The sequence below is a fragment of the Prionailurus bengalensis genome, chromosome B4 (assembly GCF_016509475.1).
Source record: "Prionailurus bengalensis isolate Pbe53 chromosome B4, Fcat_Pben_1.1_paternal_pri, whole genome shotgun sequence".
In the NCBI taxonomy this organism is placed as follows: domain Eukaryota; kingdom Metazoa; phylum Chordata; class Mammalia; order Carnivora; family Felidae; genus Prionailurus; species Prionailurus bengalensis.
Genome location: NC_057358.1, coordinates 135,447,859 through 135,517,268, shown reverse-complemented (window position 1 = coordinate 135,517,268; position 69,410 = coordinate 135,447,859). Strand labels below are relative to the sequence as shown.

Genomic DNA, 69,410 nt, shown 5'->3' with positions numbered 1-69,410 from the left:
CGAGCCCCCCAGGCGCCCCCAGAGCCGGTTGTTTTAATTGCAAACACACAGAGAGGCCGTTGGGGGGGGGGTGTTTTGTATGGGGTTCTGGACCCCGTCTTCTGTGATCTTCAAAAATAGAGCATAAAGAGGCGAGAACAGGCTCAGTGCCTAGAAACATTAGCTCCTTCCCCAGGCGTCTCCATGCCCAGTGTGGCGACACGGGAAACAGAAACAATCTAGTGAGACACTTCAGGGATTCTCATTTCTCCAAATGTTTGTCTTTCGCAGACATTAGTGGGGCGGCTGGGGAAGGAGCGGTCCAGGCTGGTGATGTCAGAGATGATAGCTCCGGAGCTGTGCCTTTTCGAATCACTCCCAAATGGTTTTGAACTGGGAGTTCTGATGAGGCCTCGTGTCCAAAATGTTCTTTTTTTTTTTTTTTTTTTTTTTTATGTTCTCAGTATAGTAGCTATAACAAGGCAATAAACTTAAGGCCTTTCATACCCAAGAATTGATTCTGGATAAAATCAGTAAGTTCAAGTACGTTCACAGATGCATGTCCTTAATGTGTTATTAGCAGGCATCTTTCAAGTTACGCTGCTGAATTTTGAGGTTAACGGCAAAGAAATACTAGCTGTCGTTAGCACATACATTCCAAACTACTGGTGGCTTAATTCAAAAGACATGTATCTCACTGACTCAAGAGACCCATATGAGTGTTCACGGTTAGCGGAAGGCTTTTCTCCACAGTAATTCAGGGACCTTCCGTCTTTGGGCTCCACTAACTCTGAAGGCTTTGTCATCATTGCTTGCCTCTGTTAGAGGAAAGGGAGAGGGTGGACAAAGAATATTTACTTCTTGGGGCGCCTGGGTGGCTCATTTGGTTAATTGTCAGACTTGATTTTGTCTCAGGTCGTGATCTCATGTTCAGGAGACTGGGCCCTGTGCAGGGCCTGCTTGGGATTCTCTCTTTCCCTCTCTCTTTCTGCCCTTCCCGGGCTTGTACACGTATGCTCTCTCTCCTTCAAAATAAATCAATAAACATAAAAAAAAAAAAAAAAAGAATATTGGGCACCTGGGTGGCTCAGTCGGTTAAGCGTCCCAACTTCGGCTCAGGTCATGATCTCGTAGTTCGTGAGTTCGAGCCCCGCGCTGGGCTCTGTGATGAAGGCTCAGAGTCTGAAGCCTGCTTTGGATTCTGTGTGTGTCCCTCTCTGCCCCTCCCCTGCTCGTGCTCTGTCTCTCAAAAAATGAATAAACATTAAAAAAATAATAATTTACTTCTTGTCTACATTGGCTTGGAAGTAACATACAGTACTTCTCAAACTCCATTGGCAAGAGCTGTTCATCTTTTCTCACCAAAGGCAAGGACAACTTGGAAGCATAATTGGACAGCCACTTCCTGGCAACACGTCTATGCCATCGAAGGTTGGAGCATGACTTTTGGTAGATAGCTGTCTTTGTCTCCTCCAAGCATCTCTTGATCACTTTCAAAAATAACCCTCTGCACAGTGCTAAAAATGAAAATATACAGCACCTGGGGGGATGTGGGTAAGGCAGAGCTGATAGGGAAATATCTCACACAAAGTGTTTACGTTTGAAAAGAGGAAAGTCTCAAATCAATAACCTTAAATTCCTACTGCAAGAAACTAGCAAAAAAAAAAAAAAAGACTAAAATAAATCCAAAGCAAGCACTAGGAAAGAATGATAAAGAGTAGAAATCAATGCAATTGAAAACAGGAAAACAAGGGAGAAACATCAGTGAAACAAAAACTGGTTCTTTAGGAAAAAAAAGAATAACATGTTATAAACCTCCAGAATGACTGACAAGGTAAAAGGACGGAAAGCACAAATCACCAATATCAGGAACAAAACAAAGAGCATCACTACAGATCCTACAGCCGTTAAAAGGATAATAAAAGAATACCGTGAACAACTTTACACTTGTAACTTGATCATTTATTATATGTTTTTTCTTTAATTTTTTTTCTTAATGTTTTTTATTTATTTTTGAGACAGAGAGAGACAGAGCATGAGCGGGGAAGGGGCAGAAAGAGAGGGAGACACAGAGTCCGAAACAGGCTCCAGGCTCCGAGCCGTCAGCACAGAGCCTGATGCGGGGCTCGAACCCACGGACTGCGAGATCGTGATCTGAGCCGAAGTCGGACGCTCAACCGACTGAGCCACCCAGGCACCCCTGTTTTTTTATTTTAGAGACAGAGAGAGTGCAAGCGGGGGAGGAGGGCAGAGAGAGAGAGAGAGAGAGAGAGAGAGAGAGAATCTTAAGCAGGCTCCATGCTCAGCACAGAGCCCAACTTGGGGCTTGATCCCAAGACCCTGGGAGCATCACCTGAGCTGAAATCAAGAGTTAGACGCTCAACCGACTGAGCCACCCAGGCGCCCCTGTAACTTGATCATTTAGATGAAATGGACCAATTCCTTATAACCACAGACTACCAAAACTCAACCAAGGAGAAATACATCATCTGAAAAGTCCTATAACCATAAAGGAAATTGAATTCATAATTGTAGATCTTCCTTAAAAAAATCTCTATGTCCAGGTGAGTTCAACAGAGAATTAGACCAAACATTTAATGAAAAATTAGCATGAATATTACACAATCTCTTCCTGAAAATAGGAGAAATAATACCTCTTGACTCATTTTGTGAGGCCAGTATTACCTTGATATCAAAATCAGACAAAGAGAGCATAAAGAAAACTACAGACTAATATTTCTCATGAACTTATGGAAATCCTCAACAAAACGTTAACAAATCAAATTCAGCAATATATAAAAAAAGAATTACATAACACGACCAAGTGGGTCACATTCTATGTGTGCAAGGCTGTCTCAATGATCAAAAATTAATTAAACTACCAGATCAACGGGCTGAAGAAGAAAAATCATATGATCATATTAATTAATACAGAGAAAGCATTCGATAAAATCTAACACCCATTCATAATTTAAGATACTTCCAAACTCTCAGCAAACTGGGAATAGGAGGGAAAATTTGATAAAGAGCATCTGCAAAAAATTGAGAGCTAATACTCCCACGAATTTTGGTATATCATGTTTTCCTTTTCAGTCAGTTCAAGACACTTTGAAATTTCCTTTTGACTCCTTTTTTGACCCATGAGTTATTTAGAAGTGTGCTATTTAGGGGTGCCTGGGTTAAGTGGCTGACTTCGGCTCAGGTCTTGATTTCACATTTTGTGGGTTCGACCCCCACATCGGGCTCTGTGCTGACAGCTCAGAGCCTGGAGCCTGCTTTGGATTCTGTGACCCCCTCTCTCTCTGCGCCTCCCCTGCTCACGCTCTGTCTCTCAAAAATAAATAAATGTTAAAAAAAGAAAAAGAAGTATGCTATTTAATTTTCAGACATCTTTCCATTTTCAATTTCTAATTTAATTCCATTATGGTTAGAGAGCATACTCTGACTTGAATCCTTTAAAAAATTTTTTTAACATTTATTCATTTTTGAGAGATAGAGATAGAGCACAAGTCTGACCGTCCCTCGTTCATGCTCTCTTTCTCTCTCTCTCTCTCTCTCAAAAAAAGAAATGTATATATATATATACACACACACACTGAAAAGTAAATAAATGAAATAAAAACTTGTTAAAAAAAAAAAGTTGGACACTTAACTGACTGAGCTACCAAGGTGCCCAGGGTGGGGCACTGAGAGAGACACACACAGAATTTGAAGCAGGCTCCAGGCTCTGAGTTGTCAGCACAGAGCCTGACGTGGGGCTCAAACTCACAAACCGTGAGATCATGACCTGAGCCGAAGTCGGACGCTCAACCGACTGAGCCACCCAGGCACCCCTGACTTGAGTGCTTTGAACTGTACTGAGACTTTTTAATGGCCCAGAATAGTGTCTGTCTTGGTAAATGTTCTATGGGTACTTGAGAGGATGTACATGCTGCTGTTGTTGGGTAAAGTTTTTATAAATGTCAATTCGGTCAAGTTCGTTGATAATATCAAAGCTTCTAAATCTTCTAAGTGGTTTTCTGTCCACTTGTTTTATCAGTTATTTAAAAAAGGGTATTGAAATCTTCAACTGTAATTGTCAACTTGTGTATTTCCCTTTGCAGATCTCCCAGGTTTTGCTTTAAGCATTTTGAAGCTGTTATTAGGTGCGTAACCATTTGAAATTGTTATGTCCTCTTGATGGATTGACCCCTTTATCATAATTACATACCCTTTTTATCATTGGTAATATCGTTTGCTAAAAAATCTCCTTTGTCTGATATTAATATAGTCACTCCAGCTTTTTATTTTGATTAATGATAGCATGGTATATCTTTTTCCATTCTCTTACTTTTAACCTATATGTGTCTTTATATTTGAAATGTGTTTCTTATATATTTTTTAAAGTTTATTTATTTGAGAGAGAGAGCACATGCAAGTGAGGAAGGGGCAGAGAGAGAGGGGGCGGGGAGAGAGAGAATCCTAAGCAGACTCCATGCCATTAGCACGAAGCCCAACGCAGGGCCTAAACTCACAAACTGTGAGATCATGACCTGAGCTGAAATCAAGAGCTGGACACTTGAGGGTCACCTGGGTGGCTCAATCGGTTAAGCATCCAACTTCGGCTCAGGTTGTGATCTCGCCATCTGTGAGTTTGAGCCCCGCATTGGGTTCTGTGCTGGCAGCTCAGAGCCTGCTTTGGGTTCTGTGTCTCCCTCTCTCTCTGACCATCCCCCATTCATGCCCTTTCTCTCTCTGTCTCTCAAAAAAAAAAAAAAAATCTATCTATCTATATATAGATATAGATAGATAGATATAGACATAGATATATAGATATACATTGAAAAGTAAATAAATGAAATAAAAACTTGTTTTAAAAAAAAAGAGTTGGACACTTAACTGACTGAGCTACCCAGGCGCCCAGAAGTATGTTTCTTATAGACAGTATACAGCTGAATCTTGCTTTTTTAATCCAGTCTGACAATCTCTGGCTTTAAATTTGAATATTTAAACCATTTATATTTAATATGGCCATCATTATGGTTTGTTTGGGTTTTTTTAGTGTTTATTTATTTTGAAAGAGAGAGAGAGAGAGAGAGAGAGAGAGAGAGTTAGTGAGCAGAGGAGGGGCAGAGAAATGGGGGCACAGAGGATCTGAAGCAGGCTCCATGCTGACAGCAGAGAGCCTGATGGGGCTCAAACTCACAAACCATGAGATCATAACCTGAGCCAAAGTCAGACACTTCACCAACTGAGCCACCCAGGCACCCCTCGTTAGGTTTAAATCTAACATTTTGCTATTAATTTTTTATTTGTCCTATTGTTTTTTGTTTCCTTTTTTCGCTTTTTCTGTCTTCTTTTGGCATAATTGAACGTTTTAATGATTCTATAATATCTCATTTGTTGACTTATTATAACTTTTGTTATCGTCATGGTTGCTTCAAGGTTTATAATACAATTTCAATTAATCAGTCTACCCTGGGGCACCTGGCTGGCTCAGTCAGAGGAGTATGTGACTCTTGGTCTCGGGGTCATGAGTTCTAGCCCCACGATTGGTGTAGAGGTTACTAAAAAATAAATAAACAAAATCACAGTCTACCTTTAAGTGATAGCCTACCACTTGGTGGAAAGTATAAGAACCTTGCAATAGTTCCTCCATTTCTCTCCTCCCCTCTGTTAAAAACACTTTTGGTCTCAGCATTACTACTGACAATCCCAGTTCAGGACTACTGAAGTTATCTTAGCTTTTCGTCTTCTCATGTTTGTATCTCCCTTCTCTGACAGATGGAAACTTGGCCCCAATTATTTCAACCCCTCCGTTTGACATTTATCTCCAGACCTTGTGGGCTGCCATTCACCTTGAGTGTGGGACTTCATACACACCCCCAACCTGATTTGGGTTGCCCCCCACAGCCTACCTTGTTCACATCTGCCTACTGGCTCTTTGGTGAAGAAAAAAAAGGAAAAAGCCAATGAGTATTTTCTAAAGCAGGGAAGGAAAGAGGGACAGCTGCAGTAGTCTGGAAGAGCTTTCTTGCTTTCTAGAATGACCAGATATTCCAGGCTCAAGCTCTCTGTTTTGCCCAGACTTGGAATCAACCAAGAAGCTCTAACTTCTTTTAGTGGAAAATCGTGTTTAGAGACCACAGTCTGGGAGCTGAGTGCTTTGCTACTGGTAAGTTATTAGTTTCTAGGTGTTTTTAGTGGATAGAGCTGAGAAATACTTTTCATTTTAAAGGGAAGATGCACAATGAATTTATGCTTATGTTTCCAGCTTAAATTTAGGGTTATAGGTTTCTACTTATCTTCTTTGATTTTATATTTTTTTCTCATGAAAAATCTTGGTTCTTAAAAACATTAATCATGTTACTTATTTGTTGTATCCGCATGCATGACTACGTGTAATATACATTATATGATATGTGTTATAAATATAACGTATTTAATTTATACTATATATTTCAGAAAAATACCAAGATTATTGCTGACAATATAATTACTGAAAACACTTTATGATTTATTTGCTCTTTTAAAAATGTTTTATTTATTTTATTTTTAAGTTTATTATTTAGTTTTAGTAATCTCCACAACCAACATGGGCCTCGAACTCGTGACCCCAAGGTTAAGGGTCTCATACTCTACCAACTAGCCAGTCAGATGCCCGTACTGAGCATTTTATATGCTGTATCAGTTACCTACAGCCATATAACACACAACAGCCAACATCTTAGTTTAAAGCAACAGACATTTATTATCTCATGGTTTCTGTGGATGGCAGTCTGGGCATAGTTTAGTTGGTTGGGTCCCCTAGCTCTGGGTGTCCCGTGAGACTGCAATTGAGGAGTCGCCAGCCAAGGCTGTGGTCATCTTCAGGCTTGGCTGGAGAAGGACCCAGGCCAAGCCCACTCGTGTGGTTGTTGGCAGGATTCAGTTCCTGGCAGACTGGTGGCCGGAGGCTGTCCTCAGTTATTTGCTGCGTGGACCTCTCCGGAGAGCCGCTCGCAATATAGAATCAGAGTAACCAAGTGAGCAGGAGAAGGGGAGGGGGAAGGAAGGGAAGATGGAGAGGACCAGCAAGTCTTTTACAGCCTGATCTCGGAAGTAACACCCTATCAGTTCTGCGACGTTCTGTTGGTTAGAAGTAGGCAGTAAATCCAGCGCACCCACAAGGGGAGGAATCACACAAGGCTGTGAATGCAGGAGGAGGGGGGGTTCCGAGAGCCTTTTAGAAGGTGACTACTACCCACGCTTTACGTCTTCAACAATCACAGCAGCCTCATGAGGGAAGCATTACTATCCCCACTTGATGGATGAGAAAAGTGAGGCATGGAGAGCACAGGCAATTTATGCAGCGTCCCAGAGCCAGGAGAGGGCGGAGCGGGGTCTAAGCAGCAGCCTGGCCCCAGGAAAGTCTCAGCAAGGATCACACAGACACTCTCAGTGCCGGGTCCGCCATGTGCACCGGCCACTTCAATAAAAGCGTCTTGGAATTTTGACCCAGACCACGTATCTCAGAGCATCTGACTCGGCAGAGCTCCCGCTCAAGTCTCCATTTTTCTGTGATTTACGTGCGGTTCTGGATTTCCATCAGGAATCATCGGTCCCCATCATCCCTGCCAAGGATGCAGAGAATCACAGCGGACGGTGTTTTCTGGTGCTCTCCTTTCTGAGTTAGTCCGAAAAGGCGAAATGCTGCCCTTCCCATGTGCCTGCAGAGATGCATGGCGTTTAAACTTTTTAATCATTTACATGAAATTCTCAAGTGCAATTGTAGTCAATTTTCTTCATCTAGCACATCTTTGCGGGGACTTATTATGTACTAAATACTGTTCTGGTAGTGAACAAAAGAGATTCTGGCACTTTCTAGTAGGGGGGAGACAGACAGACAATCAATCAATCAATCAGTCAATCAAATATATAGTGTAAAAGGTGATGACAGCTTCCATGGAGGAAAAACATCAAGGAGGGGGTGGGAGCAAGCTGTGCAGATACAGGCAGGGGTTGGGGGAGCATTCCAGAAATGGGGAACGGCCCGTGCAAAGGCCCCGAAGCAGCAATGTCTGGCTTGTTCCAACCCAGTGAGGAGGTGGGTGTGGCTGGAAAATGTGGAGGAAAGTGTTCGGCCTGGCCAGAAGGAAGGGCCTGGTCCTTTGTTGACATGGGGTGGTTGGGAGAGGACCATGTTGGTGATGGAGGGACACAGCGATGGGCTTGGAAGTGGAAAGTCTCAGGAACCCACTGGACCCCAAGTGGAGGTTTTGAGTAGGACACTGGGCAGTCATGTCCGGACTCAGGGCAAGGTCCTGGCCAGAAGTCTGAGGCCGAGAGTCCAAGCCCTCCAGTGAGATTTATCACGGGAGTGAGTGTGGGCAGAGCGCACTCGGACTTGCCCCCATTTGGAGGTTGGGGTGACCAGAAGGAGCGGCCACCAAGAGAGGGCAAACCAGGCGGGAGGGGACCCCTGTGCCATGTAGGGTGTGGCCTGGGACAGGGCTGCTGGATCACAGCCCCAAGATCACTGCACCTTGCCAAGGGCGTTTAGGAGAGAGGAGAGGGGGAAAGCCCCTCAGAGAGAGATCTGGAGAGAGAGGAAGGAGGCGGAGCAACACAGACAATGCAGACATTCTTTCAAGGAGTTTTCTAGATCAGAGGAATGGCGCGCTTCTTGGAAAGCGATGCTGGGCCGAGAGAGGCTTCTGTGGGGTTTTGGGTTGGTTTTTGTTTTGTTTTTTTAGGCAGGGAGAAATGACAGGACGTCTGCGTGTTGGCATACTGACGGGAAGGAGCGGGTGGTGAGGGGGAAAAGGTGCAGGATCGGAGAGCTGCTGAAGCATCCGGCTGGAGTCAGCAGGAGGGGGTGGGATCTGGACCCAAGCGGAGGTGCGGGGTGGGCAGGGACACCGGAGGAGCACAGAGTCTTACTGGGTTCCCGGCACGTGCCAGACATTGTTGTAGACGGGGTGGGGGGTGGGGGAGCTGGAAACGAACTAATACATTTGTTCGTTAAGTCAATGAAAATAACGAAGTAAATGAATACATGAGTATGAATAAATGAAACGAAAACTGTGTGTTCTCATGGAGCTCGCATGACTGTATGGGGGACGTTCACAAAGTAAATAAAGATTTAAAACAAGACAGCGCCCTAAATGCCAGGGGGAACCCACAGCGGGGAGGGAGATGCTGGGTTCAGGGAGGGACGCATTTTAGATGCAGCGGCCAGGAAAGGCCTCCCTAGGACGGTAATACTTTCTAAAAGCTGGGCAAACAGGGGCACCTGGGTTTGACGCCTGACGTCAGGTTAGACGCCTGACTTTGGCTCAGGTCATAATCTCTTGGTTCGTGAGTTTGAGCCCCGCGTCAGGCTCTCTGCTGTCAGCACAGAGCACCCGCTTCAGATCCTGTCTTCCTCTCTCTCTGACCCTCCCCCACTCCCCCTGCCCCCACCTCCTGCCCATGCCATCTCTCTCTCTCTCTCAAAAATAAATTAACATTAAAAAAATTTTTTTTTAAAGCTGCACAAACAGCGACAGGAGGGACACTCTTGAGTTTGAGGTTGGGGCAGGGCTCCAGGCAAAGGAACAGCAAGGCTCAGATGGGAGCGTGTGGCTGGTGAACCAGTAAGCAGGCTGGCTGACCAGCAGGCGACTTGAGAGAGAAAGGGCAGGGGGGAACTGGGGACTGGGCAGAAGGTAATCTGCTCCCAGCATCGGCGGGTGGCCGAGGGAGGTTTGATCCCCAAAGAGAAGAGAAGCCACCGCTAGGGTTGGCAGAGGCGATGTGACCCGGCTTGTGTCTAACTCCATCCCTCTGGCCGCTGTGTTGAACAGGCTGGGGAAGGACACCGAAGCAGAGAGCCTCGCAGGCAGTGGGAGGCAGGGGTGCAGAGGGCCTGTATCCTGGTGACATTTTGCAGGCAGAGGCGGCTATGTGAGAGATGGTTCCGGGCCCCTCTGGACAGACAGAGAAATGTGGTCAGGGGAGCCTGCGGGGGGCTCTTTGCTGGCGGACCCCTTTTCTTCAGTGCAATGGAAGCAGGCTGGGGCAGGAGAGAAGGGCAGACGGGAATATTCTCCGAGGAGCGGAGCAGGGACTGGGCCAGGAGGCAGTGGGTCCCAGGAAGGAAGGTGGCCTGGGGGTGGGGGGCACCCAGGTGAGCACTTTTGGTTGCGAGTGAGACCGGTCAGCGGGAACGTGTGCGTCTCCAGCCACTTTCAGGGGCACAGGGCGGAGGGCGGGGGGTCCCCCAGGTGGTGGGATGAGAGTAGAGAGAGGGGTCCAGGAGTGAGGACCGGATGAGGCCACCTTAGTTAGGACTGTGGTTCGCAGCTGCTGAGGTGGTCCAGGATTGCTGGGAGGCAGGAATCTAGGAGCAAGAAATGGGTAGTCGGAGATAGTGGCCTGAAAGTGCCAGAAATTGGGGGTCTGAAGGATCTGGGTCCACTTGCCAGGCCTAGTGTGTGCTCAGGAACCAGTTACTGAGCTGTGAGGACGACCAAGCCATTGGAGGAGAGGAGGTGAAGGACGGAGGCCGAAAGACCCTCTGCAAGGATGCTGGCGTCACCAAGAAGTGAGCGGGGCCCAGCACTAAAATCTTCCAGGATTGAGGGGCACCTGGGTGGCTCAGCAGGTTGAGTGTCTGACTTTGGCTCAGGTCATGATCTCACGGTTCATGGGTTCGAGCCCGGCGTCAGGCTCTGTGCTGACAGCTCAGAGCCCGGAGCCTGCTTCGGATTCTGTGTCTCCCCCTCTCTCTGCCCCTCCCCCACTCGTGCTCTGTCTCTCTGTCTCTCAAAAATAGATAAAACATTAAACAAAATTTTTTTTTGTAAAAAATAAAATAAAATCTCCCAGGATTGAGAGTAGGTGGGCTGGAGGTCTGTAGGTGGCCGGGGTGGGGAGAGGTAGCGGGTTAAGAAGATCTGACAACAGGAGGTTCAGACGTCAGCCTTTATGAGGAGGGTGGAGGAGAATATTCCAGAAGCAGCATTGAGGAGCAAGGATGGCACAGACCGTATTTCCAGGCTCAGTAGCAGCACGGGACTAGGAGGAAGCAGGTCTCCTCAAGAAGGCTACAGCAGAACCCTGATGGAGTGACTCTGAAAAACTCGTGTTTATTCCCCGAAGGGACAGGGCTGGATGCAGGGTTTCTGCCGACAGGAGCCGGTCGCCGGCTGCCCGCTACCCTTGGCCCCAGCTTGGCCTGCTGTCCAGCAGCAAGACCCAGGCACGGCGCCGGCAGCCAGGCCTGAGAAGGCGGCACCTGGTGGCGCACTGCCTGGGAGGGCTTCGGGCCTACCTAGCAGGTAGGGGGCCCCCGGTTCCTGCGATCGATCGTCCGTTTCACCCGTGACTTGATTGAGCCATGAGCCGGGGCGGGGGCTGGGGGCTCAGATATTTGAATCAGTTGACTGAGTAAAGCGGATGTGGGCCTCCCTGATGTGGGTGGGCCTCCTCCAATCTATCGAAGGCCTGAGTAGAGCAAAAAGGCAAAGGAAGGGGGAATTTGCTCTCTCCGTCTGTCTGCAAGTGGGGACGTTGGTTTTTCTCCCGCCTTTGGATGAAGATTCAGGCTGAGACTTACACCATCGGCTCTCCTGGCCTCCAGCTTGCCGCCTGCGGGTCTTAGGGCTTCTCAGCCTCTGTAGTCATGTGGGCCAATTTTGTATTGTCTCATACACACACACACACACACACACACACACCCTATCGGTTCTATTTCTCTGGAGACTCCAGACTAAGACAGTTTCCAAGACTCTTCTAGCAATAAGAACGGTTTGAAAAATGGCCAGAGCTGTGGAGACAGACAGGGAGGCCAGCTGCCCGCCCCCCCACCTCGAGCCGTGCCAGGGCACGTCTGGGCAGAATCGGGACTCGGGGGCATCGGGGCAGATGGCTGTGACTCCAAGCGGGAGATTTGGAGCGAGCCCAGCAGACCGAGTCTCCTCGTCCGGGAGCCCTGCGCAGGGTCACCCCGACCCAGCCTGCGGGTCCCCTGCTGTCATGACGCTGTGCCTTCATCTGACGTGGGGACACGGCCTCTTCACCACTAGAAAGTCCCTCTGCTGTCATGTTCAGGGCAGGATGGAAGTGCTTACTGTGTTGTGATGGAGAAAAAATCAGGATATAATGACGATTTTCTTTAAGACTTTGTTTCGTTTGTTTGTTTTGGGGTTTTTTTGGCTTTTAAGGTTGATGACCAGTTACTTGGGACTTGACCATCCTGTTCAGGGACTATGGAACCCAACCTCCCCAACCTAACCTTTTAGCCAGCCTGACTTGGAGGTCATTCGAAACCTGACGGGGACCCAGAACCTCACCGCCAGGGGTCTACCCCAGAGAAACGAAAACTTAGGTTCACACGAAAACCCAGACATGAATGTTTCTAGCAGTTTTGTTCATAGTCACCAGAATCTGGGGACGTGGCCCACATCCTTCACCTGGTGAAGGGACGAACAGAGTGGGTGGGACGCATGGTTTACTCAGCAAGATGGTGGGATCATATGCGATACGAGGGGGTCCCCACAACAGCACGGAGGAGCCTCGGGAGCATTACGCTTGGTGAAAGAAGCATCCAGACCCCCGAGGCCACATGCCGAGTGATTCCGCCTCTCTGACACCGTGGAAAAGGCAGGAGGAGAACAGACCGGTGGTCGCCAGGCGCTGGGGGAGGAGCTGACCTTAGGGGACAGAGAAAGGACGTGGGGGGGGGGGTGACAGAGCGTTCTTTATATCGACCGTGGTAGTGGCTCTGCATTTGCCAAAACCCAGAAAGCTACACCAAAGGAGGTGCACTCCACTGCATGCCAATTCAAAAATAAAATTTCAAAAGTTAAAAAAGAAAAACCATCATTGTTTCCAAATAAAGGAAGAAGAGAGTTGTGATACATCCAAATTTAGGGACTTTAAAACGGACCAAACTTTGTCATTTTGGAGTTTTTTGTTTTTGTTTCGTTTTGTTTTTTAATCAGGGAGGGGAAGGAACTAGGAATCAGTGAGCATCTTAGTATGCTTTGGTGAGTAACCAGGTGCATGCTGGGAACTCGTGTGTGTTTTCTCATTGAATGCTAACAAATTTGGGACGGCAGCTAACTACCCCCATTTTACAGATGAGTAAACCAAGGCTCGGAGAAGTGACTTAGCCCCAAGCCAAAAGGAAGATGACAGAGGAGGGATTTGAACCTGGGTCTTGCAGGGTCCAGAGAGGGTGTTAGGGGATAACGGGTACCTGCTCTCTTCTATTTTCCAGACTTAGCACAAGGTTATGTGGCTTTACAGTGAAAAGTTACTTCTTTCCTTCCTCCAACTCATTGCTTGTAAGAGAGCTGGTCCTGTCGTGGCCTCAGAAGTATTAAAAGTGTTCACCTGCCTCCTGGTAAGGAGATTCGCCATTTTTTCTGCTGGTGCTTGCTTGGTTTCTTTATGCAGTGTATTCATTCCCTGAGGCCACGGTAACAAAGCACCACAGACTGGGTGGTTGAAAACAACAGAGGCGCCTGGGTGGCTCAGTCGGTTAAGCCTCTGACTTTGGCTCAGGTCATAATCTTACAGCTTCTGAGTTCTGAGTTTGAGCCCCGAGTCGGGCTCTGTGCTGACAGCTCGGAGCCTGGAGCCTGCCGTGGATTGTGTCTCCCTCTCTCTGCCCCTCTTCCGCTCGCGTTCTCTCTCTCTCTCTCTCTCTCTCTCTCTCTCTCTCTCTCCCCCCCCTCCCTCTCCCTCAAAAATACATAAACATTAAAAAAAAATTAAAGCAACAGACATTCCTTCTCTCACAGTTCTGGAGGTTGGTTCTGGAGTCTGGGAGCCCAGGATCAAGGAGTCAGCAGGTTTGTGCTCCTGCTGAAGGTTCTAGGGAAGAATCCTGCCCCCAAGGGCTCCTTGGCCTGAGGCTGCATCCCTCCCGCCTCTGCCACGCATCTTCACGCGGGGTCTATCTTTCCTGCCTCTCTGTGTGTCCCCCTCTTCTTATAAGGACAGCAGCCATTGGGCTCAGGGCCCACCCTAAACCCAAGATGACTTCATCTCGAGATCTATCTGCACAGACCCTTTCTCCAAATAAGGACACATTCACAGGAACAGGGGTTAGTACTTGAACATATCTTTTGGGGAACTTAACTGTGTTCAATGAGACTTTCTCAATGAGGGCAGAGGCAAGCCGGAGCCCTGATGCTCACTGGGGGGCCTGCAGCCCTTCCTGTCCTCCGCTGTCACCCTGGAGTGGGGAGAGGGGAGCTGGGGAGGTGAGCTAGAGTCTCCACTTAGCGGCAGAGAATCACAAATTCCCCTTTCCTAATAAACCCCATTGCTTCTCCCTCCTGCCAGCAATCTCCCCAGTGATGTCTGCGGTGAAACCAGCTGACCCGGAGAAAACGGAGGGAGATGATTATGGATTAGAAAAGTGCCTGACACAACATCCTTTTAGGAGCGGAGTGGTTCTCCAGTTGTTGCCTGCCTGGCGTCCTCCCCCAACCCCCCAGGAACAGCCTAGATTTTCTGGTGGGGACTCTTGGCCTCCCAAGGTCATTTGGTTGGGCTGGGCCAGCCCCTACCCTCAGCAACTACCTCTGGCTTTTTTCAGCTCCCTGCCCTCTCCTTCCCCACTGCTGGGTTGCTCTCCCATAGCCTTACCTGGCCCTCCCCGCCTGACTAGCCGACCTGCCCAGCGCTGCCCCAAGCCGGATGCATTGAAGTGAATAGAACAAGATTGGCCCCCAACTGTGGCTTTATTTATTTGCAGAGTCAGGAGGGTGAGGAAGGCTGCAGCTGAGTTTGAGGGTGTAGATGCTTTTGGGGAGAGGGACAGGGAGTGGGAGAATGGGGGTGATGAGCTTTTCTTTATAGGTCTTTGTGTACTGCCCTCTCTGAGCTCTGATATCGCTCTGCCCTGCCAGCAACCCTGGCTGGGTCCTCGGTTTCCTTTTCGCTCTGTTCTGCCTCCTTCCTCACCCCTGGGAAATATTTCCGGGCTGTCGTCCTGAGCCCCGGTCCAGAGTCCTGCCGCCCACAGCCCTGCCTTCCAGGACCCCTGGCTCCCTGGCCCTGATGCCCGCAGGCCCCCACCAGGTGCCCCTGACCTTTCCCATCGCTTGACCGACTGACCAAGGCCCTCCTGGATAGTGACTCGTGAACTTGGCAGTTTCTCACATCCCCGTTCCCTTCTCTGAAAACACAGGGAGCTGCCACCCCACAGGGTTCTGTGCGCAAGGGAGAAAATGGTTGAAGAAATGCTCCGTGAAACTGGGATTTGCTACCCAATGAGAAAGCTTATTATTAAAGACACAGGACGCACAACACTTAACCAGCACTCAGTCGGTGTCCTTGACTGTCAGGAAGGCTGAGTAGGGCAGCTCTGGGTCCAGGAGGTCAGGACAGGGAGGCCACCTTATCCTTCGTCACCCAACTCCCCCTCCTACCCCTTCCTCTCTGACCTCCAGGGGGCACCAGATCTCCACCCAGTGAGGGCAGGTCCCCGCCTCTCTAACTCCCTCCTAAAGGCTCAGGCAAAGGTGGAGGGCGGGGAGCACTGGCTGGCACAGAGCAGGGAATCCACCCAATGTCCGATTTGGGGCCACACCGATATGTTCTCAGGGCGCAACATCTGTAGTCCTGCAAGATTCAGAATACCCCTAAATCCCACATTTTCAGAAAATGGATGAAAAGCTGATCAAACAGACTTTGATGCCAGGATGAAGGGCCGAGTCCCCGCGTGATTGAGCTGGAGGTAAAGTGTGGGCTGGAGTTCTCTTTGGCTGGAGGAGGAGTCTCCTGTCATGTGTCAAGCCTGAAAGAGAAAATGAAATGGGGCCTCCCCGTCTCTCCTTGGAGCCTGGCTTGCTAACGTGGCCTAAGCTGGCTGGGTCGAGCACCGCCAGGTTGTGCCGGGGCAGACTCAAGGCCAGCGCGATGGGGATTCTGGGGGCCTAGCTTGCTGGTAAACCACAGTCCAGTTTGGGATTTGGCTCCGAATCCTGCTTCAGAAACACCGTCCCTTCTCCGTACCTGGGGAGGTGGATGAGCTCCGCCCAGCAGAGCCCTACAAGGCCTTATTCCCCCTACAAGGCCTTATTCCCCCTACAAGGCCTTATTCCCCAGACCCGAGCTGGCTGCCTCTCTAGGGAGCATAGCCCCAAACATATCCACGGTCTCTTACTTGTCTGCTCCCTATAGCCTTTCCTCCTCTCATTAGCCTGGCCCGGCAGGGGAATACGAACTGCTCTCAGGAAGTGCCTGGCGAAGAAGAAGGTGAGCCTCAGAGGCCCTCATGACTGGCCCGAGCCCCCTCAGGTAGGAAGTGGCAGGCCCGGGGCCTTGACCTCAGATCTCCGGCCTCCAAGTCCAGGCTCGGGTTCCCCTAAGGCGGAGGCCACACCTACCCGCAAGCGTTGTGTCTGTGTCGAAGGCTGGGCCTTAATGAGTGAGACAAAAACTAGCTGGAGTTTGGCTGCTGGATCCTCTTTTGGGACTTTCTCTCTGGACCAGCCAGGGAGTGGCTTGGTTCCACCTGCCTGGATGTACCTGCTTAATCAGCACCATTCGATTAAAACAAATCGCCCCCATCTTTTTTTCTTTGCCACCGCATCGCAATGTGTAATTGCAATGTGTTCACGCGGTCATACGTGTCTATCAAGTTTGCAAATGTTGAGCCATTTTAACCTCAGGTAGGTTTCCTCTTTCCATCTGACTCCCTCCCTTCCCAAACCCCTCCTCCAGGTGGGTGGCGTGGGACCGGCCGTGGGCATTCAGTTGGGAATGCGTTCGGCTTGGGCTCGTGGGATATTTTATGTGGTTCACTTCCACCCACAGTACAGTTACTGGGCAGCCGAGGGTATGGAGGGCCTCCACAAATACTCACTGACACTGATGAATACAAGAAAAGGGGATCCAGTGAACACCGTAGACAAAGAGTTACATTTCTTGCTGATGTGACACGAAACAGCCACATCAAACAAGGATAACACAAAAGTCACCATAGGTCCCTGCAAAGAGGGCGTCAGAGGCACGCTGCATGCCCGGTGCCGTCCATCCAAGGGGCCTTTAAAGTTAGTCCCAGCATGAGAAAATGTGGCGTGCCCTGAATTCTTACAGCTCATGTATGGAGGAAACTCGGCCGAGGTTTATATTCTCTCCGCAGGATTGGGCATCCTAGAATCCTTGTCGGAAAAGGAAGTGATCAGAGTGGGCAAAATCAGCGGTGGTAGGGGGTCAATACGAAATATCCTGTTATCCTGAGTCGCTTGATTGTTTATGGTATTTGTCAGCCTTTTAGAGTCTGTAACTTGTGAGTTCTAGCTCGTTAGAAGGGACGCTAATATTCACTGTCATACCTAATGTAGGCTTTGTAATTATGGGTCTTTTTTTTTTTTTTTTTGCAATGAGACCACCCCCCCCCCCCAAAACTGCGCAAGCCTCAGACCATGACTTTCTCTCTGCTGAAAACAGGTGGTTTATAGAGAAGACAGGTGCTTGATCCTGTCACTTCCTCCCTTCGGGACGCTGGCTGACTTACTTTTCTCAGCCTGAGTTCCTTCCCTATCAGTGAGACAGGCCCCCTCAAGGGGGCCGTGAGATCACATGTATAAAGTGCTCATGGTCGTCCTGGATCCTTAACAGATGCCAGTTCTGGGTCCCCTTCCCTCAGTCTTTTCCTGATGTCCACAAAGATGCTTTCAGTTCCTCCCAGGGGTCGGGCTAAGTGTGGGAGTGCTGTCCTTGCCTACACTCGGAGCTTTCCCACAGAGAGTGGGTGCCAGAGCCTGAGAGAGCCTTTTTCCCAAATCAGAATCACCAGTAGACAATCTCAGCCACTGATGCAAGGCACTGGGCTGAGAGAGGGGCAGAGGGGGTGGGGAGGTGGGTCTTCTGAAACAGTCCCGCCCCAACAGGCCATCCTGATGGGCCTCTTCCAGAAAGGGCAGGGCTTTGCCATGCGGGAAGCAACTGTTAGTCACGTCATGGGTTCCTGGGAAAGAGGACCCATGTCCTGGTGGCTTCCACATTCCTGGTGGAAGGAAAGGCTTCCCTCCAGGGGATGCAACAGAGGGTCAACCAGCAACTTGGAGGAAATGGGGGACCCAAAAGGAGCTAAGCGCTTTCAGGAGGCATCTCCAGAATGTAGGGAAGGTCATGGTCCTACTGACCTGGGCACCAGGACCATGCCGGCTGGAGGAGCCTTCTGAGGGGAAGGGTCTGGAAGCCAGCTTGGGGGGGAATGGACAAGACAAAGGATGTCTTGGCCTGCACGAGGGGAGGCTGGGGGCCACACATCCCTGTCCTTAGCTGTGGGAAGGAAAGGGCCATAACCCCAAGGGAAGACCTTTCATCCGGGGGAGAGCTGCTCTGTGAGGTTCGAGCCTCCAGTCACTGGGGACATGAGCAGAGAGGAGTGGTGGGGGGAGGGCCAAGAGAGGGACGGGATAGAGAGGGGAAGTGGCAGGAACCCCAGGTCAGGACCCCAGGAAGCGCACTGAGCCCATCCCCGCCCTCCTCCTTCCAGCATGTTCCCCAAACAGCCAAAGCCTCCTGCTCCTGCCCCTTCCCACCTGTCCCCTTGGCTGCCCCTGTGCCCAGACTGTTCGTTAGAGCCCACCCTCCCCCTTAGCTTCCACACTGTGTCCCTGAGAGTGGCCTCTGTGACAGGAGGGAAGGGTTGGGGGGGATCTTATTTTTCCTGTATTCTCACCACTAGGCTCAACTCCCCCCACAGCCCCCCCCACCTCCGCCCCTGCAACATTTCAAACACATGCAGGACTGGATTGAAGGAAGGACTTCATTCTGAGGCCGACTTTCCTCTTAACTTCATATTTCTACCTGTTAGCCAGTTCTTTCCTAAGTTGGCCCAAATTGTTTTCACTCTCTGACGTGCACTTCCTGCAAGTTCAAAACCAAGGTCATTTATTGACTATTAATGTGATGAGAATTCCCTGTGGAGCCCGTTTCACCTGTGTTAGAGAAAGGGCCTCACACAGGGACTCTTCCCAATTCCTTCCTTCCTTCCTTCCTCGCTCCCTCCCTCCCTCCCATTTTTTAAATTTATTTTTGAGAGACAGAGTGCAAGCCGGGGAGGGGCAGAGAGAGAGAGAGAGAGGGAGACGGAGGATCTGAAGCGGGCTCTGCACTGACAGCAGAGAGCCTGATGCGGGGCTCCAACCCACAAACCGTGAGATCATGACCTGAGCCACAGCCGGACGCTTAACTGACTGAGCCACCCGGCCGCCCCACCCCCCAATTTCTCATTCATTCATTCATTCATTCAAGAGGTACATGTGCTTGGCCTGAGCACCTGCTAAATGGAGGTGTCCTCACCTGGGAAGGGAGGGCGGCTGCAGGTAGAACAGGTTGGGGAGGCTGCAGGGGGCTGACAATCTAGCCAGGGAGTGCACACCCCCAAGGTTGTCGCAAGGCAGGACCAGCTGGCAAACTGGATTCAAACCCCAGCTCTGCCCTCACTGGCTGTGTGGCCTTAGAAAAGTGACTTCCTGGGGCACCTGGGAATCTCAGTCGGTTAAGCATCCGGCTCTCGATATCAGCTCAGGTCACGATCTCCGGGTCGTGAGACAGAGCCCCGCGTCTGGCTCGGTGCTGTGGAGCCTGCTTGGGATTCTGTCGCTCCTTCTCTCTGCCCCCCCCCCACTTGTTCTCTTTCTCTCTCTCTCTCTCTCTCTCTCTCTCAAAATAAATAAATAAACATTTTAAAATGTATTTTTAAAAAAAGAAAAGAAAAGCAACCTCCTGTCTCTGAGTCTCAGTTTCCTCATCTGCAAGATGTGGGTGCCATAGAGCTGAGCCGGCAGGGTAGCTGAGAGGGTGGCACTGCCCAGCATCTGGGCAAAGATGACTTTCCACTTCCTCCTTGGGCTACTCCCCCCCCTACACCCCCTGCCCTGCCCGCCTCCAGACACCGGCCGGGCCCAGCTGCTGACGGCTGGACGCCCCATGAGTGGTGGTGTCACACGAAGCTGGGGGGTGAGGAGTGAGGGGACCCCTGTGTGGGTCCAGGCGACAAAGGGCCTCCTGCTGCACACCCAGCAGGGAGCCCAGCCCCGTCCCATGGGCAGCTCAGGGATGGCCATGTCCTCTGCGCATCCCCAGATGGTGCTGACACAAAGATCAGGAGACAGATACAGGAGGAAGGCAAGCAGGGGGACAGCTTAGGAAGACTTTCTCCCAAGTCAGAGGCAAAAAGCCTGAAAATACTTTCCTTTGGCCCTGGGTGGGGTGGGAGGATTCCCCTGGGGAGGAGGCTTCTGGGTGAGAGAAATCTCTGGGCCATTGGCCTGCTACATCTGCAGTGACCTACCGGGAATATCACGGTCCAGTGAGCCCAAGATCTCCACTCAGCTGATGTTTTCCCTTCCTCCTCCTTTCCGGACGAAGAACAGACCATGGTTATTGTTGATCGGCTTGTCCTCTGGAGCCTTCTGGTCCTAAAAAGACTGCCTCGTCCTTTTGGGGTCGCAGGGTGTTTTGTCCAGAATGGGATTTTCACCCCAGTGAATGCCGGGAGTGTCTCAACTTCCAGACAAGCTGTCTTGTGGAGGAGGTCTTTCTACTCCGAAAGCCTATCGTAAATGATGCCAGGCTACCAGGAATGGCCAGAAAGCTGCTCGACTCAGATGTGGCCGAAAATCTGTACACGTGAAATGAAAACAGTAGAAATCGATACCGGTCGCAATACCGGTAATCTTTTAATAGAAAAATAAATGGTTTTTATTCATCTGACCGTTGTCATTGGAGAGCGAAGGTTCTTTCAGCAAAGGGTGGAGACGACCGAGGCCTTCCCCGGCCCGGCTCCCCTGGGTCCTGCTCAGGACGTGACACCCCAGTCCCTCTGGCCAGCTCATGCTGAGAAACTTCTCACTGAGTCCTTGTGAATGCTGTGGCCTTGGCTTCAGTGGCAGGCTCAGCCTGCTCTTGACCTATGACCCAGGTCTCCCCAGGCATGGAGTATTTGAGGGAAATGGCCCAGCACAGTGCACTGAAGAGAAGTGGGAAGAAGAGAACCTATTGGGCAGAGGAGAGAGACAGCTTTCCCGAGGAATCAAGCCAAGCCGGTGGGACAGTCCTCGGAGAATCCTTTGGCCCTGCCCAGCCCCCTGCCCCCATCTCTGGAGCCCTAACACGTTACAGCCAGCTGTAAGTCCAGACTCAGTGCAGGGAGGGGGGGGAACCTCCTCTCCTGCCTGTCCTCCTGTTCCCACCTGCCTTCCCGAATGTCTCCCTGCTGCCCCTCCCAGACCTGCCACCCTCCACCGATTCCTCGTCCATGACCACACACCCTCGAGGTCTGTGCGTGCCCCATCACCCCTTGCTGGACCCTTGTGGCTCTCTGCCAGTTCCCCATCCCCACCTAGAGACCTACGCAGCTCCTTTCAACCAACATCTTATTCTTTGCAAAGCGATTTCCCCTCTGTCGCTCCCAACTGTTTGTCATCAGGTCCGTTCAAGGCAGCTAGTTCACCCCCATATGGTAGACGAAGACACGACTCCCGTTGGCTTAGAAGATGGGCGGGGGGAGAGGCACTCGGAGGGGGCCGGGGCTTGCTCTACATTCCCAGGGCACCTGCTGGCCTTCCAGGGGAGGGGGAAGGAGGAGAGGGGAGGGGGGGGGATCAGATCTCTTTGAGGGGCTCTCTCTGGTCCCTTCAGAACGGGCATCCTGGAAGGCTGCCCACGGCCCTGCCCACAGCCCCTTGGGAAACTGCCTTGAAAGTGCTTCAGGCAGTTTCTCCAGTGTGAGAACCACAGGATGTCAAAATACTGATCCCCTGGCCTCTCTGGGGTGGGGCCAGAAATGCACATAATTACTGGTTGCCACACACCCCCCTCTGCCCATAAGACACCGAGGCCCTCTGGCTCCTAAAACCAGACAACTGTGAGGGGTGACAATGCATGAATTAGCCTCAGGGGAGGCTAATTGTTTCCTTAATTGGCTGATCTCACTGTGGGAGCCCAGTTGTCCCTGCAAAGCCGGGGGACTGGTTTGCCTGGTGGCCGATAGCTGGCTCCAGTCAAGTTTCCCCAAGTGGATTTTACAAAGTGTTCCCGGCAAAGCAGCAGCCTGTTAGATCACAGAGGCAGGTTGGGGGGTCTACAGCCAGCGTGCCCTGAGACCACCTCCAGCACACTTCCGGTCCTGGCGGCCCCTGACGACCCCCCTTCTCCGTCCTGCTCCCTCCGCTCTATCCCGTTGCCTCTAGCTCCAACCTGAGCTGGCTGGGAAGTGGCCTCTGGCAGCCCAAGACCCTAGGAAGGGGAAGAAGGGGCATGGAGCATTCCCCCATGTGCCACCAGGTGGCGCCATTGACACAGGACAACCCGGGGCCGTCCCCGGTGGCGGGTCGGGACAGGGGTGGTGCCATTAGCACAAGACCTTCAAGGCTGCGGTGCCTGCCACCTGAGGACCTGCAATGATTAACCTCCTAGTCGGTGCTTGTGTCTCCCAGGGACGCAGTTGTCCCAAGGGTCTGAGCCTAACAAGGCCTTGGCACATGGTGAACGTGGAACAAGTGAAAAATGATGCCATCTTGGTTTTTCATCCCCCCCCCCCCCCCCCCCAGATCTTCAGGACTGTTTTCAGCATGGCAGGGGCTGAAGAGGGGCCATTACCTCCTTGCCGCCTTCCCCCGACAGAATTAGCAGGGAGGGTCTTGTCTAACTGTGGGCATGTGTCCATCAGGAAAACCCCGGCCTCTGGTCCCAGGTACGCCTCTGAGCCCCTCGGTGACCTTGAGCAGGCCATTTACATGATTTTTCTCCGTCACTAAGTCTGTAAGATGAGAGTTATAATACCAGCCCTGCTGGGAGAATCAAAGCGAATTGCAGGAGAACATAATGATTGAAAGCACAATCATGGGAGCTCATCTCCCGGTCCCGCTGCCTCCTCGCTGTGTGGCCTTGGGCAAGTGGCTTACACTCTCTGATCTTCAGTTTCTTCACCTGTAAAATAGGGGCCCTAATGATACCCACCCACATGAGGTTTCTGTGAGGACTGAAGTCAATACGTGAAAAACCTTTAGAACCACGTCTGGCGTGAAACAAATACTTAATAAACAGGCGGAAATACTGGCTTGAACCGAGAAGGCACTTTGGAAATGGGCCCTGTGAACCCTCCATCCAGGGCGGGAATCTCTTAGCAGCGTGCAGGGACAATGACCTCCAGGTGGGTGTGCACGAATCCAGTAACAGCTCATTTTCTCCCGAGAAAGGAGGCTGGTCTCCTGTGGGCCAGCCCAGCTCGCGATTAGATGGGTCCCCCTCAACTGATTCCGGGCTGGATCATGTCCCTGGCTTAGTGGTCAGGTCTACTCCTAGGACGTGGCAGGAGGTTGGCACCCGGGCTGCTACATGATACAGAAGGGGGGACCCCGAAGGCACAGCTGGGTGGTGTTAGGCGGGGGGGGGGGGGGACGGAGAGGACCCGGAGAGTGGACGCTCTCCATCTTGGCCACCAGGCCAGCGCAGAGGGTGGTCTTGAGGGGGCTCCTCCACGGGTGGGCCTCCTGGTGCTGGAGTCTGTGGGGAGGAAGGAAATGACTTCCTGCAGCTGGGGGAGGGGGGAGAGCGGCCCTGTTTCCCCAGCACTACTGCTCGCTATGCACGCAGCCGGCGGAGGGAACACAGAGAAGTTGGGCAGCTCCTGAGCCTGCCCAGGGGCCTCACTGTCACTCGCTCACTCCCCTTTGCTCGCTCAGGGAGGCTGGAAATCCTGCCTGGGGGTTCTGTTCTCTTCTCTAGAGGGGAATCAACTGGAGGGCAAAACGGTGGCTTATGTTCTGTGCTTGCATGGCCTGGCACACACTAAGCACTTGATAAGTGCGTGGGAACTACACAGAAAAGAGCCACCATTGTGGTCCAGTTCGGAAAGCTGTAGTCTTCGGGGGGTCAAGGCATCTCCGGGCTGCAGGGGACTTCTGTGCTCTCCCATTTCCTCCTTCTTCAGGGCTGCCACTTCCTCCACGAAGCCCTCCTTGGTACGCCTTCGTTCCCACGCCCTGAGTAAATAACCTCTTCCCCTCTACCCCGCCACCTCCCTCTTCGCTCTGTACACACTTGTGACATTAAGGCAGGCTGGAAGAGGGGTTAGGGCCCCAGACCCTGGGGCTATCTTCAGAGTCACTCCCCCTGGATACGTTTCTCAGCTGTGTGACCTCAGGCAGATTTCATTTGAACCTCCCGGTGCCTCGCTGTTCTCATCTGTAAAATAGAATTGATCATAGCACCTACCTATGGGGCTGTGGTGAGGATTAAGTTGAATCGTAGATTAAAAGTGTCTTGAAAAGTGCTGTTTAGTGACCTGCTCTGAACCGCTATGTTATCGCTCAGTTATGCTGGGATGATTACTCCTCACCCAAACGTGGGCTTCTCGAAGCCTGGGTCTCTCACTTCTGCATCCTCCTGCTGAGGTCAGTGCCCCGTGCGGAACAGGCGCTCAGCAAAATGTGAAGGGACGGAGGGACGGACAGAGGGACGGACACAGGGACATATGTCTGGATGAGCACAAGTGCTCCAGGGACCTCGCCCGCAAACTCAGCCGCGGAGGCCTGGCCCACGGATACCCACCGGGGATGCCACCCGGGCTCGTGTCCCCTACCCTCCTGTCCCTGCTTACCCAAAGCTTCCACCGAGTGTGAGGAGCGGGGACTGAGAGGGGAGGGAATGCCATCAGATTCAAGTGCAGCAGGTTCACTGCGCGGCGACCACGTGGGTGAGAGCAGGTGGAAAGTATTGGTGAAAATGAGGTTTCTGGATGAGCTGTGGTTTCATTTCCATCCCCCGGTTCCTGAGGGCCTGACGACAGCACAGCCTGGGCCCGCCGGTTCCCTGCCCAGGGCCCCTCCCTGCCTCTCGCCGGGAGCCCCACTGAGGCCTGTTGGGAGCCTGCTCTGTGTCGGGGTTGAGGTTGGGCACCCACCCTCACGGCAAGCTTGGGAAGAAGGCACTGTACCCTGTCTTAAAATTTAAAAAAGTGTTATTGTTTATTTTTGAGAGAGAGAGAGAGAGAGAGAGAGAGAGACAAAGTTCGATTGGGGGAGGGGCAGAGAGAGGAGGAGACACAGAATCCGTAGCAGGCTCCAGGCTCTGAGCTGTCGTCACAGAGCCCGACGCGGGGCTCGAACCCACGAACCGCGAGATCACGACCTGAGCCGAAGTCGGACGCTTAACCGACTGAGCCACCCCGGTGCCTCAAGTGCTGTATCCCATCCTAAGCTCATTCATCCGTCCATCGTACACCAATATTTACTGAGCACGTACTAGGCGCCTGCACTGTGCCGAGCACAGAAGAGTCAGAGGTGAAGAGGTGAAGATCAAGGCCTGCACCGTCTGGGGGCCCAGGCTGCAGAGCAGCACCTGCCAGGACAGACAGGCGCGGGGGCAGAGCCCGCGTCCGCGTTCCGAGGCGGCTTGGCGCTCGGCCGCCTCCCAGTGCCAAGTCGTAAAGAGACTCCTAGAGGCGCAGACCGATGCCTTTATAATGCTCCCTCCGTGCACAGAGGCATTAACATGACGTCTATCACCATGGCATCGAGGTGCTTAGACAACCTGCTCCCCCCGGAGGTCGGAAACAGCGTGAAGCAGATTATGTGTCTCCCTGTGACATATGCGATCATGTATCACCGTGATGGATCAACAGTCAATACCGCCGGGGTCCCCGCCGCCCCCCAGCCGGTAGGAAGTGGCTTGCCTTTATATGTCTTCCTCACCTGGTGGGCAGTCCCTGCTCCTGGGGGCCACCCTCCCGGTGCCGCCGGAGTCGGTGGGAAACCTCTGCCGGTTTTCATTGTTCATGTGCAAAGCCGCCGAGGGGAGAGCGTTTGGAAGAAGGACGGAAACCGGACCCCTTGTGTGCCGTCACTGGGGGCTGCATGGGGCCGGGCGGGGGTGGGGGGCAGGCTCAGCTTTCACACCGCTGGCCATTGAATGCTGGCCCCGCGTACCTGCCCTGATCTTGAGCAAGCTGCGTTGCCTCTTGGGGGGCGTAGTTTTCTCTTTTGTAAAACTGGGAGCATCACATTTATCTTGAGGGTTCATGGACACTGGTGGAGAAAGGAGGTGAATGAAGGGCTAGCAGGTGCCGAAACTCGGCCGCATTTACCCCAGCCTCCTCTGCCAGCGGGCATGCTGGGATCCTCCCCACGGCCCCCCCAGCCCCTTTCCCTCTGCCTCTCCGGATATGCAGGCAGACGTCTAGCCCCCTACCTCATCCAGCTTGGCCCAGTGCCGGGCTCCTGAACGCCAAGGGTAGAGGCTCCAGCCTGCTGGGGAGAGGGGTGCAGGCAACAAACGTTACTGTCCCCGGAGGCAGTGCCTGCTGGAGGTGAGGAAAGGGGCTGTGGCTCCGGGCCAGATGGGGAAGCAATTCATTTGTCTCCTGGTGGGGGAGGGGAGGAGCCCAAGCCGAGGGCCGCTTCAGCAGGGGTGCGGGAGGGGAGGGAAAGACATCTCAGGTGAGTCAGGGAGGAGGCCTCCGCGCTGCTCCCACGGTGGCCCTAGCTGTGCCGGTGACGGGCAGCTGGCCTTCGGGCACCATTCAGGGCTGGGACCGTGTAGTTCCTGCCCTCACCCTCGCTGCCGGCCCCTCCTCCATCATGCGCCCGCCCCACCCCGCCCCTCCCAGCCCTTTCCACCCGGAACCCGGAACCCGGCCCTTGGATGAGCACATCCATCAGGGGGCCCCTGGACCATCTCTGAGGGGAAGTCTGTGTGAACACAGTCATTTTAAGCGTCAGACGTGAGTGAGCAGCTAAACCAAACCCTGGAGTTACTGGCGGGAGGGAATCCTGTGTCACCAGTGTCTTCGGGTTGGGCCACCTGCTAGAAGGGGGCCGAGGAGGGGAGAAGCACACCACATGGGGTGGATTCGGAGGCCCTGTGGGGGGGGGGAGTGTGAGCCCCAGACTCCTCACCTAGAGGCCACGCTGCCTGGGGCTGTTCCCGCGACTTGCTCAGAGAGTCCAGGGTTATTGTTTAAAATGGTTACTCATTTCTTTTGAGACAGACAGAGAGCAAGTGAGGGAGGGGCAGAGGCAGAGGGAGAGAGAATCCCAAGCAGGCTCCGTGCTGGCAGCACAGAGCCCGACTCGGGGCTCGAGCTCACGAATCGTGAGATCACAGCCTGAGCCGAAACCAAGAGTCAGATGTTTGACTGAGCCACCCAGGCGCCCCAGGTTATTGAGAGGAGCAGGCCCAGGGAGGCCCCGAGGAAGCAGAAGGGTGGCCAGGGTGGAGCTTTGTGGGGACGCAAAGGGGAACTGACGGCCAGCAGGCCGTCCCCTCCCGTGAACCAGAGAGGAAGCAGGAACACTGACCAGGAGGCCCGGATGGAGAGGCGGCCTCCGTGGTGTCGGGCCCCGCCAGACCCGCTCTCGGGCCCCCAGCTCCTGGGTTTGCTCCTGTTTCCCTGGACCCTGCAGCTCGCAGGTACGGCCGCCTTCCTTCTTCCCACGCGCTCCCTGGCTCGCACATCAGAGTGACTTTCATCTGCCCGAGCAGCTAATTCCTGGGGACCTGTCTCGGGAGATTTGCTGGTTGCGTTTGAACATTGCAGACTTCACAGGGGAAGCCTTCAGGGACCCAGGAGATGTTTAGCTAATGCCTTGCCAAGGTGGCTTTTGTGAAGGGGTGGGGACGGCGCTCCCCCCCCCTCCCCCCCCCGCCCGCCCCCACCGCTATGCTCACAGCCTTCTTCCGACAGCCTGAACTTTGGGCCTTAAGGTGGGGGTCAGGCGTGCTGAGGCCAGGGGGCGTCAGAATAGGCGTGGGGTCAGTGGGGAGGGACAGCTCACCCCTAAGGAATCTTACAGTGGAGCCACAGAGTTGACCCTGCAAAGCTGCAGAGCCACCCTCAGCCTTGTTCCCCGTGTTAGCCAGGGAGACGAGGGGCAGCCAGGGGCTGGCCACCAGGAACACTGTGCCCCGGGCCACAAAATTGTCACTGTTGCCAGAAAGGGTGGCACTCTCCACTTCCTCAAGTCCAACCAGAGGCCACAACGGGAGCTTATGCCGTTCCCAGGACCGGCGCTGTGCCCCCTTTCCTGGCCCCAGATCCCCTCAGAAGCTGGGTGGCCTGGATCCAAGCCACCCCCAGGAGTGTGCCTCACCGGGCTGTCCACACCGGGGTCCCTCTTGGATTCCCAGGCTCCCCCCGCCCCACCGTGCAGCCGAGGAATGTTTCTTCCTCTTCGTCTAGACTTTTATGCCCCCCTTTCTGCTTCGTCCTCTACCTTTTTCTTTATGCCGTAAACAACGGCAGCTATCCTTATTGTCGTGAATTAGCCTCTTCGAACACTTAATCTGGGCTTTACTCTCCCACTCAGCCCCGCTCCGGCCAGCCTTGGGGGACTGTCCCTGCCAGCCACTCAAAAAACAGGGAAACTGAGGCCCAGGGAGGCCAGGTAGCTTTCCTGAGGCCTAGGAGGTGAGGACAGGTCAAGGTTAGACCTGAGTCAGCCTGAAGCCCAAGCCTGGACCCTTGGCAGCGGGCTCGTGGGGCTCCTCTCCGCTTTCTTTGCAAAGAACATTCCTCATAGAAAAAATTCTCTCCCCTCCCCCCAAAAAGGCAAGAGCCGACTGTGGTACCTACTGTAGGTTTCCTGGGCTGGGCCCCTTGCGACATCATCCCCTTTAACCTTGTGGCCTTTCACCTCTCCCGTCCCCCAGAGATGGCCGGCTCGGAGATGGCCCGAGGAAACGCAGCCTGCTGGTGGGACCCACGCTTAGTCATTTCTAACTTAATTGCCTTCCAATTCCCGTCATTTCTTTTTGTGCGGCCCCTCCTCCCCCGAAGGGACCCTGCACGCCTGGGTAACAGTGGATGACACCCTGCGGGATGCTGCTGTGAGGAGCGCTTTTGTAACTGTCTTCACTGTCAACACGCAGCACCTTTCCCCCCAGCGTTGCAGCGAAGTTTGTGCAAAAGAGAAACTCTGCTCTTTCGCAAGAGGTGGAAAAGCCTGGGGGTCCTCCAGCACCTCCTGCAGCAGCGGACGGCACCCCATTTCTCTTGGTCCTGCCCCTGCGGGTGCCTGGCTCTCTCTGTCACTGACGCCCAGGGTCACCGTGCCATTTTCCTGAACTGCAGAAAGACGCAGGGTTGAGTGCGTGCGAGGGCATTCAGCCTGAGTTTCGATCTGAGCTCTGTAATTCGCCCCAGGACCCTGGGCAGGTTCCTAATGTCGCTCTGCCTCCGCTGCCTCATCTGTTAAATGGGTGCGATGGTAGTACCTGCACCTGGTTGGGGCTCAGAGGATGTCCTAGCTGAGCCTAGCAGAGCCCATCGAAACTCAAGATTCAGTTGGCCAGCTGGATATCTTGGCGAGCCCTCTGGCTCCTTGGGGTCTTTCTGACTTTTCCAGTGGCCTCTAGCACAGCATCCCAATAGAATGGTGTCTCAGAACCGCTATTGTTCCCAACCCTCCTCCCATCGTGAGGCGGGACTCAAGCTCGCTCTCGTCTGGTCTTCTGAGCTCCCTGCCAATTCTGCTTTTCTCAAAGGGTCTGGCGGCCACTGTGGTCTCATGGGCAACTGCTCTCCCCCGGGGGTGGCTCGTCAGTCAGCTGCCGGGGCTTTGGGGCCAGACAGGCCAGGTTCAAGTCCTACCTTCTTCTATTGACTGCTGTGTGACCTCAGGCAAGGGACTTAACCTTTCTGAGCCTCTGTGTCCTCAACAAATGTCAGTCCCCTTTCTCTTCCCGGCCTTCCCAAAACTCTGGGCTATAGTGATTTCCCAAATGTCCTTGGAGGAGGACCGCTTCTAGGCACTGGCGGGGGGGTGGGGGGACCCGGAGGTGAAGAACCCGTACCCCGCAGCCTGGCAGAAACGCTGAGATCTGCCCAGAGGACGTGACAGGACATGACCCAAGGAGGGAGTTACCGATGCCGGCTCGCCCCTCTCCCCCTTGGCTCTCGACTCAGGTGTCCCCGCTCGCTTTGTTGTCCTAAAGAGGTTCAGGAGCCTCCTGCCTTCTTGCTCGCAGCTCCGAGCCTCTGTCAGGATTGGCCTCTGCTTTTCATCTTTGTCTAATCCCAATAAAGAGCTTGCGAGGCAGGCGGAGAGAACCGCCAGAGGTGGGGCAGGGGGAGGGCTGGAGGGGGCAAGGGAGCCGAGATGGGGAGGAGGCGGAGCAGGTGGGTGGGTGGCAGGCACAGCGTGAGAGGCCAGAAGGCAGAGGCAGGGGGAGGGAACGGGGAGAGGTTCAGTTTGACTGGAGAGGAGGGGCTCTCGGCGGAGCAGTGGGTTACGAATCCCACTGGGCTACATTCGGGTGGATTTTAAATGCCTGTCAGGTAGGGGTTCCGGTTGGCCCTGTCGTCATCGCTTTCTCTTTTTAACTCGTGAGCTATAATACGTACACGGAAAAGTACAATCAGTGTTCTAAAACAAAGACCTGTGCGGCTCCCACTCAGAGAACGCTGCAGGCCCCCGCAGCCCCTGGTCCCCCTCCAAGACACCCCCCCACCAAGACACCCCTCTCTCCCACCCAGACTTTTAGGGCAATCGTGTCCCGGCATCTCTTTCTAGTTTTGCCCTTCGGTATGTGTTCCTGAATGGTATAGACTGGACTTGCCTGGTGTTGAACTTTGTATGATCAGAACGATGCCGTCTGTTCTTCTGTGACCTGCTCCTTTCGCTCCAAGTTACGCTTTTTAAGCTATATCCAGTTGACGGCGTGGCTGTGGTTTGTTTATTTTCATTGCCACAGAGCAGGGATCACAAGCAAAGGCCCCAGGGCTAAACCCAGCCCGCTGCCTTTTGGCCTGCGAGTCGTGAGTGGCCTTTCTGGTTTTTAATGGCTGGAAGAAAATCAAAAGAAGACCATGTCGTGACGCGTGAAGATTATACAGTAGTCACATGCCAGTGTCCATAAGTAGAGTTTTATTGGAACAAACCACACTCATTCATTCGTAGATCGCCTGTGACCGCTGTCACCCTACGTCGGCAGCGTTGAGTAGTTGCGAGAGGGACCATCTGGCCCACGAGGTGTAAGATGTTTACTCTCTGGCCCTTTACGGAGCACGTCCGCCAGCCCCCGCTGTGGAGCGTCCCATTGGATGAACTCACTGCAAGTCAGTTAGGATCCACACTTCACGCGCTTCCTGTCTGTGGCTGTGAACACTCATGTGTGGTCTCCGGCCCTTGTGTGTTCAGTGCGTCCAGGGGACACGTTCCCGTTAAGGCTGCTTCTTTCCAAGCGGACTGTGAGCTTCGGGGGGGCTGGAAAACGTGCGGACTTTCGTGGTTCGAATCCTCGACCCCCAGCACGGTGCCTGGTCCTCGGGGGAGGTGCCGGAGATACCACAGCAGGAAGGGCTCAAGTCCTCAGCCACAGACAACCCCGGGAGGCGGTCCCAGAAGGAGACGTGATGCCTTCAGGAGAGGGAGCTGGGTCCAGGGGCGGGAGGTGGGCCCCGGGCTCCTCAGCGCAGGTAGAGGGACGAGACCCTGATGTCTTGGGAATAAGAGTGTGGATACTGGAGTTCCGGGTAAACGTGGGCCCCGAAACAGGATCTCACGCTTGTTGTGGATCTAGGGACCCTGGTGGGAGTGCGGGCCTGAGGCGCTGGGGTAGGGGGCCGAAAGCAGAGGAAGGGAAGGGGGTGACCTGAGCCTGGAGAGGGAGTAGGTGTGAAATTGGCAGGCAGAGCTCCTGACCCCCTGGTGAGGACAGTCTGGCCGGCCTGGGGTCCAGTCATGGAAGATGTGGCCAAGTCACCTGACCACGCTGAGCCCCCCACTTCCCCGGCAGGGCGCTCGGCACCCTCCCGTGCAGACCTCTTGCTGGGGTGACAGGAAGACACCTCCAGGACCACCGGTGGCCCTGGGACCTCCATCAGGGACCCCTCAGGAAGGGTCCGTGGGGCGGGGTGCCTGTAAGAGGGGTGTGGTGAACCTGATGTGTGTCTGCTCCCCTCAGGGCCGCACGGGCCGTGCGGAAGAAGGTGAGGTCAGAACCAGGTCTGTGCTTGCTGTCGGTGGCTCAGGGGAAGGGGACGCCAAGCCAGGCCAACCCACAGGCTGGTATCCCACAGCCGGCAGACGCCTCGCCTGCAGCTCTGCTCATAGGGCCCAAGGCCTATTTCTGAAGGCCCCTCGGCAACTCAAAGCAAAACTTAAAAGTTTAAAAGGGTACCTGCCCTTTGAATCAGCAACTCCCCTTCTTGGACCAGAAAACCTTTATATACGAGGATGGTCGCTCACGGGTCCGTGGACCACGGCCGGAGACTAACTCACTGACATCGGCTGGCCCCTTGCTGCGGGGGGTTTGGATAAGACCCTCTCCCCCCCCTGCCCCTGAGCTGTCCTTTCCTCCGGCTCCTGCCTCCCACACCCACAACCCACTTTGGAGCCATGCTGGAGGACTGCCTGCTGCTAACCCTTTGCTCCTGCGCCCTTTTCCTGGGAGGGGTCCTCTCACTCCCCCACCTGGTGACTCCAACCTGTCAGCCAAGGTCGAACTGTGCTACCCTCTCTGTGGTGCCCATTGTGGCCCACTCAGCCAGGCCCCGACAAACCCAATGGCCGGCTTGCCCCACCAGTTCACCTGTGGTTCTGAGCCTCAGGAGCTCCGAGGTCTGAAGGGCACGACCGGGCTCACCGGGGCAGGCGAGGGTGCCGAGGGCACCAGGGAACACATGCCCAACCTTAAGAGGTGAACTGTGTACAAAAAAGCCGGAGAGAGGCCTGGGAGAGAAGGTGCAGGCTGGGGAGCTCTGGGGGGAGGAGGAAAGGTCAAAGAGGGAGGCCCCGGCAGGTTAGGGTCAAGGCCAGAAGCTGCAGGAGCCACAGCTTAGCCTCCAAGGTCTTTGCTGAGCTCCGCTGGTGGTGGGAGGGGAGGAGGCCTACGGGAGGCAGGGACAGGGCTGGCCGATTGGAAGGAGAGGGTGGGGAGGACAGAGGGCAGTGAGTGATTTTGTGCCTGGAGGGTACCGGGTCTTTGGGGAGATAGAGATTTAAGAGAAGTCAGGATAAAAGTGATCTGGGGAAGGCGTCTACAGGAAGGAGTTAGTGCGTTGACAGCCAGAAGCATTTATATTTTAAAAGGAGGCTGGAAGAGGAGGGGGTCCCAAGCCCTCAGACCGAATCACTAATGCAAGGGGCTTAGGCAGCCGAGGAAGACTGGAACTCGAGTATTTCTCTTGTCTTTTTTTTTTTAAAGATTTTTTTTCTAATGTTTATTTATTTTTGAGACAGAGAGAGACAGAGCATGAACGGGGGAGGGTCAGAGAGAGGGAGACACAGAATCTGAAACAGGCTCCAGGTTCTGAGCTGTCAGCCCAGAGCCTGACGCGGGGCTCGAACTCACAGACCGCGAGATCATGACCTGAGCCGAAGTCGGCCGCTTAACCAACTGAGCCACCCAGGCGCCCCTCTCTTGTTGTCTTTCTAACACAAAATGTGACTGCGTCAATTCCCAATCCAGAAGCCCACAGAGGCTCCCCCGGGGTTTCCAGGATGACTTTGGCCGCCTTCCACCTCCCGCCTCCCTGAGCCCCCAACCCTTACGACTCCACTGCGCCTTGTTGAGCCCCCCAACTACCAACAGGACGGGTGTCTGGTTTCCAGATTTCTCGAAGCTTCATCCGAGAGGTTTTTGCGCTGAAAACCCCCTCTCCGCCCCCCTCCCCCACCCGGCTGCCTCCGATTCCTCCTTCAAAGCCCAGCTCGTAAAGGGATGTGGACGAATCGTCACAAGGTCCACAGCCGTGATGTCACGGCGGCAGAACCGCAGGCCGGTTCAGTGTTCTTGATCTTTCGCTGCAGTGTCTAGAATTTCTACAGTGAGCATGTCTCGCTTTTATAATGGGGGGAAGAGGGCCTAAAGAATCATAGTTTGAAAAACCATGGACCCCATCCAAGGGTCATGCCTCCAGGAAGTCTCTGCCGCCTCCCGGCTGGGTTGGGTCCCCTCCTCTGGGTTTGTGCAGGCTCTGAGACGTCTCTTTATCTCCCCACTCTCCAGCTTCACCCGTCAGCTCTGCCCAGGCGCAGGGCCCGGTCCTCCCTGGCAGGACTTGGAGAGAGCATACTGCGGTGGGTGCCGTGGCGGGGTCTACCCTCTCACCCTTCCTCTTTGGTCCACTCCGTCCTGATGCCCTTCTTTGTTGGCAGAGGAGGGTACAAAGGGAGAAACAGAGTCCAAACGAGCTCCAAAGTTTGAACAACTTGCCTCTTCACAAAGCCGAAGGAGAGGTGATGCCGTAAAAATGCTAATTAAGACCCACGAAGCTTCTACATTTCTGGGACCAAACATTTGACATCCTGCACTTGGTCTGTGTCCCCTCCTGGCCGCGGTGCACCCCGGGGTCCAAAGATTGGAGGCTTTAGAACAGAACGCAGGCGGGCTGTGGAAATGGCCCCCGAGGCAAGCCACATCCGTATGTAGCTTTGTAATTCGGAGGTGTTGAAAGATGTGACAGCCAGTCTGATGGCAGTGTTGGAGGGCACCAGCACTAAAAGCTTCATAACACACGCTCTCTGTTCAAAGGTTGCCTTCCAACGCCTGCTATACGCTTCTCCCTAATCAGCCACTTGGCCACGCGCCGTTGTGTTTGATGCCCGTGTCCTGAAGGACTCACCCGTTTTTCTGCGGCATCCTGGGATGCGTGCTCAGGCAAATGGCCGGAGCCCTGTGATAAGACCAGCAGCCCCACTTCTGTGTCTTCCTGGGAGCCCTTCAGATGGGCCTTGAAAAAAAAAAAAAGGCATGGTCTGAGAGATGCCAGAATTAAATTGGAGGGCAAAACTGCATGCCTAAAATAAAGACCGTGGGAACGGCTTTCTTCTGTAGCTGGGGAATCAAAGTATTTTCCTTTAAAATCGACCCGAGTCGGGATGGATACCTTTGATCGGCACGTCTGGGCTCTCACACCCCTGGTTGACGACGCTGATGCTCGGGGGCTGTGGAAGGGATTGAGTTCCGGGCAGAGCGGGGAGCTGGGGCCAAGGCCTGGCCTAGGAGTGGGTGGGTCAGAGGGGCCTCGAGGCCAGGGCAGATGGAAAGAGTGGGGAAGGAGGGAGCACCAGATTTTGGGGGTGGAGGGATGTCATTGCTGGAGTGAAGGAGGGACACCGGCTGCCTCTGCCACCGGACCAGTCTGTGGAGGGCTCCTGGGGCCCCTTGCTTTCTGCTCTGGGAGCCATAAGCTCTCCTTGAGCTGGACAGCAGTCGCTGTCCCCCGTAAGCTGCAGGGTCATTTCTGATGAGTACCTTCGTCCCCAGATCCCATAGGCTGCCAGACATGTCTGCCTATTAGATGACCCAAATCTAGGGAAATGGCCTCCGAATTTTTAGCTCCCTTTAAAGGGGTGCAGCTCTTGGGGCACCTGGGCAGCTCAGTGGGTTGAGCGTCCAACGTCAGCTCGGGTCATGATCTCACAGTTCAAGAGGTCGAGCCCTAAAGCGGGGCTCACTGCTGTCAGTGTGGACCCCCCTTCGGATCCTCTGTCCGCCCCCCTGCCTTCTCTGTACCTCTCCCACTCGCACTCTCTCTCAAAAAAAATAAACTTAAAAAAAGTAGGGGCGCCTGGGTGGCGCAGTCGGTTAAGCGTCCGACTTCAGCCAGGTCACGATCTCGCGGTCCGTGAGTTCGAGCCCCGCGTCGGGCTCTGGGCTGATGGCTCAGAGCCTGGAGCCTGTTTCCGATTCTGTGTCTCCCTCTCTCTCTGCCCCTCCCCCGTTCATGCTCTGTCTCTCTCTGTCCCAAAAATAAATAAAAAAAAAACGTGGAAAAAAAAATTAAAAAAAAAAAAAAAAAAAGAGTGTGGGGTTAAGGGACACCTGGGTGGCTCAGTCAGTTGAGAGTCCAACTTCGGCTCAGGTCGTGATCTCGTGGGTTTGTTGAATTCGAGCCCCACATCGGGCTCACTGCTGTCAGCCTGTCAGCCTGTCAGCGCAGAACCCACTTCGGATCCTCTGTCCTCCCCTCTCTGCCCCTCCCCCACTTGCACTCTCCCACCAAATAGGTAACAAGAAAAAAGAAAAAAAAAAGGGTGTGGGGTTAAGGACCAGCTTAAAATCACATCCCCACTCCTGACCAGCTGTGATGCTGGGCAAACCTCTTCCTTTCTCAGAGCCTCAGTTTTCTCATCTGCAAAAGGGGAGGGTGCCCCCGGGGACATTAACGTCGTGTCTCATCACGGGGCTTACCAGCAATGCCTGAGAAACTGTGCCAAGCAGGGGGAGTCGGGCACCCAGGAGTGGCTCAGGAAGGAAGGAAGTCCTGCAGATTGAGAGGGTGATGGCACAGTCCTGGGAGAGGAAGGGGACAGGAGGGCATTCTGAGCAGTGAGACTAGCGTGGGCAAAGACTCAAGAGCCTGGCAGGCCTGGTTTTTGGGGGCGAGTGAGCAGAGGGCAGCTGAGCTGGGCCTCGCAGGGCCTGGAGGCACGGCTTGGATCCTCCAATCAAGGGACTTGCAATTTTCATTTTTTAAAGGTGGCCCAAAGCTAAGGGACGCGTGTTATAGCATGACCCCGTCTGAACCCAGTTATGTGAATTTAACTGAAACCAGGAGGTCACAGAAAGTGCCCTTGTTATGCACAAAATGCTTCGTGTTCTATTTTCTTTTTAGCTGCTGGTGTTCACCATGTAAATTGGTTTCAGTCTCCTTCCTGGGTCTCCCCTGGTGGGGCAGCCCAGCAGCATGAGCAGGATGGTTTGTGGCTCCCTCGGGAGCAGTGCAGGGCAGGTCTCTGGTTGCAGGGGAGAGGAGCCCAGGGGAGGGGAGCTGTCGGGTGAACGGGGGCGTGCGATGTGTGGGGTGTGGGGAGGGCCGATGGAGCGGGCACCCTTCCTGCATCGAGTCAAGTTCTTTGACCGCGAGCCCCTCCCCCAAGGGACTCAGCACAGGGTCGCGGGGCCAATGTGGCAGTGAGACGCCTTCAGCTGGCTCTCCAGCCCGCGTCTCAAGCAGCCACAGACTCAAAAGAAGAACCAGAGAAGGAAGGATCTGGTGACAGCGGGTGGCAGACAGACTCTTTCCCAACAGGGGCAACAGATCCTCAGGATGGGGGGAGGACAGAGGGACACTGCCGGAGGGAGGGCTCTCCGGGCTCTGAGCCTCTGCACTTGAACACGACACACCTGGCGGGGGAGCCTGGGGACGAGGCCCAGGGTCTGCACCCCGGGTTGTCACCCACTCCCTTGTGTCCAGGCCAGGCCGGGGCCCAGGGAGCTAGACAGGCTGTCGTGCTGGCAGGCCGCCCCGCTGTGGGCCTGTCGCTTACACAGGCAGAGGGTCGGGCTGCATTTGGCCTTCCAGACTCGGCGAGGACTCCTCTGACCTCCTCGCCTCTTTCTGGTGCCCGGGGAAGAAAGGCAGCTCGGCCTGGTGGCCCCTCTGATGTTCCTGGCCCTACTTAATCCCATGCCAACCCTCTGCTGCTCTCCTCGATTCTCAGGGGCAACACCAAGCTTCGGAGAAAGAAAGCCACCCGCCAGAGGTGGCACAGACTTCGGGCGGCAAAGCCAGGATCCAAACCCAGGCCTGATACCTCAAGAAACTGGGCTTTTCCCAGGCGCCCCCACCCACATTTCTGGCCAGGCCCCAGACTTCCTAGCAGTCCTGGGAGCTACAGAGAAGTGAGGGGTGGAGGGTGTGCCATCCCTGAGGACACCTGTCCTGCCAAGGGCTGGTGGCGGGGCGGGGGGGGGGGGGTGACGGAGGGCTTAGCTGTAGAGCCTACGCTGCCCAGCAAACCGGCTGTGCTTGTGATGGTGTGGGGGAGGGGAGGGGAGATCTTGGAGATGCCTTGGAAGTAAGCAAGCTCCGGGGCAGGGCTGGGCTGGGCTGGGGGCCCTAGGGAGCGGGGTCCTCTCAGGCATCACGCTATCCGACTATTTCCCAATCCCATCTCTGGCCGTCCTCTCCTCACCACCGCCCCACCTCTGCCCCGGCTCCACGCGAGCGTCGTCCCCAGGCCCTTCTCCCTACCAGGCAGGGAGCGCTGTGACTTGGACGAACCCATCTCCCTACAGAAAACAAGCCAGGCTTCTCCCTCCTCCCTGCCTGAGTCCTGGCCTGGGCTGCACCAAGAACCCACCAGCCTCCCGGAGGGTTATCCAAAGAGCGACTTGGCAGGGCTCCCGCGGCCCCGTAGACCTTTCATCGCAGGGAGACGTTGCGGGGCAAGCCAAGCCAGCCTGGCCGCTCCAGCCGCTCTGCCCAGCGGTCACTCGCAGGCAGACTCGAAGCCCCGGTTCTTCGTCTCTCCAACCAGGGTAACAGCCAAAAGGCTGAACTCGGTGCATGCTGAAGCAGGGGCCTGTGTGAGAGTGAGGGGTGAGGGTCCCCTTCTCTTCTCCCCCCGGGAGCCCCCTCGGCGTCCTTCCCCGTGTGTCAGCTGGGTCGAGACGGGGGACAGGGAAGGGGCAGGGAGAGGGCAGAGGAGCCCTGCTGGTGGGTGCTGTGACAGCTGGCCCTGTGCTCTGGGTACCCACAGGGCTGGCAGTGGGTCCCCTCGGGCACTTTTGTGCACCGGCTGTGCTCCTGCGGCTCTGCCTCCCTCCTCAGCCCCAGGAATTTAAGTCCTGCCTTCAAGTCCTCCTCCCTGGGCCGCGTGCCCCTCTGGGTGGCCCATGAAATGCAAGAGGGTCCCCAGGGAGCTCGCTCTGCCCCAACCCACCTCGTTCAGTGGGGGACACACTCCAAGCTTTGGGAGGGTCCCACTGAAGCCCCTCTGGGTCTGGGGTGAGGGCTAGGTGCCCAAAGGGCAGGCGGGCGCCCTCTCCAAGCCTCTCGGCACCCATGCTCTCTGTCACGCAGCCCCCTGGCCTCCAACTCTGGGAAGCTGGGACTTGGGCCAGGGATCTGCATGTGGCGTCGATGCCACCGTGAACCAGCCCCAGGCCAGGCCACACAGGACTGTGTCCCTGACTCAACTACCCACCTTGTCCGGGGGCTGGTTTCACATCCTCAGCACGGACAAAGCCTGGGCTCAAATCCCGCTTGGCCACTTAGGGACTCCGTGGCTCCGGGCCTCTAGGACCCCTCTGGGGTCTTTGTCTGCAAAACGGGGCTGCGGTGGTGGCCTCAAAGGGTTGTCGTGGTGTTTAGCTGTGCCCAGCCAGGGCAGGGGCTGGCATGGCCTAGGTGGCAGCCGGGCTGCTGTGGTCCGGGCTCCGGGGTTGCTAATAAGGCGGTGGGTTGCACCATCCGGCCAGGACCCAGGCTCCTTCTCGGCAGGGACAGGCCTGCCCCCCTCCTCCTCGATTTTTACCCGCTGTTCCCCGGTTGTCCGTCCTTCCTGGTCGACAGACACTTGCCTCCTTCTTTGCTGCTGGAGAGTGTGGTTTCTCTGAAGTCTGGGACTCTCCTGTCCGAGGCAGACCTGACCCGGGGCCACACACTGTCGCGATCCTAACCTTCTGACCATAAAATAACGAACCCTGGCAAAATGCAGAACAAAGGCCATCTCTTTTTATGGATGTCCCCCGAATTGTAAAGATTGGCCTAATCACACTAGCACGTTAGATCATTTTCTAGAAGGATACCTCAAACGGGGAAATAATTTTGAAGACAATTGGATGAACGTCTTCCTGCTTGGACAAACAGGAAGGTGGCCTTGGAGTAGTGACAGCGTGTCTGGCCTCCCCAGGCCTCTTAGACACACAGAGAAGAGACGCGGAGGCCCCGGGGTGGGCGGGGGGGGGGGGGGGGGGAGGCGGAGAGGCCTCCTCAATGGCCCTGGCGAGACCACTTTCCTGGTGGTTTTGGTTGGCTTCCAACCTCCCGGCCCCCAAGAGGAAGCACTGGCCTGGTGCCGTTGCCTGGAGGGCCAAACGGGACAATGTGGCTAAAAGGGTGGATCCCGCGCTGAGTCTGGGGACTGGGTGGGAGGAGGCCAGATAAAGAGGTGGGAGTCCCAGGCCCAGGGGCCTCAGGAGTGGATGCAGAGCGGGAAGTGGCCCGTGGTGGGAGGGGGGGAAGGACCCCAGCGTGACCTTGCTAGGCAGGGCAAAGAATGTCCCGACAGAATCTGGGTGCGACAGATGACACCTCCCTCACAGAGTGACGGTGGGACACAGATGAGAGCAAATGCTTCTTCCTTCCTTCCTTCCTTCCTTCCTTCCTTCCGGGGAGCTGGGGATCCAGAAAACCCAGGACAGGGGCTCCTGATCTGGGGAGCTAGAAATGTTGGCATGTGGGCTTGAGGGTTCCACCGGATAACCAGAAGGGCCCATGACCTGGTAAAGGCTGAAGAGCCCTGGTTTCGAGCAACGAGATCGAAAGGCAAGGCAGGGGTCCCTAGTGCAAGAGGCCAAGGCCCACTGGGACACCGCGCCCCTGAAGCCGCAGGGAACGGGATGGGGAAACAGCGCCGCTGGGTGCGACAGATTCAGGGCAAGGTTTGTCCCTCCTGATGCCTGGCGTGCCTCCTCCTTCAGGCCGGGGAGAGCCATGGCTCCCCTCTGTGTGTCTTCTGCCAGGAAGTTCTTCCTGCCAGGAAGGGTTTCTTGATTTTGTCTCCTGCCTCCTTCCTCTTTTACTCCTTGTCCTTCGGCAGCTTTGGGTCTTTTCCAACCGGTGCTCTTATCCAACGTGGCTTCCCGGCCTTTGAGTAGGGATGCGGTTAGGAATGTGGGGTCTGGAGTCTGCCTGCCTTGGGCAGGGCTACAGCTCCACTCCCTACCCGCTGAGAGATTGAAAGCTAGCAGGGTGACCTCCCTGACCCTCGGACTCTTCCCCTCTGTGAACTGGAGCTCTTACACACTTTGCCTTGGGTGTGCTGAGGGATGCAGGGTTGTACGTACAAAGCACTTGGCTTTACCGCACGCCGTGGCTGCGTTGCAAGGTAGGAGTGTGGGCCGAGGCCTTCAGGAGGGAGAAGGGACTGAAGCGGCCCGGAGGGTAAGCTCCCGCTCTCTCCTTTTCCGTCCCCTGCAGGAGGACAGTTGGTGACCCACATCGGCGCCCCCATCATGGTCTCTCTGGCCAACGAGGCCATCTCCTTTGGCTGCAAAATCTCCTACCCGCACAGCCCCGAACTGAAGGACTTCACAGCCTGGTACTTTCACGTGGACCTTCAGAGTCAGAGGAGCTCCGAGAAGCAGATCAACTGCTCAGCCCACCCGGTCCGAGAGAACCAGACGCACAGCCTGAAATGCTGGGTCACGCCCCAGCTGCCCAATGCGTCGGCCACCGGTACCTACTACTGCTCCGTGCACTGGCCAAACTTGATAAGAATCAGCAAAGGAATCTTCATCCTGGTCCGAGGTGAGGCTCCCTCCCGGGCTCTCCCCAGGGCGAAGGGCCCAGAGAGTTCACACTGCAGGGTTTGGGGACCCGGACCTAAAGCGGGGAACACCTCATCTATCAGCTTTGGCAAAACAGAACAGGGTGTCCTCGGGGAGCCCCTGGCCGCACAGGCGTGCCGACACCCACCTCGGTTCGGGAAGGACAGAGGCCTGGGATGGAGCTATGCCTCTGGCCACCCCACGGGTACCCGAGAGAAACCACTGGGCCCTGGGTCTTGGTGTCCCTCCGGCACAACGTGGCGAGGGGGGGGGGGGGGGCTGGGCACAAGTTGGGCTGCTGCACGTGTGTGTCTGTGGCAGCCCGTGACTGAGCGCTGGGCTCATGTGCGTATTTCTGGGAAAGCTTCCTAGTTTCATCACATCCTCAAAGGAGCGATGACTATAGACAGTTACGAACAGCCTATCAGCAAAGCCATGACTCTCTGACCTGCCCCGGGGCCTCCCACCAGCGGGGGCTGGGGGCTGGGAACGCCACGGAGCTGGGCTGGCCAGGGTGCGGCTGTGGGCCCGGCCTTCATGGCAAAACCCTGCCCGTCAAGGGCTCTTACGGGGAAGAATGAGATGCCGTGTGCAAGGGCTGGTGTCTGGTAATAGGAAGTGTTTGATAAATAACAGACACTGATGCGCCTGGCACGGAGTTGGCACTCTGCAGTTTTCTGCCAGCCAGATGGAGGGAGGGAGGGTGGGAGGGAAGGATAAAGGGATGGACTGTGCCCTTCACCCACCCCTGGTGCAGGCCAGCCACCGGCTAGGCCCAGGACAAACCCGGCCCCTCACCTTCACCGCACCTGCCCGCGTGAGCCCCGTCTCACCTGCGGCAAACAGGAGGCCCTGGGAGATGGCACGACTCGCCTAGGGTCCCACAAGCGGCCGTCGGTGGCACCAGTTCACCCGGAGACAGGGGCACTTGAGAAGCAAAGACGTGGTCCTTGCCCTTAACCAGAATCAAGGCGGCAAACACAGAGAGGGGCTTAGCCAAAAGCGAGGACCTTGGTAGAGGTGGGGGCTTGGTGGGGGGGGGGGGTCCCTCGGCAGGGAGCGTTGTGAGTGGAGTCCTGGGTAAAGGAGAACATGGGAATTGGGGGCCTGGGGGTTGGCCGGGTGGGGTGTGCCCCAGCCTTTCTCGGGGAACTAACCCTCTGCTTCCCTGCCCTCCTCCTAGACACAGGGTACCGAGAGCCCCCACAGGGCGCCCAGGAGCTTCTGCTCTTTTGCTTCACGGGCCTCCTGACCCTGCTGAGCATCTTGGTCACGGCTCTGCTCCTCTGGAAGAAGGTAGGGGATGCACGCACCCAGAGGCGCTGTTTCCCCACCCCGTTCCCTGCGGCTTCAGGGGCGCGGTGTCCCAGTGGGCCTTGGCCTCTTGCACTAGGGACCCCTTCCTTGCCTTTCGATCTCGTTGCTCAAAACCAGGGCTCTTCAGCCTTTTCCAGGTCATGGGCCCTTCTGGGTATCTGGTGGAAGCCTCAAGCCCACATGCCAACATTTCTAGCTCCCCAGATCAGGAGCCCCTGTCCTGGGTTTTCTGGATCCCCAGCTCCCCAGAAGGAAGGAAGAAGCATTTGCTCTCATCTGTGTCCCACCGTCACTCTGTGAGGGAGGTGTCTCCCCACCGTGCAGCCCTGGGAAGTGAGACCCAGAGAGGGGGGTGACTTTCCCCTGGTCGTGCAGAAAGCACGTGGCCGTCAGGGCTGGAGGGCAGGTGGATTGGGCGGTTTGGTCCAGCTCCACGCCTGGCCGACTCCTGCTCGGGGTGCCTCCCCACAGGGGTCTTGTCGCGGTCCTTGTCACCCAGCCCTGTGGTTTCTCGTTTTACGCCTGCCCGCCCTCCCTGCCAGGCAGCAAGTGCCATGAAGACAGACACCAGGGCAAGCTTGTTTCCGTGGCTCCGCGCGTGCCCAGGCGTGGTGGGTGCTCGGTAAATGCTGGGTGAAAGAATAATGCGTTACCCAGTGGGTGCCAGGTTCTGTGCAGCTCTGGGGTGCAAAGATGGCCATCAGGGCCCCGGGCTGCGGTTTGGACCCTCTGTCCTGGCTCCTTGAAGGCTTTAATCAGAGCAGCTCAGGCCACTGCTCCCCTCTCTAGGGACCAAGAGCTTCTCTGCTCCTCGCCTTGGGGGCCGAGCCTGGGGAACAGCTCAGTCAGCTAAGGCCCTGAGTGTGGGGCGAGGGCTCTCGCACAGCCATGTGGGCTGCTTGGGTCAAGAAGGTTTCAGCGGCTGCACCCAAAGTGCCGGTCCCTATCTACACCCAGGGAAGTACCCCCCACTGAACCCTGAGATGGGAATTCATGTGTTCATTCATTCAACGCTTATTTATTGAGCACCTACTAAATTCCGGGTCCTATTTAGGCCCTGGGGCTACAGCAATGACTAAAATTCATCCCCAGGAAATCCCTGCCTTCATCGAATTTGTATTCCAGCTGAGGGGAGACAGACTATAAACAAATACACAAATAAGTAGCATAACGGATGCGATCAGTGATGGGGGAAAATATAGCAAAGCGAAGAGAGTGGTGAGTGTGGAGCGAGGGAGCTTGCTATTTTAAGCAATAGCCAGGGAGGACCTCCCCACAGCACACCCGGAAGGATGGGGGACAGGCAGACATCAGGAAGAGTGTGTCCCGCAGGGGAACAGCAGGCGTGGCTGCTCTGAGGCAGGAGCTGCAGGGAGACCCACGTGGGTCGTGTGGCCTGAGTGCAGGGAGGTGGGGGGAGAGATGGCAGGCCTGGGACTTGAACCCGGGCCTCAGTTTCCCACCTCGTTTCAAGGCTGGAGACACAACCGCTCTTCCAGAAAAGGCTCCAAGGTCTCAAAAAAGGTGGACGCGGCCACTTTATCTGCCACTAACTTCCAGAGGCTGCCTCTCCCGCCAGCTGTGGGCCAGAGCCTGGTGACAACCTCAGCTGCCCCTCCAGTTCCTCTCCTGTCCTGTGATCTGCTTTGGGACACCACAGATGGGGGCTGTGGCCTTGGCATGACCCGTTCCTAATGTGGCTCATCCTGCCGACAAGCTGCAGAAGGGGTCCGCTCTGCTCTGGCCAGGTGCCGACTCTGCCATGAGGTCCGAGAGGGCCATGCCGGCTCCGTGGGCCCTTGCCCTCCACCCCCCACCCCCTGCCCCTGGCCTGGCCACAGGGACAGCTGAGCAGTGAAGGCAGAAGATGGCAGGAAACGCTTCTCTGGGCCTCCCGGGAATCCCAGGATTAGGACAGGGACCCACCCGCCACTGGGCCCACTCTCCCTCCCTCAACCAACACGTGCTGAGCACCTACTGTGTGTCCAGCTTGGCTCTCATCCTGCACCACTTCTGCTCTTCCCATGACGGCAACGGGCAGGGCGGCTCTTGATTGGCTTGCCCCTCAGCGAACATCTACTGGAACTGGGGTGTGGACCCAGAAACCGTGCTTCAGGCGGGGGTGGTGAGGGACCCACACTCCGTCTGCGGACCCCCACGCCAGGCTTATGTGAGTGACCGCACAAGCGGCTTCTGTGGGCGCAAAGCACAGCAGGTGGAGGGCAGAGCCGGGTCAGGGCGAGACCTTGACCCTGAGCCTCCGCTTCAGCCGCTGTTCTGCAAAACAGGATTGTGATGAGTGGGTCTAGGGTCCTGCGAGGCCAAGGAGGCACCAGGCACAGAGTAGGTGCTCAGGGAAGTCTTGGGAGGCGGGGTCAAACTCAGGCGATCCCAGTTTGACTTCCAATCCCGGCCCCTCACCCTGCTGCCTGGCTTCAATGACTCCTACCTTCCCTGCCTCCTTCCAGGAATAGCTCTCGAATATCTAGTATATGCCAGGCACTGGGCTGAGTGCCAGACACAGTGGAAAGCAAGACAGATGCAGTCCCTGCCCTCGCTTCGAGCCATAGCCCTCTCTGAGCCTTGGTTTCCTCCTCCAGAAATCGGGAGAAGGAGAGATTTTCCCCCTCACCTGGCCAGGGTGGAAAAGACAGCGCCTGCGAGGCACCAGCTGGGTGCCTGACCCCCAGGGGAACGAAGTGCTTAGACACGTCCTGTCTTCCCTCCGCGCACGTATGGAAGGAAGGGCTGGTGCAAGACCCGGCCTTGAAGGAGAGAGAACTCGGAAGGCCACAAGTTACCGCTGCCTTCGTGTTGTGTCCCCAGAGCTCCCCGGAACGGGATCCAAATTTGGGATGCAGACCCCGTGGATGCCGCTCCAGAGTTGGATGGCCGCCAGTGGCCCGTCCCCTCGCAGGCCAGCATGGTTTGAACCGAGTGCAGGAACCGAGCACGCAGGGGGCCCTCCCAGCCCGTGACCAGGCCAGGCAGTCGGCCATGGGGGCCAAGAGGCAAGAGGAGAAGGGAGGGGGAGGCACAGAGGACCCCAGGAGCACAGGCAGCTGTGGAGAAATGAATCGAAGCCGGGAACCACTGGCCCAGAAAAGGCCGATGATTTCCTGCCACGAGAGCAGGCTGGAGGGCTCCCACCCGGCTTGGGGATGAAGGTTGGCTTCCGGGAGCAGGCTGATCGGTCCTCAGCCCTTGAGGGCATGTGACACAGCAGGTCTCCCTCCTCCGCCACAGGCTTCTTCCCCGGGTTCCAGGACCCCCGGGCAGCCCTGGGCTGGTCACACATATCTAAACATTGCACGTCTCAGGCCCCTTCTTCCGTGCTCTCCCTGCTCGGTCTACACTCCCTGGTGATGGCTTTGCTCCTGAAGTGATGTTCCTCACCCCTGACGCTGCCCAGACTCCTCCCCGGGCTCCAGACCAGGCCCGCTGTGTGAGGCCCACAGGCGTCCGCACCCCCCTGCCCCTGACGTCACTCTTTAGCATCCAGATCTGCCCTGTCTCTGCAAATGGCACCATGTCCCCAGATGCTCAGCCCAAAGCCTTAGAGCTGTGAAGGGCTCCTCCCCCTCCCCCACAGCAAGCCCTGCCCACAATCTTGTCTGCGATCCAGCCCCTTCTCCCCTGCCCCGCCCCCCAGCCTGGGGCTGCCGGCACCCCTCACCCGTCTCCCTGCTTCCACTCCTGTCCCCTCGGCCCTGCTCCCCGCACCTGTGCTTTGTGTTTGCCACTGTTTCCGCCACCATAACTTAAGCCCTAGAGGGCAGGGACTTCGTCTCCCCCTTGCCAGGGGGAGCCTGACACATGCTCAGTGCTCGTGGGAGGAGCGGCTTAGTAAGCGAGCACTGAGACCTGGAAGGTGAGTCGAAGATGGCCAGGCTGTGGGGTAGGCAAGGCGACGGGATTGTTCCCATTTCACAGAGGGGGAAGCTGGGGCTCTCCAGGTTTCCCGAGCTGCTGGCGGCCACGCGGATTGGTGTATTCATTTGAAAAGCCCAACTGGAAGGGCACGTGTTGATGGCAGGGAACAAGGCACCTGGGTAGGGCAAGGCTGGCTCCAAAGGGCGGAGCATCCCCAGCCCCGAAACAAAATGCGCTCAACTGATTTTTCGAGGGGGGCACCCCCTCTGCGCCACACCCCAGGACTCCCCCCACCCCCACTCCTGGAGATCTCTTGCCTCTTCCCCTTACCGCCCCTTGCCACTTGCAGCCCACCCAAACCGGCGGGAGTGGAGAAGCCTTAGAAAATGCAAATGTCACCAAATCTGGTGGCTTGTGGACCCCGCCTCGTGTGGCAACGCCCTCGCCAGCCTCCTGCTCATGTGCTGCCTTCACCTTTCACTTCCATCAGCTATTTTCCTTCGGACAGTCCGTCCTCGAGCGTGTCCCCGACACCCGATATTCCTGCCCTCAGGCTATTCCGTGCGTCGTCCCCGTGGCCTGAGACACTTTCTCAGACTCTTCTCCCATCCTCGGGAGACACGGCAAGCCCTCCGCAGTCTGCCCCGGCCCCCTGGCAGTCTCGGGGCTCCCTCCCACACCCCCACAATGGTACTTACCTGCCTGGTGGCCCCACGGGTCTCAGGAGAAGCACCACGAGGACAGGTTTGGGTCTTGCCCCTCCCCCCCACCCCCAGGGCCCAGAAGAGCCCCTGCCCATGAGCTCACACCCACCAGCCTTGGCAGGGTCAGCGAGGGGAGAGGCACCAGGCCCCGGCTGTCTTGAGGTGAGCCATGGCCTCTGTGACAGATGGTGCAGGGGAAGGACACTAGATTTGGAACAGGACGTCTAGGTTCCGTGCAAAGGCGGTCAGTGACTAGCTAGACATGCCTCAGTTTCCCCCTCTGTAGGGTCTACTTCCGCAGGCAGTAAAGAGAATCAAACAAGGGCAAGTCGCAGGGCTGTGTTGTAAGCTGTGAAGTGCCACGCGGGTGCCAACGCCTATCTAACCGCCTACGAGACCCGCACGTTCGGACAAAACAGAGAGGCGAAAACTGATACTCTCAGGTCGGCCATCTTGGTGAATCACACGGACCAGGGTTCAAATCCTACCTCTGCCCCTTCCGGCTCCGGCGGGGGGTCGCTCAGGCGGGTCGCCTGCCCTTTCTGAGCCTCCCCGTCCTCACGTGGGGAACGGAGGTGACGTGAAAACCTGTCTTGCCGGTGTGTTGAGAAGCACATGAGGTAGGGCGGGGGATGCGCGCAGAGAGGGCCCCACCTGGCATCCGGTGAGCCTTCCTCTCCTGGGCGATGATTAGGCTGCGACCGGGGTGGCGCCGGCTCCTGCCTGACAGTTGAGGAGCTCTGGAGAGCTAATCCGAGTAAACGGGCTGGGGACGGGCAGGCGGCCAGGATTTTTAATCAGCCCCTGCCCCGAGACGAGGCCGCCGTGGCTCCATTGGTGGCGGTGTGGTGCCTGCCAGGAGGAGGGCCGTTCTCCCGCTGGAAGCGCTCAGATGTTTTCCACTGAGACCACACTGTTAGCTCAGCCCTGCTCGTTGTGGCAGGTTCGCCTCTCTCTGGCCACGTTGACTCTCTTGAAGTTCCTGGAGACCTCAGGGCCTTGGCACATGCCGTTCCCTCTGCCTGCCTCCCCTCCCTCTCTTGCCCGACATAGTTCCTCAGCGTTCAGGGTTAAAACCCCCTTTCTGCCAGGTGAGGGGCGTGCCCCCCCCCCTCAGAGTGCGCCGGAGGCTCTCTGTCCTGTCGGTCAGCGCATGAACCCTGCTTTGGCAAAACTGGGAGTTCATCATCCGTCTCCCCACGGGGTCCTCGGTTCCAGGAACGCGGGACGGCGTCCACCTCTTTGGACCACCCGGCCAACAGGAGGTGGCTGACGGGCGTGTGTTGGTTGGCCGAGGACTGAGTGCCAAGTACTCATGCCCTGGTCACCTCCCCGCCTCTCTGCAACAATCTCGCAAAGGAGGGCTCTTGCTGGAGAAAGTGAGGCCCGGAGGGGGGAAGTGGCATGAATGAGGCCACAGGGCCAATGAGGGGCAGAGTGGCACTGGACACTGGACCACCCACAGCAGTAAGCTCCGTAGCCAGGGGCCCTGTCACCGTGTCCTGCACTGCTGTCTCCCCTGAGCCGGGCACTGGCTGACCCCGTGGGGGTCTTGACCGCTCCGTAAGCGCAGGCAGATGGGTGGCTCGACGTGGGTCTTGGAGGCATTTGCCCCGTTTCCTCGGGGAAGGTGGGTGGGAGGAGGTGCTGAGTGATCAATTTCTGAGCCGCCTGGTGACAATCTGCTATTTTTTCCCCCGGTGGGGGGGGGGGGGTGGTCTGCGCGGTGGGAGCTGCCCATCCCCCGCCCTGACTCCCGACTCCTTTCCTCGCAGGGACAGATGCGGGCTCCCCTGAAGCACCTGGACCCCGGCACCGCCCACGGCCAGGAACAGCCTGTGGCCGAATCCATCTACACAGTGAGTCTTGGGGCCTGGGCTCCCTCTGCCTCTCTCAGGCCTGGCACAGGGGCCGGGGCCGGCTCAGCCATGTACCGGCTGCGTGACCTCTGAGCCTCCAGTTCCCAGCCCGCAAACTGGGGACAAGAATTCTACCCTGGCGGGATTTCTGTGAAGATGAGCAAGCGTGTGGCCCCTGGCCCCTGGCGGGCAGGGAGCTGTGAGGTGGCACCGGGCCCCGCTCCCTGGCACGCCCCTCCGCTTCTGGGACAAGGGCCAGCCGGGGCACGAGGTGGGGAGGAATGAGTGACGTTGACCGGCTCAGCAGCTCTTTCCTGTTTTTATTGCACGAACAGCATCACAGCAAACAGCAGAAAGAGGGAAAGGTCAGGCGCCATCGCGAGCCCTTAACACATCAACGCTTTTCAGTTTTTCACACCTCCCTTCCCCCACACGCAGGCATTGCTTCTTCTCCTTAAAATCAAGCAGAGACACGAGCTGGGATGAGCTGGGATGTCGTGTCATAAGCATTTCCTGTCGCTGTACCTGTCTTCGTATCTACCTGGGGGAGGCTCAGCCTGGCGCTCCCGGGGGGTGTGAATGAGCCCGCCCACCGGTCCCCACGGTCCCCACGCAGCCCCTCTCTGCCCAGCGGCCGGGAAGGTGACTTTTCAGCTACGTCTAGTTTCGTTCCACAAGCGGCGTATGCTCACTGTAGAGGAAGTGAATAAATGCCACCCGGTGTCAGCTGGGCTCTCGGCACCATGAGACCGACAGCTGCCAGGTCAGGATCTCGGCTCCACACCTGGAGGTACCAAGCCCTGCCGGGGACCTGCGGGCTCCCCAGGGGGGTGTTCGAGGGCTGCCCCTGCACGTTTCTGCCGGGGACCTGCTGTCGCTGGTCTGTTCCCACCACCCGGACACGCAGGAGACTCGGGGCCACACAGAGGGCATTCAGAGTATGGCCCTACTTCCTGAGGATGGGGACAGATGTCCTATGTCCTGAGGGGACAGATGGGGATGGGGCAGAGGCAATGTCCCTCCAGCACCAAAGGCTCCAAATGGAACAGAACACGGCCAGCCCTCCACTCCGGGGAATTTCCATCAGCCACTTTCCCACGTGGTCTCAGACTTCCCCATGTCCCCTCTGCTCTCTCGACGACTCAGGGTATTTTCCCTGTGAGGGATTCTGGTGTCAGCTTTTGAATAAAAACATTTCTCTCTCTCTCCACACACACACACACACACACACACACACGATCTTTCTGTCTCTCTCTCTCTCTCTCTCTCTCTCTTATACATGTACGTATGTCTATGAAGAAAATAACCATCATCCTAAGCCTATTTTCTTCCAGGATAAATACTAGTAACATCGACTTCTATACCTTCCAGTCTTTTTTCTATAAATACATACAAAGAGACCCATATACACACTCACACGTACTTTTTTTTTTTATTGGAGTAGTACAGCTATTTTTGTTCGTGTTGCAATATCTCGTGAACATCTTTCCACATGAATAAATATGCTTCTACCAGCGTGGTTTTAATGGAAGAGACTCACTTCTGCACGGAACATCTTTTTCCTGCCCGTGTTTAGATTACTCCGAGGCTCAGGCAGACTTCTCCAGGGTGTGTGGAAGAAGCCCAACGGCCCCGCGGGGTTAAGGGGTGGTTTCAAGAGATTTCGGGACAAGAAAGGAGAGGTGAAGGGAGGCCACAGACTTTGGGAGCCCTTGAGGCTGGTCCCTACCGGCTGGGCAGGAAGGCATGACATTAACGACAGGGGTGATGACTTCAGGAGCGTTTGTTGAGTGCCTACTACGTGCCAGGCACTGTGGTGGGATTCTACACCTGTTATGTCATTGAGTCTCACGTTAGGGATTTCACATACAGGTGTTAGCCCCATTTCAATTTTATTTCCTAATTGTCTATCGTAAGTATGTAGAAATATGATTGGCTTTTGCATATTGACTTTATATAGAGTGACCTTGTTGAATTCGTTAATTCTGTTTTTTTTAATGTTTATTTTTGAGAGAGAGAGAGAGAGAGAGTGAGCAGGGGAGGGGCAGAGAGGTGGTGGGGGGGGTGGGGACAGAGGATCCAAAGCAGGCTCTGTGATGCAGGGCTCGAACTCACGAACCGTGAGATCATGACCTGAGTGGAAGTCGGACACTCAACCGACTGGGCCACCCAGGTGTCCCAATCTTTCTTCGTTTCTCATCTATGCACTAAAAGCTATGAACTTCCCTTTAATTATGGCTTTAGCTGTATCCCACAAATTTTGATATGTCATATTTTTATTATCTTTCAGTTTAAATTTTCTGTTGGGATTTCTTCCTTACCCCATGGGTTGTTTAAAAGTATTTTGCTTCATTTTCAAATGTTTAATTACTTTCTAGTCATTGTTCCATTTTTTATTTCTCGCCAATTCCACTGTGATCGGGGAATATAGTCTGTATGATTTTAATCCTTTGAAGTCTCTCGAAACTTACTTTATGGCTCAGCCTGTATTGTGTGCACTTGCAAAGAACTTGCATTGTGCGCGGCTGACTAGGTGTTCTACGTGTGTTAATTGGGTCAAGTCTGTTGATCGTGCTGTATAAAATATTCCATTTCCTTATCAGTTTTTGGTTTTGGTCTATCAGATGTTAAGAGAAGTGAGTTAAATCTGTCCATCTCTTTGTATATTTGTATATTTCTCCTTTTAATTATGTCAAGTCTTCCTTTTTATTCATGTGGGAAAATACTCATGACATATTGTTGGCATGAGGAAAAAAAAAAAGCTGTACCCACTCCAATTTGTTTTTTTAACAGTAATCTATTCAGGGGCATGGATTTGGAGTGGGTCAGGCAGACTGGGGTTCGAAGCCTACTTCTTTTGCTCATAGGTTCTGTTAAACTTTCTGAGTCTTGGTTCCCTAATCTGTAAAGTAGGGTTTAACAGTAGAATATTGCATTTACAGCTTGCAAACGTGCTATGGTTTCTTCCATCCTGGATTTCTTACATCGAGCGCACGTCCCTCTCCAGTGACCCTGCCCTTTCTCCACGACTCATAACAGAAATGTCAAAACTCTCTGTCTTCAGTTCCTCTCTCTCCTTTTCCGACCCCCCTCAGGAGGGCTTCCTGCCCAGGTATTCATCAAAATCTTCCTCCTCAAGGTCACCATCAGCCTCCACTTTGTTACATCCAAATGTCATTGGATTAAATCCTGGTCCTCATCTTCCTTAATGAATCAGCAGCATCTGACACTACCAAACTCTCTTCCCTCCTTGACACGCTTTCTTTACTTGCTTCCAGAACATTCTACACCCTCGTGATGCCCCCTCCTCAGACTCACTGCCGGGGCCTCCTTAGCTTCTTTCACTGGTTCCTCGTGGAACCCTGACTTCTCAACATCAGAGTCCAGTCCTGGGACCCTTTCTCTGTGATCTTCTTCCCCACCTTCAACCCCTGGGTGATCTCACTCAGCCTTGAGGTCTGACACCATCTATATTCTGACAACTCTCACGTTTCTACGTCCAGCCCAGACACCCCCTTTGAACACCAGAGTCCCTCCATCTGAGTCACCGGCTTCTCTCTCAGACCAGCCTCCAAGTCTTTACCCACTGAGGTGCCTCGACTCCTGGTCCTCGTTGTAGGGACGGACTGCTCCAGCCTTCCAGTTGTCCAGGCTGAGCCCTGGAAGTCGTCCTTCCCTTGTTTCTGTCACGGCTCGTATCTGATCTGTCAGCGCATCGCGTTTCATAGCGTGTCCGGAATCCCCGCCCCCCTCCCGGTGCTAACGCTGGTGGGAGCCACCACCGTTTCTTGTCTGCTGCCTTGCAGTTGGCTTCTGATCAGCTGGCCTATTGTTATCCTTGTCCTTGGGCAGCAGCCAGAGGGATCTTGCTCGAGCACAGATCACATTCGCTCTGCTCGGGGCCCTTGGGGAGTCAGAGAAGCAGCCACAGAGCTGGGGCGAACCTGAAATGGTCTTAGTAAGGAAACCACCTGTGAGAGAAAATGGGGAAGGCCGGACGAGCCATCAGACCAATGCAGAGCTGGTCCTGAGTGAGGAAAGTGGGAAGGACGGCAGAGAGGAAGTCCCGAGGCCGCACGGTCTAGGGAAGGCTCGGCAAGGCCGGTGGGGGTGCGCACGCATGCGAGAGGAGGTCCTTTGCCAGGGTAGGAGGCTGTGCGGGCACCCCCACTGTGCTTGGCCACCGGCTGGGAGGAGCCCCCAGGGCCTCCGTGGCTTCCGTGTACCCATGATGATGGCTTCCAGAGCCCCGCAGCTGGGGACCCTGGTCAGTACTGGTCCCTGGGCCTGGAGGTCTGGGGAGCACGTTCTCACAACTGCCACCGATCTCCCAAGGTTCCTGCTTCACTCAGAGTTGACGTCAGAGCCCCCGACAGAGCCTCCACGAGCTCTGCCCTCATGGTCTCCCCCTCTCTCCAGTCACACTGGCTTCCTTGCTGTTCCCAAACACCAGGCATTCCCTCACCACGGGGCCTTGCTGTCGGCCGTGCCCTCTGTTCCGGAGTGTCCTTTCTGCAGCTGTCCATGGGGGCTGCTCCCTCCCTCCCCGGCACCCTGCTCAGATGGCACGTTGGCCATGAGGTCTTTCCCGACCTCCCTTTCAGAATACAAGCTCCCCACCCCCTCCACGACCCCAACCTCCCTATCCTCCTTCTCCGTGTCCCTCTGTGGTCCTTATGGCCACCTCTTACTTTTGTGACCGTGGTTTGTCTCACACAGTGGGTGCCTAGCAGGCAAGTGCCATATGGACAAGTGGAGGGCCGTTCTTACCCTCCAGATGCCTGGGTTTCCACGGGGCTCGGTGCTGGGCACCCCGGGGCACATGTGGGGCATCTGCTCTGCGGAACACCACCCTCAGCTCTGCTACATCCTCAGCCTGGCCTGCTGCCCTCCTTCCTGCCCACTGCAGCGGGGGGACCTCAGTAACACACCATCGATGCGGTCGCTTCCCACTCAGAAGCCTCCAGGGACTCCCCACTGCCAGCTCGTCAGCCTGGCAGCCTTCGTTGGAGGGCTCTTCCAGCCCTGCCTCCCCGGACTCCTGTCCCCTCAGTGGGCCATTCATTTCAGACATGCCAGGACCTTGACCTACAGCAGAGGTACTTCTTCTCCGATGAGCACTGCCCCTTTTGGCACAACACCCCCAAATTGCCCCCAGCTGCCCCCAGAGTGCGTTGTGCAAGTCCCTAAGTGCAGGTGCCCGCGAGAGTGCAGCTCCTGCGTTTTCCTGGTCACAGGGAGGGGTAGGTCTTACAGGGGGACCAATGTCTAGAACCCTCGTTCTAGGTCCTGGCCCCGGGGCAGCTGACTTCAGCTTTGGCTTCAGCGGACCTGGAGGGAGGCTTTGCCACTGACTCCACACTTCAGCACTGACAGCCATTTGGGTCAGCACTGTGGCCCACAGAGCAGCAGGAAGCAAAGGACTTGGGGGGCCCGGGTCCCAGACAAACAGCCCTGGCCCAGCGCAGCACAGGCCAGCACGGCCTGAGCACAGTACGTTCCCGTGCCGCCCCAGCTCAGGCCAGCCTAGCTCAGCCCAGCCCTGCTCTAGCCCAGCCCAGCCCAGCCCAGCCCAGTGCAGCCCTTTGAGAGGCCAGGGCAGTCCTCTCCCAGCAGGCACGCCCCGAGGGAGGCAGTTCCCATCACCACAAAGGAAGGCCAGGAGGTGCGGAGCCCCCAGGCCCGCCAGGCATTTCACAGCCCAGCGAAGCGGGTCACACCCTGAATGCAAATGCAGCCCAGCAGGTCAGGGCTTGTCAAAGGCTTCACTCAGCAGCTGCTAACTGGCAGCGACCCCTGCAGCCTGCCCTGCCCTCAGCCCCCCTGCCTCTCCTGCCCTCAGCAGGGTCAGAGGCCGGTGGGGTCCCGTGACAGGGTGTTCTTCTGTGTCTCAGAAGTCCCCCAGCCGCTGGCTGGCCCAGGGGGAGTGCGTGGAGCTGGGGCAGGAGGCCTGAGTTTCAATCCTGGCTCTGTCACCCAAGGGGGCTGTGTGACCCGAGACATCTTTGAGCCTCTCTGGGCTCATGTGTGACAGGCAGCCCACGTGGGCTGGACGTGAGGGAGAAGGGAGCCACGTGTGGGACCCCAGACCGGCTCCCCTGCTGAGATGTCAGCAGGGAGGCCCTTTTTCCCCTTCACTCTGTGATCGGAAATGTCCAGCTTGGAAAGCCTGCCAGCTCGGAGGAGATCCAGGTCTGGCGGACAGAGGCTGGGGGCACAGGGCTGCTGAGTAGCAGATGCCTATTCTGTGTGCCAGGCAGGCCTGAAGACCAGAGAGGCCTGAGCAGGGGCCCTAGAGGTCGCCTTCCACTGGAGATGGGGCTTCTCCTTGGGGCAGTCTGGCCCCCTTCCCTCCCCGGAAGAGGGTCAGAAGCCCCTCTCCTCAAGACCCCTGACTCAGGGCCCCTTGAACTGATCCCCAGGGCTGCCTAGCTATCTCTGTGTGTGATGCCCTTGAAGTGAGGGTCTCCGGAGCGCCAATGGTTTATTACTCGGGTTTTCATGCACTGCTACCTCTCAGCGCCTCCCTCCCTCCTCTCCTCCCCACCTCCCCCCTCCCTTGCCTCAGAGCACCACCTGTCTCTCCAGCCTGCCTCGGCAACCCCTGCTTGCCTGTTGCCAGGGAAACCACCTCCTTGGCAACCAGCCGGCTTCCATATGACATGTACGCGCGCGGGAAGGGAAGGTTCCTGCCTCTCGCCGAGGCTCTGGTGGCTCTGATGTGCCAACCCCGAAGAACAGCGTTTGCTCCTCGCATGGGACCCGGGTGCCCCGCAGAGTCTGGAGGAGGGTCCAGGCTCTGACCGCAGAGAGGGGAGGGAGGCACCAAGCCTTCCCGGACAATTGTTCAACTCATAGTCATTCAGTAGGTGTTCAGCACCTACTATTTGCCAAACCCTGTGCCAAACATACAATATCTCATTTAATCGTGCTTTGAGCCTGCAAGGTAAAATATGATTATTCCCATCTCACAGGTGAGGAAACTCAGACACAGAGAGTTCCAGGGGCTGTCCAGGGCTGGCACATGGTCAGAGCTGAGAGCGATGCTTACTCTTGTCTGATTTCAAGGCCTAGCTCTTTCTACCGTCCTGACACCTCTGGCCAGGCTGTTCATAGCTAGGCCAAGAGTAACTGTGGCCTCAAGGCACACGCCCTGGTGAGCAAGGAGCCCCCTCATCATAGCTCCTGTGGTGCCAGTCTCCAAGTATGCCCAGCAAGCTGTAGGTTCAGTGACCCAGACACGCACCAGGTACAGCTTAATGGGAGAGGTGTATGACCCGGCAGGTGCCTAAGTCATCTGTGAGCAGGGGCCGCGGGGGGGGGGGGGTGGTCAAAGGAATCCTATAGGGGTGGATGGGTGGCCAGGACCCTCATGGGTGCAGTGGCTTTGGACCCAGGGAGTGAGGACAGGTGCCGGGAGGGCATCCTATTGGAACCACGGCCATGGGTGTCATGGCCGGGACTGCTGGCAACCAGGCTCTGGAGGGCCTAAGGACCGGCAAGGACTGTGGGAGTGGATCTGGGCCCCTGGCAGAAGCCTGTAGAGGGCCCACCCAGGCTGAGCAGAAGACCTTGAGATGGTGTGAGGCAGATAACAGGGGGCACAGAGAGGAGAGTCTCCGTGAACAAGTGGGAAAGGGCAAAGCGGTTCCGCGAGAGAGAGGAGGGCAGGTGCAAAGGTACAGTGGTATGGCCGTGCATGACGTAGCTGGGCGAGGTAACTGTCCCCTCACAGGCTGTGGCCCAAAGGGCCCTGTTTCCTGGGTGCCCGCAGGCAGAGGTGATCATAACGGGGAGGCCTGGCTGCTGGGACCCAGTCCCTGCCCCCCAGGTCACCTTCCTCTGACCCTTGCCCTTTCCCACAGTCTCTACAGGGCAGAGACACTGAAATCTACTCCTGCATCCAGACCGTGCCCAGCAGGCTGCCCCCCAACCCACGGCCTTGTCTCCCAGGTATGCAGGGGGGTGGGGCAGCGTGCCAGGCTCCCCTTTTTACTCCATGGGACCTTCTCTCCTCATCTGTGAAATGGGGGTAAATAGGACCACAGGAGTGAACCTCTTACAGTCGAATCAGAGCCCTCTCCCCTAGGCAGGCGGCCTAGTGGTAAAGAGGACTAGTGGGTTTGAACCCCTGCTCTGTCCCCAGGCAGCTGCGCAGCCCTGGCCGAGGGGCTTACCTCTGAGCCCGAGTCCCCTCCTCTGTAAGCTGAGTCACAGACTTGCCATGAGGGTCAAACGTGGTACTGGGGCCCCGTAGGGTTTTGCGGTGTGAGCAATGTCTACACTGGTCGATCGGGCAGGGGTTATTAGGTTTCCAGCTGTCCCCAGGCTGACACTGGCTAAAGTTGGAAGCTGGTGTCGGGGCTGGTGCCAGCCTGAGCTGGCCCGGTCAGGGGTCCGTGTTCATCATGATGGAGGCCAAGGCATATCACTTGATCATTATGCTTTCTCTCCCTCTCTCTCTTTTTTTTTAATGTTTATTTTTGAGAGAGACAGAGCACAAGCGGGGGAGGGGCAGAGAGAGATAGAGAGACAGAAACCGAAGCAGGCTCCAGGCTCTGAGCTGTCAGCACAGAGCCCGACGCGGGGCTTGAACCCACGAACGGGGACATCATGACCTGAGCCGAAGTCAGACGCTCAACCAACTGAGCAACCCAGGCGCCACCGGTCATGGTTTCTCTGAAACCTGTTTGCTCATCTGTAAACTGGATGAGTGACCCTTTCCTACAAAACCAACTGCCCTGAATTCAAATGAGTTCCAGGTTAAGTAATGTCTACACCCGAGCTTTGGGCATCATAAGGTGCAGGGGGCTCATCGAGCCAGTACAGGAGCCCTGGGGTAGTGGGTGGGCCCACGGGCATCTTGGAAGAGCCGTCAGAAGTGAGGGAGCTGGAACTTGACCTCCCCCCAGCCCAGGAGGCCCAGGCTGGCATTGTTGACTCCTCTTCTCCAAGCCCGTGCTCTACTCAGCCCCGAACTAGGCCCTGACTGGAAGCAGGGCCGAGACCCCCAAGGATGTCTGGGCCATCCTAGGCAGTGCCCGCCCTGTGCCAGGCTCTGAGGTGTCGCCAGGACGGCTGGCCCCTTCGGGAGCCTCGGGTCTGCAGGAACACTCACTGACAAACAGAGGCATTTGCAGCCCCCTGTGAGGGGTGTGCTGGGGGGAGGCATCAGACTACGGCCAGGGGAGGGGGTTTTCGGGGGTGCTGAACCAAACCCTGCAGGGGGAGTAGGTGGTGGTCGGGGAGTTGGTGGGGTGGGGGAACACCCAAGGCAGAGGGAAGAGCATGTGGGGAGGCGGAAGGGCTGGAGGGCAGAGAGCAAGGGTGGGTGGAGTGGAGGAAGAGACTGGTGAGGTGGCCTTGGGGACAAGGACAGGCCTCCCAGTCAGAGCTGCGCCTCTGCCTAAAACTGCATTAGTACAACTTTGTTCTCTTCCTACCTATTCTTTCCCTTCCTTTCTCCACTTCTTCTCTCCTTGTGTCCTACCCTTCCTTCCTTCCTTCCTTTTCTTCTTCCTTCCTTTCTCTTTCTCTTTCTCTCCCCTTCCTTCCTTCCTTCCTTCCCTCCTTCCTTTTTTTTCCCCAGGAGAAAATGCACAGATTTACGAATGACAGCGAATTTAACCCGGTCTATGAAAATCTCTAGGATGAGCTCCACGGGCCCTTCGGTCTCGCCCTGGATCAGATGCCCCACAGCAGCTCCGCCTTCCACAGGACCTGTCCTATCCCAGGAGTGAGGCCCCAGAGGCATCCCAGCACCTCGCCCCCACATTCAAGGCACTTCCGGCCTTGGCCTGCCCCCTACCCCCTCCTTCTGTGTCCCAGCCAGACCCATCGGTCACAGCGTTTCACATCTGGCCTTTGCCCAGACTGTCCCTTCTGCCCGGGAGCCCTTCCTCAGTCCTCACAGGCTCTCCTCGACACAGCCCCCCCCCAAGCCCTCCGCACCCTTTCATGGGCTCTCTGGGCGCCAGCCTGCACCACGGCCTGAGCCGGCGAGGCCAACCGGTGAGCTCATCGCGGAGGTTTCCAGCAAAGGACCCTTGTCGGTGCCGTGAGCGCGAGCATCCGTGGGGATGAATAAAGGAACAACTACACAAATACCCCACCTCCGTGCCCCTGCCCGGCTAGGTCAAAGGCACAAGGAGGCGGCCGCGCAAAGTAGAGGAGGGGGCTGGCGCAGGAGGAATGGGGTGTGGGCCCGAAGGAGCTGTGCAGAGGCGGGGCTGGGCTCTGGGACAGAGCCAGAGGCCAAGGAGGTGGCTGAGTGCCGGTCATCAGGCTGGGGGCCTGGAGCAGGGCAGCTGAGGAAGCAAGCAGATCGGCACGTTTGGGGCAGATGCTGGCCAAACGGGCTGAACCTCCCGAAGCTCTCCATCCCCCAACGGGAACCCCAAAGCCGTCTCCCATCGGCCTGGCCCTCTACACGCTCTGCCAACACCTGCAGCCCTCCTCCACCCTCAGGGCCTGAGCGACTTCTCCTTCCCCCAGAGCCCTCACCGTCTGATCTACGCGGACCCCACCCACCTCCTTCCTCTGTCTGCCTTGTGCACCTGCCCCAGTGCTTCGGGGCACCTCCTCACACGCTCTAGGCTCTAGCCGAGTGGTTTGGTGCCTGGGGCTCCTCTGGGCTGCAGGAGGGCCCCCTCGATGTGGCCGCAGCTCAGGCCCCGTGCAGACAGTGGCCCTCGGTGCTTGCACAGAGCCGTTTCTGGGGCTCCAAGTGCTCAGCAGCCCTGCTGGAACCCATTACACAGGCAGGAGGGGGCTAAGGGTGGGGATCACCCGGGCTGTTGGGCTCTGCTCCTTCCCTCCCCTGCTCTCCTCCACCCCTGCTGCTCTCCGCGATCTCATTTGTAAAATCCTCCCTCCCATCCCCACGCTCTTCCCAGAGGTCCTTGAGGGAGGGGCCCTTGCGCACAAACCCCAAACGTGTCTAGGGACGCTGGGGGGGCCCAAGGCATGAGCCCCGGCCCTGGTCCCTGAGCCGTACTGGGCAGCTTGAAGGCAGCACTGGGTCTGCAGGTCAGGCCCTTCCCTCAGGGTAGATGTGCTGGGGGGTCTTGGGGGAGGGAAAGCAGTAGACTGACATTCGAAAGAAATCCCAGCCCCTCTGCTAGGCTGGCCCGCAGCCTCCTTGGGCCCACAGGACAGGGCAGCCCACAGCCTCCAAGCTTGGTTCTGAGCCTGGTCTGTGAGCACAGCGCAAGGAAGGCTCTAGTGGGATTATAAGGCTGAGTGGAGAGGGCCCTGCTCACCAGGAGGTTGGAGTTGAATGAATTCCTTGCCTGTTCAGGGGGTGAAGCTGCCTGCAGAAGTGTCTTCCAGGCTCCGGACTCCAACAGGCAGACTCCAACAGCCCGAGGCAGAGGCCAGGGTTGGGAGTTGGGGGGAGGGGAGGCATACTGGGGGGGAGGGGAGGCATGCTGCTCAGGGGACAGCAAGCCTCCCCAGAGACACCAAAGCCAGCAAGACCAGGAGGAGGCTACCTGCTGGGCCTGGGCCTCTCTCTCCTGGCCCCAGGACCCCAGCCCCTCAGGCTGGGAGTCAGACTTTTCCAGCCAGCCCCGGGGGTACCGGAGAAGCCTGAAGGGGCTACACCTGCTTGCCCTGGTCCAGGCTGCCCTGACCCGCACCCTGTCTCTTCTCCACAAAGGGATAAAACCTACATAGGATCTCGTCCCTCCTGGGCTCAACAGTTCCCACCTGAGCCCGAAGGGCTGGTGTAGGTGGAGAGGTGGCAGATTACTTTAGGGGGGTGCAGGTGGCAGTAAGGGAGGAGGAGGGGACAGAGAGGGCTTCGAATGGCGCTCCTTGAGGGCAGGCAGGCTTGTGTGGCCTCTGGACTCTGAATGGGCACAGGGGGGAAGAACCAACCACACTTGAGCCCTTTGAGGCCGGGTGGCTGCTGGCCTCTCTTGAACCCCAACTCCACCTCCCAGCAGCCATGTCCTCCTGAGCCTTGCTTGCAGTGACAATCAAGACCGCTGGGCGTGGCTCAGAGGGGACAGAGGGGAACTCTGCTCCTCCAGAGGCTCAGCGGGTGTGCATTTTCTTCCGCACTCAGCCTCCAGGAAAAACAGGCTATCACTGAGCAGTGTGGAGGGGGTCTGCTAAAAGAGGGGTTAGGACTCCCTGGGGGAGATGGGGACCCAGGCTCTGTAGCCCCCACAGGGAGCACCCAGGTTGGGGGCAAGGCAAACAGAGAGGGATGGCATGGGGAGGGCTGTTCCTGGCCCAGGCGGGACAGGAGTGGCCGGAGGAAGAAGGGTCAGCTGGGAGCACCCCGAGGGAGTCAGATCGGAGGGGAACAGGTGAGACCCTGGTGAGTGGAGCCCTAGGGGGCCCTAGACCCAAAGGGTGGATGGCCACATCCTGAGGGCGGATTCCTGGCCTAGCGCTGTGGACCCCCCTCCCCCGCCCCCACCCCACGGCCCCTGAGGGCCAGGCCCTGGGCACAGCCTCTTCCCACCCAGACCCTGCCCCAATTCAGGGGGACAGTCTCCATCTAGCCTGCCTGGCTCCGACGGGGATTTCCTTCCAGCTCTCAGCGGAACCCCCCCTGCCCTCCTAGGTCGGGCCTTGACACCCTCTTCTGAGCCTCAGGCATCCGAAACAGTTCAGCTTACTTCTGGCACCCTCCACCTCCTCTGGGGCAGCCACTCAGAAATGGCCCCCGCTGCCCGTTCCCTCCGGGTTTCAGCCTCCAACCCCTTTTCTGCTCCTGCTCCTCTCAGGTGCTTGCCTGAGAGAATCATCCCTGGAAACCAAACCCAGGAACACAAAAATGGGTGTGGGAAGCGGCTGCCCCTCCTCAGCGACAATTTCCAGAGGATTCTGCAAAGCAGAGTTTCCATGGGAACATGTGCGGTTCCACACAGAACCTCGGTGGGGCCAGGGTTCCCCTCACACCCAACGCTGCAGGACCGGGGTTCCCCTCACACCCAACGCTGCACACCCAACGCTGTGTGGCCTGGGGGCCTTGGCCAAGCAGAGCCACTGCGCTTTGGCCATCAGCCCTCGCCAACCTGAAATCAAGTTACTGGCAAATCTGCCTTTTTTTTTTTTTTTTTCCCCTTCTAATTTAAAGGCGCCCTCCATGCTAAGGATGCCTCTGGGATTTCCAGGATGGATTTTTATGTAGCTCAATAGGTTCCTTGGCAGACTGCTCAGCCGGGAGAGGTGGGCCATGGCCCCAGCCCCGCCAGGCTGCCACAGCGGCGTCTCTCTGTCCCTCCTTCGTGCCAACGGACGTCATTTACCCGCCTGAGGGGCTTCCTCAGACCTGGATTCAGACTCCAAGAGTTGGGGACATCAGCAGCACAGGGCTCTGGGACACTTCCCTTACTAGGCTCCTCCCTTGACCTGCGGTCATAATCACGGCCTGCGAGCATTGGTGGGGCTGACCCTCCTCTCTGCACTCTGCGTTTAGGATGTGTTTATCCAAGCAGGTGATGCAGGCGTAACAGGCATAAACGCAGGCTTTAAATTCCCCCCGATGCTCCCGCCAGTTACAGCCTCCATCCCGGTGCCCCCGCCCTGAGGTGACCACTGGGTCATTTGGGTGTGTGTGTGTGTGTGTGTGTGCGTTTTCTTCCAGGCTGTTTTTATTGCATCCACGTACATATATGCATGTACACGAACATATAAAATGTATGGTGCTTGCGGGGGGCTCTGAAGAGCTTACATGGAATGATTCTGTAGGTGCTTGCTTTGTTCATACAGCCCCACGTGGTGGAGATCCGCCCGTGACAGCCACGCAGAAGCTCCCAGACTCTTTAATTACAGCAAAGGATTCCACAGGACCGATGGATCCTAATTTAGCCAAGCCCCTAGAAACGGCCTTTTCCGTTGTTTACAATTTCCAACCTCACAGAAGGGGCCGCAGGAAACATCCTTGGGCGTCATTTGCAAAAACTTTCTCCTTGGGGAAATGACGAGAAGGAATCCCCGGGGCCCAGAGCGTGGACATTCACTGTTTTTTTTTTTTTGTTTTTTCTTTTTAATTTTTTTTTTCAACGTTTTTATTTATTTTTGGGACAGAGAGAGACAGAGCATGAACGGGGGAGGGGCAGAGAGAGAGGGAGACACAGAATCGGAAGCAGGCTCCAGGCTCCGAGCCATCAGCCCAGAGCCCGACGCGGGGCTCGAACTCACAGACCGCGAGATCGTGACCTGGCTGAAGTCGGCCGCTTAACCGACTGCGCCACCCAGGCGCCCCACGACATTCACTGTTTTAACAGAGGCTGCCAGAGGGGTCACGCGTGGAGTTTGTACCGGTTTCCGTTCCTCAAGCCTACCTACAAGAGCTCATTGAATCCTGAAAACACCCTGCCAAGTGTGAGGGGGGGGGGGGGGGCGTCTTCCCGTTTACCAAAGCAGAAACCACAATTCAGAGAGAGGCTGACTGGCTAGAGGTTATATAGCACAGAAGGGGCAGCGCTGGGCTGCCTCCAACTGTGTGTGGCCCTCCTGACTCCATGGGTCAGGTGAGGGGGGGGGTTGCATAAAGTGTCTTGGACTCACGGCCCCCAGGGCTGGGGAAGTCCTTGAAGGGACAAATTTCTGCCAGAGATCAACGCCCAGGCTTATATCGCTCAGGATCGTAGGGGCGGGGGGTGGGGGGTCCTCTTTGGGGTGGTCTGTCTTCTTGGGGAAACGGAGGCAGGTCAGTAGAGGTGATGGAGTCGGGGCTGCCCAGCAGCCCACCCACACTGCGGGGCCTGGCTTCAGGCAGCCTAGACATTTGGATCCCTTAGCCTCCCCTGGAAATTTCCGGGCACGACATGCCTGGAGGTGTGAACTGCCTCTTGGAAGCTTCATAATCCGGGATAATGCTGCTGTAATTGGCATTGTTTTTGCATTTACAATCCTCTCGTTACCTGAAAACCTGCTTGCGATGGCTGTGTCTGGAGGGGGTTTAATTTTACCACTTGGTGGACCTTGAGGGGCTGAGGAGCACAAGCTTTCCCTCTGGGCCCCTTGGCCCACCCCCCCGCCCCCATTCAGATTCCCCAGTGAGTGCCACAGGCCTTGGGTGGCCCAGGCTGGCTGACCTCGCGGCCTTGGTTCAGGGTACAGCCTCCCCACAGGAGCCCCAGCCTGATCAGGGGACTGCTTTTCTCCCCAATTCCCCTTCCTTCCTGGGCCCAGCCCACCCAGCTCGTCTCCCTTCAATCCTTTCTCCTTCCAGGGGCTCCTGGGTGGCTCAGTCAGTTGAGCATCCGGCTCTTGGTTTTCAGCTCAGGTCATGATCTCACAGTTTGGGAGCTCGAGCCCCACGTCAGGCTCCGTGTTGACAGTGCAGAGACTGCTTGGCATTCTCGCTCTCTCCCTGTCTCTCGGCTCTTCCCCTTCTCTCTCTCTCTTTCTCAAAATAAATAAAGAAACTTAAAGAACATCCCTTCTCCTTCCAGCCCTTCCCAGTCTCTACCACCAAACTGATCTTCCAATGGCACGGATCTGACCACACCTCTCCCCTCTCTCAAAACCCTGCAATACCTCCCATTTATCCATTTCAACAAAGGAGCCGAGATACTTCAATGGGGGAAAAAAACAGGCTTTCAGCAGATAGTCCTGGGAGCGATGGACGTCCACATGCGGAAGGAGGAAGTTGGGCCCCTTCCTCACACCCTCTACGAAACCTCACGGTGGCTTCCTCTGTCCACGGGATGGAGCCTTGACTCCTCAGGCCAGTACGCAGGGCTCTTACAATATTCGTCCAGCTCCAGTGCGTGTGTGGAGTCTGGGACAAGAGACAGATGCTTCTGTCCTCGTGATATCGTCAGCCTCATTTCTGACCAGCTCCCACCGGCCCGGGCACCCCAAGCCCCAGCCGTGCGGCCATCCGCAGCTGCTGTTCCCCAAGATGCCAAGATCCCCCACCCCCGAGCCCGTGCTTCTCGGCCCCAAGGCCCTTCACCCCGTTCTTTGTTCGAGGCATTCCCGCTCAAATCGTACCTTCTCTGTGAAACCTCCTGCAAAACCCCTCCCCCACCGAAAAGTTTATTCGTTTCTCACCTGCTCTGACCCCTTGGAGTTGAAGCCCTTCACCCACATCCATCTCCCCGACCCCCGGCCGGCCCTGAACCTTCTGAGCGCGGCGAATGCGCTATGCGTTTCTCTTTGCGCCTGACGCGTTGCAGGGGCCCAAGAACCATTTGTTCGAAGAATAAATGAACTTCTTCCCTTGCTGGCAATTTAGTGCCTCAGTTCTCACTGCAAGAGGAAGAACGACTGTATTTTCCAATTTCCAGGAAGTGAGCCCTGGTAGGTGATCCATTTTACGTAGGTGAAAATCGAGACAGGCATGTTGCTCCATCCGCACCAGGAGAGGGGAGACTGAAAGCGAGGTTCCTGGAAGCCTCTAGCACCCTCCCTCCAGACGGGAGGGGGCGGGCTCTGTGTGGAGCTGTGGGAGACCAGGCCGGGGCACGTGAGAAAGAGGCGAGCAGCGGGCCCCTGGCTTCACCTCTTGGCTCTCAAAGCTGTCAGAGGCTCGATCGATGCCACGTGCCTGTGGAACATGCGTCGGGGCCCGAGAGCCCTGTTAGGGTGGTTCTGTTAATTGATCCCAGAAGCCCCTGTCGCTGCCAGGGAATGCTTCAGCAGGCTCAGCAATGTTCTGACCACTGTCCCTCGCCTCACCAGATGGCCTTCCCTCCTGCCTCAGCTGCCTCTAGGCTAGGCCAGGCAGTCCTGACCATGCAGGGCCTAGGCCCCTCCATGCAGCCAGCTGCACTGATCCCATGGCAGCGTGAGGGGTGGGAGCACAGAAGACGCCCCTGCTGTGTCCTCATGTTCCGGCCAGGTCAGAGCCCCCCCACCCCGCCCCAGACAATGGCTGGATGGGTAGGGGAGCGTCAGGGATGCTCAGGCCTTAAAAAGGCCCCGTACTGGGGCGCCTGGTGGCTCAGTCAGTTAGGTGCCCGACTTCAGCTCAGGTCATGATCTCGTGGTTTGTGAGCTTAAGCCCCACGTTGGGGTCGGTGCTGACAGCTCAGAGCCTGGAGCCTGCTTCAGATTCTGTGTGTCCCTCTCTCTCTGCCCTCCCCCGTTCACACTCTGTCTTTCTCTCTCTCTCTCGAAGACAAACATTAAAAAAAAAAAAAAAAAAAAAGGCCCCGTACTCCGGCCTCTCTGGACCCAACCTCAAATGCTCCCCACCTGCCTCCGGCAGCCTCACAGCCTACTACCTCCTGTGGGCAGGAGCCCTGAGGTGCTGTGTATTGGGGGTGAAGCCAGAAGAGCTGCCGGCCCCTTTGACCTATTAGGAAAAGTCTGTGTGGGTGCAGCCTAGGGGGGAGAGAGACCCTAGGACCAAGTGACCAGGCCCAGGAATAAAAATGATAACTGTGGTGATGGAAAGTGAGCCCTGAGCTCCCACACCTGGGCCTCCTCAGCCTTGTGCAGTGGGTTACCCTGCCTCCCGGGATGCTGTGAGGAAGCCGGGAGAGGCTGAGGAGAGAGCTGATCCCAGGTCGGCCTGGCCCTGTGGCCGGTGCCCCAACCCCACAGCTCAGTGCTAGAGGGCACGCTGTCTTCTCCCTGGCTTCAAGCCTGGAGTGGGAGATTGCAGAGAGCTTTAAGATGCCCCAGAAAACTGCTAATGGGTACGGGCCTTCTTTATGGGGTGATGAAAATGTTCTAGAATTCGATAATGGTAATGGGTGCACAACCTTGTGAATATGCTAAAAGCCACTGAATCGTACACTTCAAAATGGTGAATTTTATGGTATGTGAATTATATCTGAAGGAGACACAACAAAAGTAAACAAAAACTGCCTTGTTTAAACACTTTCTGTATCCCCTGTCCATGACCCCCAGGACAGAGGACCGGGCACACACACACACACACACACACACACTTCTTCCCTGGGACCTGGCCCAAGCCCGCCATCCACCCCTCCACCCCAGCCTGCCCTCCCTCCTACGCAAGGGTCCTTCCAGGCTCTAGCAGGTGTAGTCCCCTCTGCCTACCATGAACTTGGCATGCCTACTGTGTTCTTATCTGGAGTTAGACACTGTTCCCATTTTATAGATGAAGAAACTGAGTATCTGAGCGATAATAGCACCTTGCCCAAGTGCTCACAGCTGGCAAATGGTGAAGCTGAGATTCAGATTCAGGGCCCGGAAGTCACCTCGGAGCCCACGATCTGAACCTCTTTGCTCCGTTGCCTTCTGCTGTCGCCTGAATACTGGGCCTCGCGGAGACGTCCACACCCTAATCCCTGGACCCCGCGAGTGGTACTTTATACGGCAAAGACTCTGCGGGTGTGATTAAGGATTTTAAAATGGAGAAATTATCCTGGTTATTACAATCGCAAGCGTTCTTATACGAGGGCGCGGGGGAGAGGACAGACAGAAGGCAGAGAGCAATATGACGATGGGAGCAGAGAGATGTAAAGTTGCTACATTGCCCACTTTGGGGGAGGATGGAAGAAGGGCCCAGGAGCCAAGGAATGCAACTCCAGAAGCTGGAAAGGGGGACGAGGCAGATTCTCCTCAAAGATCTGGAGGGAACGTGACCCTGCCAACCCCTTGGTACCCACCTGGTAAAACTGATTTTGAATTTCTGGCTTCCGGGACTGCCAGAGAATCAACATGCACTGTTTTGAGACACCCGAGTTTGTGGCAATTTGTTACAGCAGCCCTAGAAAATTAATACACTTTTTGGGGCACCCCGGTGGCTCAGTCGGTTAAGCGGCCCACTCGGGCTCAGGTCGTGATCTCGCGGTTCGTGGGTTCGAGCCCCGCATCAGGGTCTCTGCTGACAGCTCAGAGTCTGGAACTTGCTTCGGATTCTGTGTCTCCCTCTCTCTCTGCCCCTCCCCCGCTCACACTCTGTCTCTCTCTCTCTCAAAAATAAATAAACATTCAGATGGCCTGAGTGGCTCAGTCAGTTGAGTGTCTGACTGGCTCAGGTCATGATCTCGCGGTCTGTGAGTTCAAGCCCCGAGTCGGGCTCTGTGCTGACAGCTCAGACCCTGGAGCCTGCTTTGGGTTCTGTGTCTCCCTCTCTCTCTGCCCCTCCCCCACTCACACTCTGTCTCTCTCTCTGTCTGTTAAAAATAAACATTAAAAAAAATTTTAATAAACATTAAGGGGCACCTGGGTGGCTCAGTCGGTTGAGCGTCCAACTTTGGCTCAGGTCATGATCTCACAGTCTGTGAGTTTGAGCCCCGCGTTGGGCTCTGTGTTGACAGCTCAGACCCTGGAGCATACTTCGGATTCTGTGTCCCTCTTTCTCTCTGCTCCACCCCTGCTTGTGTTCTCTCTCTGTCTTTCAAAAATGAATAAACATTAAAAAAAAATTTTTTAATAAAAATTTAATTTAAAAAATTTAATTAAAAAAAAAAAGAAAATTAGTACACTTTCCCTACTGGAAAGGTCTATTCAGCCTTCCAGGCCCCCTGGTCAGGTGGCTCACCCTGTGCTCCTCGTGGTTGCGTCTCACAGCTCTGACCCTGGAGGTCACCGCTGCCACAGCCGCTGTGCTAACCCCAACCTTGACCTCTTCCCTCACTCCCGGCATTGACATTGCCAGGCTGGCATCATCCTTCAGTTGCCCAAGGGTAGGCAGCTCTGGGGCATGGCAGAGGAGAAAAGTGAGACTCAGAGAGGGGCAGCAGGTGCCCAAGGTCACTCAGCAGGCAAGAGGCAAAGCCAGGTTTGAACTTGGACCTGGCTGATTCTTACTGGTGCTACTAATGACTCTCCTCTCAGCGGACACTCAAGAAATGCCCCTGAATGAGTGACAGTCAATAAAGTGTTCCTGAAAGACAGGAAGACACAGAAACCCAAGGAAAACACATTGTGGGAGGGCTGTGGGAGCCTCAAGGAGAGTAAACCAAGCTTGAGCTAACCAAGGAAGGCTTCCTGAAAGAGGGGACTTTAAAAGATGAAGGCATTCCACACAGAGAATATCATGAGCTAAGGCCTGAAGGTGGAAGGATGTGTGAGGTGTTTGAGGGAGGCTGGGGAGATGACACCAGTCCCAGGTTGTGAAGGGCCTTGGGTACCAGACTGAGGCCTGAGGGCACACAGAAGTCGGGGAGCAGGAGAGCAAAACCCCCTACACTGTTCTTTAGGAGGCAACTTGAGCGAATGGCTCTGGGGAGGCCGGCCTGTTTCATCTGGAGGCTGCTGAGATCGGCAAAAGTTTGGAACTGGGACTGAGGCCGAGGAGGTGTGGGCTAGGGCAGGGGACCAGACTCCAGAGCCACTTTGGAAGGGAGAGGCCGACAAGACCTGGTGATCTACTGGTCTCAGATGTCCATGCCCCATCCAGTGGACGGAGGCTGGTTCAGTAAACGGAACCAGAAGTACCAGAGTGCAGCACCAACTTGGGGAGAAATCCAGGTGGCAACCAAGAGGAGGCATCCTGAAGGCAGCCAAGAGAATGGATCAGGACTCAGGAGACAGGTTGAGGCAGCAGACCCATGGTGAGGAGAAACCGGGAAGGCTC

The 69,410-nt window shown here is 56.0% G+C and overlaps 1 protein-coding gene across 2 annotated transcripts; it reads left to right on the top strand.

The window, feature by feature from the left end:
- The first annotated feature begins 26,601 nt into the window (after window positions 1–26,601).
- Window positions 26,602–59,046, top strand: NFAM1 (NFAT activating protein with ITAM motif 1). 2 transcript variants are annotated; one of them, XM_043562783.1, is made up of 6 exons: window positions 26,602–26,683; window positions 40,838–41,167; window positions 42,371–42,483; window positions 48,857–48,940; window positions 56,806–56,893; window positions 58,530–59,046. In XM_043562783.1, the coding sequence occupies exons 2-6, from the start codon at window positions 40,873–40,875 to the stop codon at window positions 58,553–58,555; spliced, it is 606 nt and encodes a 201-aa protein (XP_043418718.1). In that variant the 5' UTR covers window positions 26,602–26,683; window positions 40,838–40,872; the 3' UTR covers window positions 58,556–59,046. The 2 variants fall into 2 exon arrangements, with proteins under 2 accessions (XP_043418718.1, XP_043418717.1); XM_043562782.1 differs by lacking the exon at window positions 26,602–26,683 and adding an exon at window positions 27,117–27,372.
- Window positions 59,047–69,410: the final 10,364 nt, after the last annotated feature.

Bases quoted from the DNA above. Each gene is read 5' to 3' on its own strand.
- NFAM1 (XM_043562782.1), top strand. From the start codon at position 27,273: ATGGAGAGGCGGCCTCCGTGGTGTCGGGCCCCGCCAGACCCGCTCTCG. The intron at 27,373-40,837 runs GTACGGCCGCCT...CGTCCCCTGCAG, and splicing joins CTGGACCCTGCAGCTCGCAG to GAGGACAGTTGGTGACCCAC. The intron at 41,168-42,370 runs GTGAGGCTCCCT...CCCTCCTCCTAG, and splicing joins AATCTTCATCCTGGTCCGAG to ACACAGGGTACCGAGAGCCC.